We start from the raw sequence: 72,089 nt of genomic DNA on the forward strand, positions 1-72,089 counted from the left end.
CAAGTATCTTTCATGGGAACGAAATGGGATGACTTGGTTAACCGATCAACAATCACCCAAATCATGTTGTTACCTTGTTGTGACCTAGGTAACCCCACAATGAAATCCATGGAGATCGACTCCCACTTCCACTCTGGTACATCCAAAGACTGAATCTTACCTTGTGGTCTCCTTTGTTCACCCTTGACCTTTTGACAGGTCAAACATCTGGCTACAAACTCAGCTACATCTCTCTTCATTTTTGGCCACCAAAAAGTCTTCTTAAGATCTCTATAAAGCTTGTCACCACCCGGGTGAACTGAATAAGGAGTTCAATGAGCCTCCGTCAAGATCACTCTCCGCAACTCTACATCCTCAGGAACACACCATCTCCCATCAAAACGAACACTCCCATCTGGATGAATAGAAAACCTGGAAGCCGTTCCACTCTCTACCTTTGACTTCCACTCCTGAATCTTAGGATCAAGCTCTTGCTTACTTTTGATGTTCTCATACAACTCTGGCTCGATCGTCAAATCCCCGATGGTATCCCCCTCTCGAATCATAAAGATCCCCAAACTAGACATCTCATCCCTCAACTTCAGCAAGGACATAGCTGTACATAGCGAATGAACGCTCTTCCTACTCAATGCATCTGCAACAACATTAGCCTTACCCTCGTGATAGATGATCTCCATATCATAATCTCCAATCAGCTTCATCCACCGTCTCTGTCACATGTTAAGCTCCTTCTGAGTGTAGATATACTTTAGACTCTTATGATCAGAGAACACCTTAAAAGTTGCCCCATAAAGATAGTGTCTCCATATCTTAAGAGCGAACACAACTGCACCCAGCTCCAGATCGTGAGTAGGGTAGTTCTCCTCGTATTGCTTCAGCTGTCTCGAAGCATAGGCTATGACTTTCCCTCCCTGCATCAAAACACAACCAAGACCATTCTTTGAAGCGTCGGTATATACCTCAAAGTTCTCACAACCCTCTGGCAAGGCTAGGATAGGAGCTGTGGTCAAGCGTTCCTTTAGGGTTTAAAACGCCGTCTCACAACTCTCATCCCAAACAAATCTGACTTCATTCCTCATCAAGGATGTCATAGGCCGCGCTATGGTAGAGAAATCTTTCACAAATCTTCTGTAGTAGCCTGCAAGGCCTAAGAAACTCCGAATCTCAGCAACATTCTTCGGCGATTCCCACTTGGTAACGGCCTCAATCTTACTAGGATCCACGGATACCCCCTTCTTAGATATAACATGGCCCAGAAAAGCCACCTCCTCTAACCAGAACTCACACTTGGATAGCTTGGCATAAAGCTGATTATCTCTCAAAGTCTGCAGAACTATCCTCAAATGCTCCTCATGCTCTTCCTTAGTCTTAGAATAGACTAAGATATCGTCGATGAAAACAACCACAAACCTATCCAGAAACGGTGTAAAGATCTGATTCATCAAGTCCATAAAAGCTGCTGGCGCATTGGTCAACCCAAAAGGCATCACCACGTACTCGTAGTGACCATATCGAGATCGGGAACGCTGTTTTGGGAATATCCTCATCTGCTATCCTCAGCTGGTGATACCCCGACCTCAGATCAATCTTGGAAAACACACCTGCTCCACTTAGCTGATCAAACAAGTCATCAATCCTCGGCAACGGATACTTGTTCTTCACTGTGACACGATTGAGCTCTCGGTAATCAATGCACAATCGCATACTTCCATCTTTCTTCTTTACAAAAAGAACTGGAGCTCCCCACGGTGACACACTAGGCCTGATGTAACCCTTGCCTAGCAACTCATGTATCTGCTTTTTCAACTCTGCCAACTCCTTAGGTGCCATACGGTAAGGTGCTTTAGATATAGGACCCGTTCCCGGCTTAAGCTCCACGCTGAAATCAACATCCCTCTTGGGAGGCAAACTCGGTATTTCCTCAGGAAAAACATCTTCAAATTCTCTCACCACAGATATCTCAGAAGTTGTCGGTGACTCTACTCGGTGATCTCTCACATGACAAAGAATCAAGGGACACTTCCTCCTCAAACATGACTTTAAAGTCATCACAGCTATGAACCTACACTTAGGCTTTACCACAAACCCTCTATAGGACACTCTAACACCCTTGGGACCTTTTAAGGACACCCTCTTTTGCCGACAATCTATCCTGGCATCATACTTACCCAGCCAATCCATCCCGACAATCACCTCGAGCCCATCCAAAGGAAAATCTAACAGGTCTACTGGTAAATCTACCCCTCCAACTACCATGGATACCCCCTTATACAGTTTGAGACATGATACAGACTCCCCTGAAGGTATGAATACATCATCTTTTACAACCTCAAACTTTCCCAAACCCATAGACACAGCATGACTCTTAGACACAAACGAATGTGTAGCCCCTGAATCAAACAAAACAAAGGACGGTACATTATGAACAAGAAAGGTACCGGAACTACATGAGCATCATCCTGTGCTTCCCGCTTGTCCATCATGAAGAGCTTTCCACTTTTTTTTCTGTCCTCCACCACCGAATCAAGCATTGGAGGTACTCGGCTTGGCTGCCGAATCCTGAGTGGCGCTATTGTTCTGGCGCTGATAAGATCCACTACCACCGCGGTTGTAACCGCCCTGGTTGCCCTGTCCACTTCTGTTGCCCCATGAACCTCCCGGTCGGTTACTAGCGAAACTCTGAGTCGGCCCCTGAGAAAAATTCCCTGACCGAGCTCCTGAACCATTGTCGGGCTTGTAGCTCGTGCATTCCCGTCTTTTGTGGCCTATCCCACCATAGTTGAAGCAAGTAAGGTTGGTGTTGTCACTCACAGCCCGACCCCCATTCTTTCCCCAACCCCGAGATCCTCCCGAGAAACCAGCTCCACCAGAAAAAGCCTTAGCATGGTTGAAATTCCCTTTCTTGTTGGTTGGTGATCGTTTTTCCGCCATCGGCCTTCCTCTTTTCTCAGCGCCCTCTCATCGATCTCTCTTGAGAGATCTACCATTCTCTCGGCTTGACCCGCTCTCAAGTACACTTCCTTGAGGTCGTAGCAACCCCTACTGCATACGACTCACGATCTTAGCAGATAAACCCCTCTCAAAACGGAGAGCCAAACCTCTCTGTCCTAGCTGCATATCTTCAACATAACGAGATAGCTCCAAAAACCGATGATAGTAATCAGTGACTTTCATCTCCTCGGTCATGGTGAAGGAATCAAAGTCGGATCTCATCTTGTGTCGGATATGCTCCGGCACAAACTGCTCTCTCATAGCACTCTTCAACCCAGACCAAGGAATAGCTCCTTCCGCCTGGTAGTAAGCTCTAGCATCATCCTTGACATTCTGCCACCAAACTGAGCTTCACCTCTTAGGTAGTACACTACCTGCTCAACAATCATGTCCTCGGGGCACTTAACCATTTCCATGAGAGCTTCAATCTCACGGTGCCACTTCTCGAGTAGCTTTGGTTCACCTACCCCGTCATATGTGGGAGGGTGGAAACGAGCAATGTTGATGCTAAGTCGTGTTTGCATCCATCGACTTCTCGTTCCCTTTTCCCACATTTTTGAGAGCTTCAAGGAGAGCCTCTTGTTGCTCAATCATGCGAGCAACCTCATCAAGAGTCATCTCTGAAGCTTGGATCTGCGCGGGAGTTCTTTTGGGCGGCATACTTGAATCGACAAGAAACACGGAAACGTAAACACAAAAGCCTACCACTCAAAACGTAGTAACCTCCGCCAAAAGAACACTCGGCTGAGTATACAAACATACTCGGTCGAGTAACGACTACTCGGTCGAGTATCCTAGATACTCGGTCGAGTATTTCGACTCCAGAAGCGAACTTCAAAAACTCAAAAACAACACTCGGACGGGTAAAACAACACTCGGCCGAGTAGCCACTACTCGGTCGAGTATACCTCTTACTCGGTCGAGTTGTCACAAACAGATAGCTACTTGCTACTCACTGCAAATCAATACTCGGTCGAGCTCTTGGTTACTCGGCCGAGTGCTCCTACTCGGTCGAGTACCTTACTGCTCGGCCGAGTTACAAAATAGACGGTATATCGATATAAAGTTCCCCTATCATGCTTACTATTCCCCGCAAAGAAACGCATAATATTACGAGTTTAAATGCCATGTTATAATCACATCGATGCAATTCATATATCAAGAACTTTAATGCCACATTAGAATCATATCGAAGATACAATTCGTACATATGCTAAATCCAACATGACCAACATTCACAACCCGTCACATCTACCATTCCTCTCATCACAACATTTAGGAACTTCAACACACATACTTTCAACTATCAACTTTTACCAACATGCATCTTCACATACATGCACATACAAAACCTAGCTCTCATCACACTTCCCCATGTTACCGGCTCGAGTTAGTGAGGGCCAATTTGCGACTCCGGGACGTCTCCCGAGTCTTTGCGGTAGCTCCAAACAACTCTCCCCGGGTTCATTTTACTTAGACTCCCTAGGTTCATTATATTCATTTCTTTAGGTGCCGGAATCTTCGTCTCTGATACCACTTTGTAACACCCCCTCATACCAAGGTGCCTTACCAGGACCACCCTACCATGAAAATGTGTTACCATCTCGGTTGCCCGAGGTTAGTATATATCAAAAAGCGTACGAATCGAGCACATTTATTAAAGTATCTTGTAAAGTGTAAAGCTTACATCATCCAAACTCAAATACTGTTTTAAACAAAATACAACTTCAAAGTCTGACAAATAAAGAAATCCAACTAAGACTCAGACGGTGATGCTATGACTCGTGATGGCACTCCTCCCAAGACAGTCCCCAAGCTCACACTAGCAATACCTGTCAAGCCTGCTCACCATCCCCGAATGGATCACCGCAGATTCCACAAACAACAACGGGTCGAGATTACTCAACAATATAAGACAGACAAACGATACAATCAACTCGATCATCTTCCAATTCCAATCTTTGTTCCCATATCAGAATCGACTACACACCAAAGTGTGTAGCCCCGCCAGATTACCCATCGCAACAGGTAATCCTCGCCGCCGATGGGTACCGGCCGATCCCACCTAGTCCAGCTCCTCAATGAGCGACAAACAATCCCTGTCCCTTAATGTGCACATCCCCTCCCGTGGCGGGTTCCACGGAGGGCGAACTAGGGTGTGAAGCCACTCCCGCAAGTGACTCCACCACAATCACAATCACAAGATATCACAGCCATCTCAACACCCTTACACCAACATCATCACCACAAACTCCATACTCCGATGATCAACATATAACAATAAACACAACAACATGTCTTACAATAACAGTAAACTGAGTAGGAAACCCTACCTTAGAAATCAACAGTGGAAATGAACTTGCACACTCAGAAAGGCTCCTCTACGAAGTCTTCTCCTATATCATAATCATATCACACAATTACACATTGCACAACCCCCATATTCCCAATTCCATAATTATACAGTAACCCCAACGAATACAACAACATAGAATAAAACTTACCAACGAGAGGGATGAGGGATTGTACGTAAGGACTCAAAGGTTTCGCAAACAACAAAGCAATTGGGTGATTAAGGAGTGATTAGGGAGAGATTAGGGTTAACGTAAAATGATGAAGTAGAAATGATGTTTTGAAAACTGACGCGGGATATAAAATAAATCTTAAACGCTCCCTAATCAAACCGTCAAAATAATACTCGCCAGACCGAATACTCGGTTGAGTAAAGTTATACTTGGCCGAGTATCCTCTACTCGGTCGAGTATTCACTATACTCGGCCGAGTATTCATCGGCAGAACCAAAACAACTCATAACAATAGCACTACTCGGCCGAGTAGGCTCTACTCGGTCGAGTAGTCACCAAAGAAAATCCGTAGTGTTACACGTTGACTTTTCAGGTAGGGGACGAGGAGCTGATTTTTCATCAGTCTAAGTTCCGGAGGGCCCCCATGCAAGCTCAGCCTTGCAATGCCCTCTCTTCTATTAACCTTATTATTGACACTCCAGATGAAAATTTGGAGTATTGTGCTGTTATTGTTACCCCTCCGCCTCAGATTGAGAGCAAAAAGGAGGAAAGTTCGTCTGTTTTCCTTGCTGCAGATACAGATGAAAGCAATGAAGGAGCTGTGATCGGAGCCATTTGGTGTTCACAATTAAGCATATGTGGTCGTTGGTCAATGGTCGATACAAAACACAATTTATACTCCACGAGCAACTCTACAATTAGTAAAGAGGCAAGTAAAGGTCGGATCCCAAGGGACGGGTATTGAAATGAAGATTCTATTGTAACTAGTGGTGTCTAGGGGTGTCACAAATTGGGTTGATGTAGAAGGTCACTAAACTAAAATAGCAATGAATAATAAACTAACAAGGTAAATGAAATAAGGGTGTAAACAATTGATTAAAAGCACTAGGGTGTCATGGGTTCATAGGGGATTCATGGGATATGATCATACAAACATGTTCTCAAATTATAAGCAAGCAATTATTATTGTGATGGATTGAGTTGGGTTATATCTTACAATCCTAGGAAAGTTTGGGTCCCGGAGCCGAATCTCTTGGATTGTACAACACCTACAAGTCGACTTAATCTTCCCTACTTAACACATGCATGGTCTAACAAGACTCGAGTTGGGTTATGTCTTACAAGTCAAGTTGAAAGGATAGAAGATGGTAGTAAATGCAAGGATTCATAGGCTTAACATTTCATCAAATATAACATGTGCATGTATTAAGATCAAAACAAGCAAGCAAATAAGATATGAAAGCATATTAATTTAAGCATGAATCATCCCCCATGTTGGTTTCCCCTAATCACCCATTAAACCCTAGCTAAGAGACTACTCACTCATTATCATATTGATCATGCTAGAAAGGTTGTCAATCATACTAACATAATGAAACATGATGAATAAATGAAAGTAATTAGCAATAATTAAAAAGGGATTAAGAGATTATTGTTGGGGTTAGTGTCCTTAACAGTTAGTGCAAGGACTTATAAACCTCTAAAAGGATCAAAGGGTATACTTTGTATCATAATCAGTTGATCCACGTTTATCAATAACGGTTGGCTTGCTAGATAAGTTTGACGTTATTGTCATACAGATGGCGGTGATCAACTGGTCCCTAAAAGTCACACCTATAGGATACGTTTGAGTGACGTGACGGTATGAAAATACAGTCATGTAGATGCCAAATTTGACTAACCAGTTAGTCTGAGTTATTTGATTAATAAATTATTCAAAAATGTGATGTTGAGATATTATATTTAATACGGATTAAATATCATGAGCTAAAGGCGAATTAACCAGTTAATTCGTAAAATTAAATATAAGCGTTTTATATTTAAATTAAATGTATATTGAATATAATTATACAATATTGTTTTGTCGGGCATGCATTAATAATTCAACTAACCCGTATTATTAGTTGATGCCTTAATTTCCGATAACCGATAACAATTTATAATTAAACCGCGTCGTATACACTTAGCAAGTTTTGGACCGGACCACGAGTTTAAGTGAAGAGGAAATGGAAGCCCATTTCTCTCTTACTCACTCGGTTTGGCCGAATGATACAAAGAGGGAGTCCCTCCTCTTTGTAACCTAATCATTCATTTGGCAAAATAAATTAGGGTTTCGAGAACAGTGCCTCTCGAAATTCGGATCTCTCATCCAAAGAAAAACTCACATCAGTTCTCCCAATATTGCAAGGCAATCGGAGAACACCGTTCTAGCACAAGGGCATATCTCGGACACGTCTTGGGTGCAACAATTAGGAGGGAATCTGGTTTGATTTACTTTCTTTACGCCGTTCATCAAGGACCCGAGGTTATTTCTTGTTCCTTATCGTTTCCATTGTGTTTTTCGTTTTTTGACTATATTCACATGTAAATTTTACGTTATAGTCCTACATTTAAAGGGGTAGTATACGGATATTAACCCACAAGTGGTATCAGAGCGAGGCCACGTAAATTTTTATATGTGTTTTTCATCAAACGATTGTTGAAACGATGAATTTTGGTTAAAAAAAATGTCTCGGCTCACATTTTTTTACTCGGCAGAAATTTTTTTTTATTGCTGCGTTTTTGGTTGCATTGGGAACCGTGTCTTGTTTACATGGTTGCTCTTGTTGTTGTTTTGTCTCGAAAACCAAACCGTGCCATGTCATACACGGCTGTTTTGTTTCAAATTTCATGTTGTTTTTACATGTTGTTATTTTATACGGAGATTATAACAACATGTCAAGTTTTTGTCAATTGTTAAATTTGTTTTGATCAAAATTGCAATTGATTTTGTCTCGACAAACTGTTTTCACGAGGGTTGTGAAGTTTCAGCCATATAAGCATTCGATCGAGCGTATTTCTACTCGATCGAGTCTTTATTCTGTCTTGTTTTTGCTCGATCGAGTCCCTGTTGTACTCGATCGACCCTGTTTCAAAAACCTTTTGCTCGATCGAGTCCCTGTTGTACTCGATCGACCCCTTTCTAAACCCTACTGCTCGATCGAGTTGTCCTCGTACTCGATCGAGTGGATATGCTGATATAAGTTCTCGATCGACCTCCGGTTTAGTCGATCGAGTACCTCTGATTAGCATACCCCTCGATCGACTTGCGGTTCGATCGATCGAGCCCTTTTTTGTTCCTCGATCGAGCACTTATGTCCCTGGATCGAGGGATTTCGTCTTTAACACTTTGAAAATTTGTTTCTTTTGATTTAAATTTTCTTTTGGCTTCAATATGTACTTTATACGGATATAGTACACTCGCTTAATAGTGAATCGGTTCACTCACGTACCATATAGTTGTTTTAAAGCGTCTTTAAAATGACGGATTGTAATGGATTAAAATTAAATGATAGAAGCGGTTTTATCACATGAATTTTAATCATTAAAAGGTGGTTTGGATAAATTTTAACATAATTACGGAATTATGTCACGAATGAATTTGTTTTTAGTTGATGCTTTTTATTTATCGTAAATTTATGAATGCCGTGAATGCCTTTATAATTACGTATTTAATTATTTTGCAAACGGTTGTAACTTAGTGTGGCCTTAGTAGAACGTGTTACCGTAATGATGGAACACGGTCTTGGTTGTATTTTGAGATCTCGTATCTCCATTTTATTTCTTTTAATTACAGTTTTTTATTTAGAATGTAAATAGGTTTATATTTGTAAATTTTAATTGTAATTTTTGAGAAGACTAAAGATGGAGACCGGAGCTCACTCCCGCTACATGGACAAAGATGGAACACCAAGACAAGCTTTCGGGTCCAACGGTGGATTCCAAAGTTGTATTTTGTTCTTTTTACTAGGATAGGCCACACTAGGAATTTTATTTACGTATCGCATTCATTTTATTTATTTTAAGTATAACGATAGTATGCATCATTTTCCGCCTAAAAACCAAACCACCTAATTATTGCATGAAAACTGACACATATAGAGGTCACGAGTTAGTTTTCATTGACATTCTCATGTCACACGATTTTAAGCCATCACCTAAATTGATTCATTCACGCAGACGCTAGTTATTCGTTCACTTAAAATGAATTATAATTAAGTTGATGGAATCTTCCTCGTATAAACAAAAATTGAGAATAGTCTTTATAGGTCAAACTCCAATGAGTCCCTTCTTCGTCGGTAGGCATAATATGACCCCTTCTACGTCGGGTAAGTTGGAACCGATTGACCTATTTTATCTCAACGCTATGGTCACTCGTACGATCCTGTGACTATGGTGGACTATAGATAGGATTTACGGAAATCTATCGACCAAGAGTTCTTCCGGAAGAATTAGCTAAACAGTTGGCTTATCAATTTACAGAAATTGAGTCTTGGGATCACTTGTATCTTTCTTGAGGGAGATAAATTATGCAAGTGCGAGAGTCTACATGTTTAAAATGAATTTTAAAATAGACTTAAATCACCTCGATGAGTTGCTTATTTCGTTTTGTTTTTCTTTCTTTTTCAGTGTAGATCACGATTTTAAACTGCTAAACTACAAATGGCTGGTTCAAGTGATAACCCAATGCCAAGTGCCACATTGGACCGTGAGTCCTGGCTTAGGATCTTCATGAATCAGATGAATCGGTCTACTCGATCAAGAATGATGGATCAAACTTCGCGGATCGGGAGGCAAGATTACGGAATCTTGCCGCTGGCGACGGAAGCTCGATTCTGCTTGAGCCCATGCCGTCACATCCAGGCCCCACGGCCGAGTAAACGAGATCGACAAGTATAACGATTTCGCCTTGGAAGCGGGTGCGATTAAAAACGTACTCATTTTTGCAATGGAACCCAATTTGCAGAAACGCTTCATAGCCCAAGGTGCAAACAAGATTTTCACCACGCTCACCAAGGAATTCTCGAAAGCACCGAGAATCGTGACCTATGAGCATACCACTCGCTTCTTTGATGCGAGACTCCGAAAGGCCAACCGGTTAGCCCACACATTCTCGATGATTGAGAATGTCGAGAAACGAGACCTTTAATCGTAACATCAGCGAGAATATTGTTATCGACCGTATTCTTCACTCACTCCACGATGGTTATTCGCAATTTGGAGCGAATTACTATATGAATGATTTGAAGAAAACTCCGCATGAACCGCACTCCCTTCTTGTACGCACCGAGAAGGACATGAAGTTCAGTGGGAGCTCAAAACAGGATGTTCTCGTTGTGTCAAACAAAGGGAAAGGTAAGGGCAAAGCTCCGGCAAACCTAACGATGAGGTAAGGCGAAGTTCAAGAAGTCGGGTTCAGGTAAGAGTGGTCCTGGTGAGGCGAGCAACTCATCAGGCATGACAAAGAGCAAGAGTAAAAACATGGAATGCCATCATTGCCACAAGACTGGGCATTGGAGACGCACATGTCCTGTTTATCATGAGGACTTAAAGGCAGGTCGTGTTAAACCTGTTGGTATGTCTTCTCTCTCTTCTACTTTTATTCATATGATTGAGATTAACCATGCAAGTTCTGGAACTTGGGTACTAGATACTGGTTGTGGTTCTCATCTGTGTAATCATGTGCAGGGGCTCCGAAACATCGAACCCCTCGTAAAGGGTGAGGTGGACCTGCGTGTTGGGAATGGAGCAAGAGTAGCTGCCATCCCCAAGGGGACATATGTGATCCAGCTTCCAAGCGGATTTGAGTTGTCATTATATGACTGCTATTATGTACCTAGTCTTTCCAAAAACATTATTTCAGTTTCTGCGCTTGATAAACTTGGTTTTTCATTTGTAATAGAAAACAATGCTTGCATTTTCTCATTACACGATATGATTTACTGACAAGGCGGTTTCCATGAACGGAATTTATGTTTTAGATCAGACCAATGAAATATTACACGTAATGAATAAAAAGTTAAAGGTTGGTGACAAAGATCAAACGTATCTATGGCACTGCCGTATGGGACACATTAATGAGAAACGCGTAAAACAGCTCATCAAACATGGAGCTATCTCGGCCTTTGATTTTCAATCATTTGGCACGTGTGAATCATGTCTCATCGGTAAGATGACTCGGATTTCCTTCAAAGGTGTTGGAATGCGCGCTGCTGACCTATTAGGACTCATACACACGGATGTATGTGGACCTATGTCAATCACCGCACGAGAAGGCTATAGGTATTTCATCACTTTCACGGACGATTTGAGTAGATATGGCTATGTCTACTTAATGAAGCACAAAAGTGAATCCTTTGAGAAATTCAAGGAATACCAAAATAGGGTACAGAACCTGTTGGGTAGAAAGATAAAAACACCACTGCGTTCGGATCGTGGTGGCGAGTATCTTTCTCACGAGTTTGATCAACACCTAAAGGACTGTGGGATTGCCCTACGATTAACTCCACCTAGAACACCTCGGTTGAATGGTGTGTCCGAACGGAGAAATCGAACACTACTTGATATGGTTCGATCCATGATGAGTCACACGGTTTTACCGATTCATTATGGGGTTATGCTCTTTTGTCACCGCTCTAATACTTAACAAGTCCGTCTAAAGTCATGACACAAGACTCCATATGAACTATGGAAGGGAACGGTCCCTAACTTGTCCTTTATACGGGTTTGGGGCTGCGAGGCTTATGTCAAGTGGAGACACGAAGATAAGCTCGGCCCGCGATCGTTCAAGACATACTTTATAGGTTATCCTAAAGGATCACGTGGTCATTACTTCTATTCGCCAACCGAACAACGTGTTTTTGTTGCGGCTAGTGCGACATTCTTAGAGAAGGAATTTCTCGAGAATGCAAAGAGTGATAGAACCTTCGACCTGTCGGAGATTCCAAAACCAAATACCGAGCAACTATTGGAGGAACCTATTCCTTCAATCCCTACTGTGGTTAACATTCCCGAGGAACCTAGGAGGTCGGGAAGAGTCTCTATTCCTCCGGACCGATACATCGGTATGGTCGAGGAACATGACATAGATGACGTTCTACTCTTAACGAGTAGTGAACCCGCAACCTATAAAGGTGCCATGACCATTCGACTCAAAGCTATGGCTTGAGGCCATGCAATCCGAGATGGACTCCATGTATGAGAACAACGTGTGGGATCTTGTTGACTTACCTGCTAAGGTTCGTCCCCTTCAATGCAAATGGCTTTACAAGATAAAGCATTCTGTGGAAGGTCAACAAGATATCTACAAAGCACGACTAGTTGCTAAAGGTTTCACCCAAGTGCCAGGTTTGCACTACGATGAGATTTTTGCACCCGTAGTCATGCTGCGTTCCATTCGGATTATCTTAGCGATTGCCGCTTTTCATTACTATGAAATTTGGCAAATGGACGTGAAAACCGCCTTCTTAAACGGCTTTTTGGAGGAAGAGTTGTACATGGTACAACCCGAAGGTTTTATCGATCCAAAGACATCCTAAGAAAGTGTGCAAGCTTAAGCGTTCCATTTATGGACTTAAGCAAGCATCAAGGAGTTGGAATCATCGCTTCGACCAAGTGATAAAAGAAAATGGATTTACTCGATCGGTCGAGGAACCATGTCTATATATCAAGTCGAGTGGGAGCAAGATTGTCTTCCTAATATTGTATGTTGACGACATACTCCTGATTGGGAATGACATACCTCTCTTAACTTCGGTGAAAGTATGGTTGAAAAACCATTTCCAGATGAAAGATCTGGGAGAGGCACAGAGAATTCTAGGCATCCGTATCTATCGAGATAGATCACGACGGATGTTATCTCTCGATCGGAGTCTTACATAGACAAAGTCCTAGAGAGATTCAGTATGACTAACTCCAAGAAGGGGTTCCTTCCCATGTCCCCGGGGTGCATTTGAGCAAGTCTCGGGCACCGAGACACCGGAGGAGAAAGAGCGCATGGCACGGATACCTTATGCCTCGGCAATAGGATCTATCATGTATGCCATGATATGCACACGTCCGGACGTGGCATATGCATTGAGTATGACAAGTCGATTCCAACAAAGAACCAGGTGAACCACATTGGTTGTCTGTCAAGAACATTCTTAAGTACCTCCGGAGGACTAAAGATTGGGCATTGACTTATGGAGGCTCTCAAAAGCTATGCGCAACCGATTCTGCAGATGCTAGCTTCCAAACGGATCGTGATGACTCGAAATCTCGGTCGATTCGTTTTTACTCTTAATGGCGCTGCATCACCGGAAGAGTTCGAAACAAATCTGTTACAAAGATTCTACGACCGAGTCCGAGTACTATGCCGCGTCCGAAGCTACAAAGGAAGCGATATGGATGCGTCAATTCTTACATGGGCTATCTGTAGTGCCTAGTTCGAATGACCCGATCACCATCTATTGCGACAATAGTGGTGCCATCTTCCAAGCTAAGGAGCCAAAGTCTAGCAACAAGTCTAGACATGTACAACGGAAAGCTCATCTAATCCGGGATTACGTGGAGCAAAAGACAGTAGTGATAGAAAAGATTGCTACAGATGATAACATAGCAGATCCTCTCACTAAAGCATTACGACAAGATAAGCATGAAGGGCACGTTAATTCCATGGGAATTAAACGTGTTCCTAAGTTGTAGTACTCTTTTATGGATTAGATTCATTCGCTTTTGTACTCTATACAACATCATCGTTTTGATATTTTATATATTTTGTTTTTCATGTGGAATTGTACGACAATTTTGAACACCACAAAGTGAATCAACAAACATTATATTTCAGTCCTTAATTGCCCACATGAGCTGATAACTCTGGCAATTATTTTGTGACGTTGGTTGATGGTGGGTTCAACTAGCCATAAGTCAACAGGTTGACTGACCAATCACAGAGGCGATTTATACGGATATTTCGTAGGACACAATTGTGACATCGACGTGGAGTCCTAAATGTTTTATAACATTCGTTGCCCGGTCGTGGATAGGACTTCCATGGTGATCCTAAGAGTCGATTCTTTGACTATCGACTGTCTCTTGAGACTAAGGCAGATTTTGGGTGACTTTGGTTTCTTTCTCACGGTCATCCGTAACAGGGGGCCAAGTAGATTTTTTCTGGGTCATTTCATGCTGTGCTTAGATCGGAAGGAGTTCGAGTTGAAGGAAATATTCAGCCTTTATCGGTACTCGATATTTCTCGGGGCCACTCGAGGAGTCAGAATCGAAATGCATGGCCATGCTCGGATACGGATTCGTTTTATCGGTTAAGTTACTCTCTAGTCGGGGAAACCACTCTTGATACGGATCGATTGTAAAATACGACCTTTGTGGATCCGGATCTGCAAATTGTTTTACATTGAGTGGGAGAAATTTTAAATGAATATGAGTATCGGTTATCGCACATACACTTGTACGGACAAGTGGGAGTTTGTTGGGGCTGTGTCCTCCAGTTAGTGCGGATAACGTCATTGCACACACACTTGTACGGACAAGTGGGAGCTTGTTGGGGTTAGTGTCCTTAACAGTTAGTGCAAGGACTTATAAACCTCTAAAAGGATCAAAGGGTATACTTTGTATCATAATCAGTTGATCCACGTTTACCAATAACGGTTGGCTTGCTAGATAAGTTTGACGTTATTGTCATACAGATGGCGGTGATCAACTGGTCCCTAAAAGTCACACCTATAGGATACGTTTGAGTGACGTGACGGTATGAAAATACAGTCATGTAGATGCCAAATTTGACTAACCAGTTAGTCTGAGTTATTTGATTAATAAATTATTCAAAAATGTGATGTTGAGATATTATATTTAATACGGATTAAATATCATGAGCTAAAGGCGAATTAACCATTAATTAAAAAATTAAATATAAGCGTTTTATATTTAAATTAAATGTATATTGAATATAATTATACAATATTGTTTTGTCGGACATGCATTAATAATTCAACTAACCCGTATTATTAGTTGATGCCTTAATTTCCGATAACCGATAACAATTTATAATTAAACCGCGTCGTATACACTTAGCAAGTTTTGGACCGGACCACGAGTTTAAGTGAAGAGGAAATGGAAGCCCATTTCTCTCTTACTCACTCGGTTTGGCCGAATGATACAAAGAGGGAGTCCCTCCTCTTTGTAACCTAATCATTCATTTGGCAAAATAAATTAGGGTTTCGAGAACAGTGCCTCTCGAAATTCGGATCTCTCATCCAGTGAAAAACTCACATCAGTTCTCCCAATATTGCAAGGCAATCGGAGAACACCGTTCTAGCACAAGGGCATATCTCGGACACGTCTTGGGTGCAACAATTAGGAGGGAATCTGGTTTGATTTCTGTTCTTTACGCCGTTCATCAAGGACCCGAGGTTATTTCTTGTTCCTTATCGTTTCCATTGTGTTTTTCGTTTTTTGACTATATTCACATGTAAATTTTACGTTATAGTCCTACATTTAAAGGGGTAGTATACGGATATTAACCCACAATTATACCTACTAATGATTCCAATAATAAAGATGCAAAGAATAATAGAAGAACTTGATGATTGATGGAAGGTTGTCAATCTCCCAATAAACCCAATAATCTTCTAATTACCCAAAATAAAGTAAGAACAAGAGAGAGATTGAAGAACTAAAACTTGGATTAAAACTTGATTAATATTTGATTACAATATTGAAGAGAGATTTGATTGATATTAACTACTCTAACTATTGATAAGAAGAACATGCTCCTCTAATTAGACTAATGGGGTATTTATAGTGAAAATTAGGGAGGATGCATTAGGGTTAACTAAGGGCTAAACTAGTAATTACACTTTTTAAGTTGAGCAAGGAGCCTCCGGGATTATCCGAGAGAAGGGCTTCTCCATTTCGTAGCTTGAAGAACGAAATCAGCTGTCTTTGTCTTTGTGATCCGTGCGGCTGGGAATCGGGACGGCCGGATCTGGGGTGGACGATCCGAGCGGATCAACGAACAAGACGCTCGGATCTGGGCATGGGGAATCCGAGCGGATTCTGGTGAGGACGGACGGATCGGCGAGGACGGACGGATTCTCTACAATCCGTTCGGATTGTAGTTCAATGACTTTCCTTCTTCTTTTTCTTCCCTTTTCTTCATGAATTCCTTGGGGATTTCCTTGGGGACTCAAGGATCCTTTTCTCAACAATGCTCTTCTACTATGCTATGTACAAAGGCCTTCTAGTCTTGTCTCTCCTTGATGCTTGGTCATTGAATATGATCAATTTAGCCTTGTTTTGCCATGAAAATGCAAGATTCTTACTCCTTTCCTACCAAGGGATCAAAATCTCAAAGAATATGCAAAACAAAGAACTAAAGATAAGAAATGACCCAAATAGGCACTAAAAAGCATGGAAACAATGGTAATTCGGGGGCTAAATATGCGCCAATTATGGTCGCATCAAGCTGTCAAGGGACATGGTGCAATTACTGTCAATCAAATTGGAGATGACGCTACAGACGGTGATAAAGGAGCAAGGATGAGGAAAGTTCGTGCTTATGTGGATGTGAACTATTCCCCTCCTAGAGAATTAAATGATTCAAATTCAAGCTCATGGAAGTTGAAGAGGACAGTCAACGTTGCTGAAATGACGTCCTCCAGTCAGGAGCCCACCAAGGGGCTACTGAATTGCATTGGGAAATGAGCGGGGAAATGCCCCGTGTAACACCTTGTAATAAATAATTTTTGAATTTTCCGTTGAATTTCTTTTATTTCTTTTAATTAGGACAATTAGTTTATAGACAGCTTTTAGCGTAGATTTAAGACTATAGACTGTTCTACGTATTTGGTATTTTGGGATATTTTTGCACGTGTTTTTATGCAGGTTTAGGGAAGTTTTACGCAAATATAAAGGAAGAAAGACGAAATTAAGGAGCCTACGCGAGAAAAGAGCTCGATCGAGTACTTTTTATACTCGATCGAGTGAAAAATGGTCGATCGAGTGCTTCTTTCCAGTCGATCGAGTAAAGCAATAAATGGGAGTTCTCGACCGAGTAGAATTCTACTCGATCGAGTAGGTGAAGCATCAAGTGCTCGATCGAGTAGTTTAAAATCACTCGATCGAGTGAATTGGGAAAGACGCAGGGAGTTTCTTCCTTAAACTTTTTTCTTTTGATTCTAATTTCATTTTCCCCCAAATTTTCGTCCCTTCTTCCCTAATTGCGATCAAAAACTCCCCCAAATCCCCATTTTTCTTGCCCAATCACCAAATCCGTCTCCTACAAATTGTTGCTAGCTAATTAATCTTTCAAAGCCCCTTAATTCCCCCTTAATTTGTGCTCATTTTCACGGTTTTAAAGAGGGTTTAGGGTTTGCGTTTTTTCAAACAAAAAATCGCCTTTTCTTGATTGTTCTTTGAAGATTATTTGCAATTTGTAGGTTGTTCTCATCAAGTAAGTGATTCCTCTACCTTCATTGCATTTTGATTTCATTACTTTTGCATTTTTATGAGGTAAAATGGAATTAGGGTTTCGAAATTGTTGATTTAGTCGAATTTTTCGACTTTAATTATATTTGTCTGCCCTTACTTGTCTTGCTTGATGATCAATCCCAATTCCTCGCTGTTGTTTCATAATTAATTCGAATATTGCGCGAGATTTCGCAATTAGGGCTTTTTCAGTCGAATTTTTCGACTGTCAGACGGGTTTATATGCTTTCATGACTTAATTAACCTCAGTTGTTGTTAATTGCTGCTGTCAATACCTGCTATCCCGTTCCCTATCGCTGTTTACATGCTATGATTCGAAATTTTTGAGGATTGTTGGGAATTTTGTGCTGTAAGTCGAAATTTTTGACTGGTAGGGGATTCACATGCTGCTTTCTGCTGGTTTTTCGTGCTGTTTTAGCCACTGTTAGCCGCTGTTTTCTTATCATACCCCCTGCCCTATGTTTATAGGATGGAGTCTAGCTCATTGCCTTCTACCAGTACCACTTCTAGCCCATCCTTGAGTGAGATGGTGGCCCCTGCTATTGCCATCGCCTTCGCTTTAGTCACTACTGCAGCCCCAGTGTTCCTAGTTTCAGCTGCAGGTATAGTTTTTACTCCAGCTAGCTCTGCTTTGCTAGCTCGATTTAATTGCCACTTCCTCTCTGACCACCACCACCGTTAGTCTTTCTTCGTCGGTGGTGGCCACAACGGCACCACTACTCCCACAAAGCCACTACTCCTACACCAGCCGCTACTTTTACACCTGTGGTGGACTCGCCAGTAGCCGCAACTGCTTTTAGAGCGACCACAGTTCCTCACACCGTCGGCCGTGGGGCTTCGCTTTGAGTTCCGGAGGGCGGGGTCGTGAGATGATCTCGTTCTACGCCGGCTCCGACCACCTCTACTGCCTTCTTCTACTTCACCGCTTGCTCCTTCTACTTCTGGCACGGTCACAGTCCGAGGGGACACCTCCCTCGACTCTCACCCAGATTATCCGCAGGTACATTTTGTTAACGCTTTACATCGTAAGAAGTTTTATCACCTGCTAGGCTGCGTGCATGTTCCTTCCCGATTTCTAGAGAAATCGGCACTTGAGAGACTCGGCATTTACGAGTCGGTTTGTGCTTTACTACGGGGCACGGGGATGGCCGGACTCATCACTATGAGCGGCCGTACCTTTTTCGAGCTGTGCCTCGAGTTTCTCAGCTCCTTTACCTTCTCCTCCGGGGCACACGATGCTGACCCCACTAGTTCTTCAGTGTCCTTCCGGTTGTTGAACCGGACTTTTCCGATGACCTTAGGGGAGTTTGGTAGGATACTTGGCCTTACCTCTACGGGCGAGACTGCCACCCCTAGGAGGGTCTATCGTCAGCTTTGGCGAACCCTGGCCCAGACCACTTTTAGGGAGCGAAAGCTCCAACAGGTCCACCTTCCCCCTGTCCGTTGTTTTCTTAGATTGATGGGGAGCACTATTTTCGGTCGGAAGGAGCCGAACAACATCACAAACACCGAGCTCTCCATCCTGGGCGGTTACCTGAACATTGACTGTGAGGGTCCTTTTACCCTCAACATAGCTTACTTGACCGCCGCCCGGTACCTTGAGCCGGGGGTCAAGGAGACGGAACTATTGTTTGTGGTGGCATAGCCACCATTCTTGCCCGTTCCCTCTTCCCCATTTGGCCTCGTGACTTGCAGTACCTCGAGGGAGAGAGGCTACTGAGTCTGGATGCCATGCTTGCTCAGCATTGGCTGACCCCAGACTACCAGACATGGAAGATAGATGGCTCCTTGTCTATTGACTTACCTTGTGACACTCTCCCCCGTCTAGAGCCCTTGCCCACAGTTGCTAGGGGCGCCCGTCTGCCACCACTGCCTGGCCTTCACCTTCCACACCGACCTACTCCCGCTGCACCCACCGCCAAGAAGCGGCGCCTTGAGACTGGAGAGGGGTCCACACCTTCAGGGAGTACCCAGCCTTCCACGGCTGCTCCCATCCCGACCCCTACTCCCACTACTACTACCACTCCTACTCCCACTCCCACTGACCGGACACAGCTCGGCCCGGTCCCTACACGCTACTTTCGTACCACCTCCACCCTTTGTGGCGTCCGCGGTCATGGACCAAGGGCGCCGTGATGGTTTGTTGCTTGAGATTGTAGAGCGACAGGCTCGTATGGAGAGGGACATAGCTCTTGCTTTGCACCCTCTGTACGAGTACCACTTGAGGCGACACCGTCCGATCCCAGAGGGCTGGACACACCCTTCCTTCTACCGGTACCCACCTGAGGGGTATCCGGAGTCTGCTGACGAGGAGGACGAGGACGAGGACCCCGAGGTGGCAGTGGAGAGAGCTAAATCTGAGGAGAGGAGGAGGAGAGAGGAGGAGGTTGATCCGGAGTACACGGTGGTGGACGACGACGACGACGAGTAGCTACTGGTCTACTCACTTCCCCAGTTTTCTGGCTGGTTTGGGGAAGTTCGTATTTTGTATGTATTTCTTACTCTTTTATTTTGTCTCCTTTTATTTATTGTTTTTATTTTCTTTATTTGTTGTATATTCCCGTTCCCCTGTATATATCTGCTGGTGTATGCTGGAGGACAACGAGGGCGTCGTCCGTTTTGGTTTGGGGAGGGTATTGCATCCTTTTGAGTCTGTATTTGCATTTGTTTGCATTCACGTTTATTTTTTTCAGCTTGCATTGTTGTTTATTTTCATCAAAAATCAAAAATCCAAAAAAAATAGAAAATTTCAAAAATTCAAAAAAATTCACGTTTATTTTTGCATATAGGTTGAGTCGGAACGGTAGATTTCCGTGATGATAATGCACTATAACTTGTCATTTATTTGAGCCTTGCACTTCTTTTGATAGTTATTAGCTTTGTTATACGCATAGTCTACGAGTTTCTGTTCAAATATAGCTGACTGTTTAGACTTGACCTATAAATTGGCAAACTACTTCAAAAATTCTGAGTTTTAGAGCCATAACTGGTGACATTCATGACCAGTTCATTAGGAATTGAGAGTAGTACTCCTTGCATAGCATGTTCATCATTTTTGCACTTTTATGACATTCAATTTCTTGTCAAATGCACATATTCGGGTTTGTGGTTGGTGTCACATGCAGGGAAGTGCTTGCAAATTTTCCCTTTCCTTATATTTTTCACCCATTTAGCTCCACATAAGCCAAAACTTGCCTTTTTGACCCATTAGCTACATCCCAAACTAAGCCTGCCTAGTCAAGCTAGTTAGTATGTCTTTTGTGGTATGAGTTTCCGTCTGCAGTTTGGCCCGTATTTCTTTGTATGGAGTTGGTGGAAATTATGGAAGGAGAAAAGAAAAAAAAGAATTGAATAAGAAAGAAAAACAAGAAAAACGTGAAAGGAAGGAAAGAAAGAAAAAAAATGAAAAAAATGAAAAAAAAAAAAAAAAAAAAAAAAAAAAGAGAGAAGCTGAATGACGTGAGAAAAAGAAGAAAAAAAAAAGAAAGTTTGAAAAAGTTATTTTGTTTCAGTTAGTTCATTCAGACGGTATTAAAAAAGGGAAGTTTGTGACCGTCTGACTCCTCCATTCTTATTCTTTATTTTTTGAGGAGATTGTGTTTGAGTTTAGTGAGCTTTGTGCCAAATGAAGGGCACTTGTACTTAGCTTATCAGTCAGTTGAGATTCGGATGGTTTATTATGGTCCTGTTAGGAACTAGCTTGACGCTTTTACCTCCACATTTCCATAACATGTTTTGCCCTTTCTCACCTGAACCTCACTATTCCCATATTATTTGCAAGCCCTCGGCTGTGACGGACATTATTGGTTGGAGTGTGTGCATTAGTACTTGAATTGTCTTTCATCTTTGTTGCATGCATGCTATGTAGGTCGCAGTTAGGTGAGTGACTGTCTTTTCTTCTCTCTTTTACATATAACCTTCACCCTTTGCTTCATGAGAGAAGAGTGACCACGAGAGAGTCCGATTTTGTTGGTCTTGCAAGGTCGATAGGTTGGCTATATTTCTGAACAGCTTATAATTCGTTTGCGTATTGACTGCTTAGCTTTAACTCTTAGTTTTTGTTGCATTAAATTGGTTCAAGTAGACAAGTTAAGCTAGCTCTGAGTTATCATTTCCGTTCCATTAGTTGCATTTTAGTTTACTCGAGGACGAGTAAAGGTTCGGTTTGGGGAGATTTGATACGTGCATTTTATATAGTCTTTTTAGCCTGTTTTAGCACGTATTTCCATGCATTTTTATACTGTTTTTATAGTATTTTGCCCCGAATTGGCTACTTTGGTTCGTTTTGTCCATTTTGTAGAAATTAACGCCAAAGTAGTGGAATCGTACCCTTTTTCGTCCTTTTTGCATGCATTTAGAGGAGACGAGATTTTCCTGAGTGAGATACTGCGTTGGGAAGCGTCATGGCACGAATTACGAGGCATTCGGGCGTGGACTTGAGCTGATTTGAAGACAAAGGACTTGATCGAGCAGTTTTACCACTCGATCGAGTGGGTTTTACGTCCCCTATTGGTCGATCGAGTAGTTTTCTACTCGATCCTGAAGCTGCTGAGAGTAACTATCTACTCGATCGAGTAACTATCTACTCGATCGAGTAACTATCCTGAGGTTTTGCTCGATCGAGTGGTTTTAATCCACTCGATCGAGTGGTTTTCGCTGTTATGGGCTTTAATTAGCCCGTGTTTTGTTTTATTTCGCAAAACTTATTTACTTTCCTATTTAAACCTACGTTAACTAGGTTATTAGTTATCTTATCAACTTTTATCTATCTTTCGTTATCTAATTTTCTACTGTCAAAACTTTACTGCGTTAAACATTCTTCTTCACTGTAACCTTGTTCTTGGGATTGTTTTCGCTCGGATTTTGTGTTCTTTACGCCGGATTCGCTTGATTGTAATTCCTTTCTCTTCTCTTAATAATAATTAATCTTTTGGTTGCTTTAAATTCTTGTTTGCTTCGTTTATTCTTTTGCCCTAATTTACTTTTATGCATTTTATTTGTTATTTCATAATGTTTATTGCTGGAAATTTGTCTGCTGATAGTTTTAATAGTTTAATTAGCGATATGAGTAGCTAAACCCCTTTCATGTTGGGATTAGGGGATCTGCGGTAGGAATGTGACGATGTAGTAAATGAAATAGATGAATTAATTGTGAGATTCTATCACCATAGCAATTTAATTGTATTTATCGACTTAGTTGAGTGCACGCTTCTGAGTTATTTCTTTAATCTGGCTAAAATTAATCTTAGATCGAAAGATTGGACTAAATAGGCCTGCTATGAATAGTAGACTACCTTGACGAGAATGAAAGTTAAGTTAGTGGTATTTTGGGATAAAAAGTGGACCGAAAGGACCTTTCCCGTATCCGTCTCGCATTAATTCGTCTGAGTCATTTACAGCTGAGTCACTGGACTACCGTAGTGAACCGAATTCCCGACATGTCCCTCTCTATCTGATAGTTTAAACTTATTTCTTGCCTTTACTGCTCTTGTCCCTACTTCTCTTCCTTTGAACTTCGTAGTTTAGAAAACAATTCAAACAACCCCCCCCCCCCCCCATTTGTGACCTAATAGACGGACTTCTACAGCTATCTTGCCTCCCTGAGGAGATCGACCCTACTTACTGCTAGCTTCTGTTAGTTGTATTTAGGTTTATTTTTGGTACAGAAACGAACGTATCACATACAATCACAACAAAAGGAAAACAACTCTGATACAACTGAAGGAACTACTAAGCATAAGTGACAGCGACAACTAGCTAGACAACGTGATGACTCGATCTCCTCCATATCCCGTAAGCAACATATCAACCAATACCTGCTAAACCAACTGCTCACCATCCCTGAATGTATCACTACAGTTTTGAAAACAATACCGGGGTCAGTCAAGTGTATAACCAAGATAAGAATTCACAACACAAACGATACAATCAATTCAATTGCAATATCAATTTTCAACTCCATTATCAATCAATAACTGACTACACACTCTGCCAGATTACTCATCGCAAAAGGTAATCCTCACCGCCAGTAGGGGACCGCAGCCGTTCGCACCTAAGCCCAGGTCATCGCAACGAGCACACCAAATCATTAATGTGCACATCCCCCTTGTGACGGGAGCCACAAGAGGCGAATATGGGGTTGGAACCATCTCCCGAACATAGTCCCATCTCAACAATACCAATCACAATATCAAAACAATATTATCTCAACCAATATCAATTCAATACAACATGTTAATCAATCAATCAAGCACCACAATCTTAAATTAATTACGTAACCGACTTTGTAGGGAAACCCTACCTTTTTGCTACTCCATGATAGTGCGTTCATCATATAAAGCCAAGCAAGACTCCACATCAAATCCTACAAGTAGCAACCATATCCTTTTACTAAGCTATTCAAGATCTATTAAAAGATAATAATTATTCACAAACTCACCTTGAGATGCAGACCGATGTCGACGACGGCGACAACCCGACTCGATGACTTCATACATAACCCGTCTCCCTTCCCGGGTTAGTGTTAACGGCCACTCAAGATGTGTAGAGTGAGATGAGAGAGAGAGAGAGAGAGAGAGAGAGAGAGAGAGAGAGAGAGAGAGAGAGAGAGAGAGAGAGAGAGAGAGAGAGAGAGAGAGAGAGAGAGAGAGATTAGGTTTAGGAGTGAGAAAAGGAACCGTCGAAAATGATTTACGTTTAAGTCTTCGCGTTTTATATTAACGCGTTGTCCGACGAGGTACTCGGTCGAATATAGACATACTCGACCGAGTACACCCCACTCGGTCGAGTACCTCAACTACTCGGCCGAGTGGCCACTTCTAGGTCGAGTAACGAGTTACGTTGGTCAACTAATCTCTCCTGTCTCCCTTGATAAGGCTATCCTTTGGTCAATAGGTCAATCAACAGGTCTCTAACAGGGCGAGTATTATAGTAAGAGCAAAAGCCTCTAGGACCCATTTAATAGTCGGCAATAAACCGTTAGGCATGTGTCATTGACTTAAACAATTACCGATTTGACAATACCCGTATTCGACAATATACCTATCAATACTATATATTAAATCCAGAAACCAAATGACTTTAATGTAATTAAAGAAAGTTATACAAATTAATTATACTATATAGTTTTAAATCACTAGCACCGTGTGATGGACCCGAGTAAGGGATCTCAATGCAAATATTATATAGTTTGGGTTAAAATTAAATTATATAGAAGTTTAGTAATTTTCCTAAACATTTGTAAGAGACTAAAACATGGTCAATTTCCTTAAAATAAAATAATTAATTAAGATGGTCAATTTTCTTAAAATAAAATAATTAAATTTTCTTAAAATAAAGTAATTAATTAGTATAAAAATGCACACTTATGGTATTAATTATTATCATCGTAAAATTATATACTAAATTTAGATGTATAGAGATGTTATTTATTTAACATACAAAAATATAATATAAGTAGGTTATAAATAATTCAAGTTAAATTCCATAATATATAATACTCCCTCTTATTCGCTATAATGTTTCCTCTTTTCCGAAACGGATTATTCAAGTAATGTTCCCCTTTCCTTTTTTGGTAAATTTTACTCTTATTTTATTCATCCCTCTCTCCTATCATCAAACCCCACACAACTCTTTTACTCCTATTTTATTAATTTCTTAATGTTTTAGCCCCACAACTCCTTATTTAACTCCTAATAATTTATCTCTCTCTCCTATCACTAACCCCACCAATGTCTTTTATTCATTTTTAATAGTATTCCTTAAGTATCGTGCCAAAGACAAAGGGGAACATTATAACGAATTGGAGGGAGTATTGCATAATTCTTTCGATTTGATTTAATGCACATATGTAATATATTTATATAAATATATAATTCTCTTAAAATTACATGCCTAAGTAGTAAAAGTAATTTCGTCAGTAAAGAAAAGAATTGTAGTAACATTGGATATAATTATATGATAGTAATCACTCATTTGAATAGTAAAAGTAACAATATTATCAGCAAGATTAGTGAAAGTAGTAGAAACAACGGGAGTAGTGAAATAATCAATATTAATGCGGCAATAGTGAAAGTAACGATAATTACGGGGGGAGTAATGAAATTATCAATATTAATGCGGCAGTAGTGACAGTAACAATAACTACAGCGGGAGTAGTGAAAGTAACAATGATTACGGGCAAGTAGTGAAATGTTATTACTATTGTTTCATTAATAAGAGTAAAATATTAATAACGGGAGTAGAGAATTTGTCTAAAAATTTATTTCATCGTAATTTTAGGATATGTCATAGAAAAATATATTAATGATAAATTTATGGGTTATGCAACTTTAAGTAATTTTATTTAAATTTTTAAAAAAATATAATGGTAAGTAGAGGTAGCCCGGGCGAAGCCGGGCACCAATACTAGTGCTAATTTACATGTGAAACCCCGTCCCCTAAGATTTTTCTTGTTATTGTTATTCATCATTTTGTCAATAACTTTAATTTATAAATCAAATCTCAACCCACTCGTAATCGACCTTGATAAAATTCATCCATCACATCTTTTATAGAAACTCTCGTCTCCTTGTGTTTGACCCCGACTACACTAGCTTAGGTTAGACCCGTTGGGTAATTATTTTTGATTTGGATATGCAACAACCCTATCAGACGGATAGTGCCATCATAAATGAGAATTTGTGAATGAATAAAGGTCTTAGGTTTGATCTTCCCATCGTTAATATTATAGTGCCTTTAGGGTTAGACCTGGACACAAGTTCGGTTTGGCCCGGCCCGCTCAACTGGTTCACTTTTCAACTGGCCCCTGCCCCCATCAGGCTGGGCTCGGGCTCACTCGTTCCTACACACAATGCCTAGCCCGCATGGCCTACCGCCCTTTTCGCCCATCCGGGCAGATCCAAGGCCTTACTTTTTCATGTTTCTCTAAATTCTCAATCTAGGTTTAATTTGTATATTAATCTCTATATATATTATACATAATAATAAGTTTCTAATTAATTAAAATCAATCGTTATAATTATTATTGTTGTTGTTATTGCCATTTAATTTGGTGGTTTTTAATTTGGAAATTGTCGATTTTTTCCGAAGTTAGAGTTTGTTTGATTTGGGGGTAATTTTCAGAAGATGGGGCACACATAAATGTTTGGTGTTTGTTGCTCGGTAGTGTGTTGGGTAATGAGGCTGGGCATTGATCGATACCATTTGGTGTTCACAATTAAGCATATGTGGTCGTTGGTCAATGGTCGATACAAAACACAATTTATACTTCACAAACAACTCTACAATTAGTAAAGAGGCAAGTAAAGGTCGGATCCCAAGGGACGGGTATTGAAATGAAGATTCTATTGTAACTAGTGGTGTCTAGGGGTGTCACAAATTGGGTTGATGTAGAAGGTCACTAAACTAAAATAGCAATGAAAATAAACTAACAAGGTAAGTGAAATAAGGGTGTAAACAATTGATTAAAAGCACTAGGGTGTCATGGGTTCATAGGGGAATCATGGGATATGATCATACAAACATGTTCTCAAATTATAAGCAAGCAATTATTGTTGTGATGGATTGAGTTGGGTTATATCTTACAATCCTAGGAAAGTTTGGGTCCCGGAGCCGAATCTCTTGGATTGTACAACACCTACAAGTCGACTTAATCTTCCGTACTTAATACATGCATGGTCTAACAAGACTCGAGTTGGGTTATGTCTTACAAGTCAAGTTGAAAGGATAGAAGATGATAGTAAATGCAAGGATTCATAGGCTTAGCATTTCATCAAATATAACATGTGCATGTATTAAGATCAAAACAAGCAAGCAAATAAGATATGAAAGCATATTAATTTAAGCATGAATCATTCCCCATGTTGGTTTCCCCTAATCACCCATTAAACCCTAGCTAAGAGACTACTCACTCATTATCATATTGATCATGCTAGAAAGGTTGTCAATCATACTAACATAATGAAACATGATGAATAAATGAAAGTAATTAGCAATAATTAAAAAGGGATTAAGAGATTATACCTACTAATGATTCCAATAATAAAGCAAGAATAATAGAAGAACTTGATGATTGATGGAAGGTTGTCAATCTCCCAATAAACCCAATAATCTTCTAATTACCCAAAATAAATGAAGAACTAGAGAGAGATTAAGGAACTAAAACTTGGATTAAAACTTGATTAATATTTGATTACAATATTGAAGAGAGATTTGATTGATATTAACTACTCTAATTATTGATAAGAAGAACATGCCCCTCTAATTAGACTAATGGGGTATTTATAGTGAAAATTAGGGAGGATGCATTAGGGTTAACTAAGGGCTAAACTAGTAATTACACTTTTTAAGTTGAGCAAGGAGCCTCCGGGATTGTCCGAGAGAAGGGCTTCTCCATTTCGTAGCTTGAAGAACGAAACTGTGCTGTGCTGTGATCCGTGCGGCTGGGAGTCGGGACGGCCGGATCTGGGATGGACGATCCGAGCGGATCAAGGAACAAGACGCTCGGACTGGGCATGGGGAATCCGAGCGGATTCCTGGTGAGGACGCTCGGACTGGTGAGGACGGACGGATTCCCTACAATCCGTTCGGATTGTAGTTCAAAGACTTTCCTTCTTCTTTTTCTTCCCTTTTCTTCATGAATTCCTTGGGGATTTCCTTGGGGACTCAAGGATCCTTTTCTCAACAATGCTCTTCTACTATGCTATGTACAAAGGCCTTCTAGTCTTGTCTCTCCTTGATGCTTGGTCATTGAATATGATCAATTTAGCCTTGTTTTGCCATGAAAATGCAAGATTCTTACTCCTTTCCTACCAAGGGATCAAAATCTCAAAGAATATGCAAAACAAAGAACTAAAGATAAGAAATGACCCAAATAGGCATTAAAAAGCATGGAAACAATGGTAATTCGGGGCTAAATATGCGCCAATTATGGTCGCATCAAATATCCCCAAACCGAACCTTTGCTCGTCCCGAGTAAAGAGGTGACAAAGACTAGGACCAATACTAACCTAACCTAATAATAATAGCCGATATGAGACAATTAGCGGGTCTCACTCCGCCCCTTCAACTCACAACAAGACAACCATGAGGTAGGATGCCTTCTTGCAAGGCAAGGTGGGTCTTGCCAAAATGGCGACACATCCAAACATTAAGCACACAAAAACACATAATGGATGCATCTACAAAAGAATAGCCACTTTCCTCATCTAAGTGGCGGAAATTATCTACAAGGGAAGCAATTCAAGGGTACACAATCCTTCATAGATGCAATTTCTTCAAACTACTAAGCCTAGAAGGATACCAATAAATCACCTCCAAAAGGTGTCAAGCTAGGGTACCTTTGTCCTCAATCGTTAAATGCTTTTGTCAAGAGTAGACTCCCTATGGTGTTAGAAACACTGGAGGATCGCGGAATTCCCCCTCTTGCCTAGACAAGAAGAAGGGTCGTCCCCTCTCTACCATGCACAAAGATGGATATGGTGGATAAAGGGATCGATAGATTTTGAGTTTCACTTTGGGAGTTTGCTTTGTTTTTTGTTTTTCCCCCCAATTTCTTGTGGCATATAACATTTGAGAACACTTTCTTTTTGCCATTTCTTTTTGATTTTTGGCATTTCAATACTTGACAATTTTTTTGCATTTCTTTTTGAACATTTTCAAAGTCACCCCAATTAGTAACGAGGGTGCCTTGTATTTGAAGCTTTAGGAGTCTATTTTTGCTCCTCTTTTCTTTTGATGCATTTTGCAAACTTTATTTCATTGAACTCAAATTGATTTCTTTTTGTACCCATTCCCTTTGATGACAAAATGTATGGTAGAATATGGATGAATGATGGTTGCATGGTTTCAAGGGTCACCTTGGAATAAACGGTAGCCAAGGAGTTATCACACCACAAGGTACTCTTGACTAGGCCTTAATCCATGGGTCAAAGGATACTAGCATGACACATCCTAGGGTGTTTTACAAATATTCTAACAAGCAAAGTCTTAAGAACAAAAAGCATCTACTAGGGCCTATATATACTTGTCAAGCTTCCCAAGTAGACGGTTTCGCAAAATTTTCTAACATGCAACTATATGCCATGATGCAACTAACATATAAACATCCTAATGCAAATGATTCTACCAACTAGTATGCCAAATAAACTAGATGCAATCCTAAGTTCACATTGTTATACCGCATCAATCAAAATAAAGCCACATAGTCATTAACATAAAGAGGAAAAAGGAGATTGGAAAGATCATACCATGCGGTCTTCAATATCCTCATGTCTCGGATGTGGCGTAGTCAATCAAAGTGAACAAGGATGAAACAAACACAATATATACAAGACAATATATACAAGGGAAATGAACTTGTTTTTGGTTTTTCAATTTTTTCAATTTTTATGATTTTTGAAATTTTTTCAATTTTTATGGTTTTTGAATAAAAGTTAAGTGTTAGAATTCCCATCCCCACACTAATATGGGCATTGTCCTCAATGGCCAAAATGATGGAAATTATGCCAAGATGATGCATGATTTTCTATACTAAATGCAATTCTACACTAAACTATACTACATGATGCATGATTTTTGTTATGACGGAGAGGATAATTTAAATTACCTCCCGTTGCGTATGCATTAACTTCCCCAAACCAAGTAAGACACTATTGCTAATGTCAAAGCATGGGGGAGTTCATGCACATGCTATGCTATGCATGAGACTAAATTGTCATTTTGGATTTTACAAAAGTGGGAACAATAAAGAACACCTCAAAGGAACCGAGGTGCGAGTCCTTTGATGTTGCTAGGACTAAACCAACAATGATCAAAATGAAATAAAATACAAAGAGAGATAGACAAACCGTGGGAGAGTAGGAATCTCCAAGGCTAGTCTTCCATCATGCTACTATCATCATCACTTCCCTCATGAGAAGTGGTCACATTGCCACTTTCCTTGGCACTTTCTTCTTTGCTTTCCTCATCACCATCTTCCTCATCATTATCTTCACCATCTCTTTCTTCATCTCCACTTGCTTCTTCCTCAATGTTATCATCAAATTCCTCATCATTTCCAACAACCTCATTGCCTTCCACCACGTCCCTAGATGCACCCGGAAATAAGGCTTCTCTATCCGCCCAACTAGGCAAAGGACAAGATGGATCAAGGAGTCCTTGCCTAGCTAGATGTAGGAGGGGAGGATATTGAGCCAAATAAGCATTCTTCCGATCTTCATAAGCTTGCTTGTGCATGGCTTGCATTAGAAGAGTGACATAATCTTTTCCAATTTCAACTCCTTGCGGTTTGAACTCTTCATAATCATAGGGGTAAGGTGGTATAACAATGGAAAAGGAGGGAGTTTCATGATCACCCTTTTGTTGTTGAATGATGTACTCGGCTTCCGTGGATAGGGGGAGTAAATAGTTGGTCCGGTGGACACTAAGACGGCAAATCTTTGCGGGTAGAGTGAATGATCGAGCCTCACTTGTAAGCCACCCATACTTGGTATCAAGGGGATTGTGAGCAACCCACTTAAACTTGTTAATCAAGGTGGACATATCAATAAGATGGCCACCATCCTTAGCCTTGTACTTGCTATCCTTATTGAAATTAGGATCAAAGTGCTTGGCTAGGACCGTGACAAGGCCGCCATTAACAATTACGGTTTGACCCTTCTTCCCACTATCTACATGGATCCATCTATCAACCAATAGCCTCAAAGAATTGTAAGGCTTGGTGTGAATTCTTCCAATATTCAAAGTTGATTCAAGGAGAATAAAATCGAGTCCCGTAAAATGATTGGTGTCTTTCCTAGCAATTATGGTATTTCCCACAACTTTGTGCCATATTCTTATGCCCGGATGATGGACCAAAAGAGCACGACAAGCTTTAAAATCTTCAAATTTCTTCCCGGAGATTGCCTCCCAAAGAGGCTCGGGATCATACTTCCCATATTGCTTATAGAATTTATGTTCATCGCTAAGACCCAAAATTTTACCCAATTCCGGAAAGGTAATGCGTCTACTAGTGTTAGCTAGACGAAACTCAATATTTTCCTATTCTCAACTTTTGTCACTTTTAAAGAACTTAAGAATTCCAAGACAAGGGAGGGGTATGTTACTTCCTTCATTTCAAACAATTTCTTTAAACCCATGGCATTGAAAAAGACTCTTGTTTGTTCAAGAACACCCAACTTCTCTAAAGCATCTTGACATATGAATTTGGTGGATTGAATTTGTTTCATAGCAAACTTGACAAATGTATTTCTATGAGAATCGGAAATGAATGTTACCTCCGGGTAATGCAAGAGTTGATTAATTACCGGAGTAGAGGGTGATGCTTCCACAGAAATTTGTTGAGGTGGTTGCACTTCCAAGCTTGGTGTTGATACCACCATTGCCAAAGCTTTCTTCATTTGTAGAGCTTTTTGCCTTTGAGAGAGAGTTGTAGTCTTTGGTGCCTTTGCTTTTGCTTTTGTTGCTCCCTTTGTTCTTGCCATTTGATGAGCTAACCAAGAAACAGATCAAAAATCTTCAATTTGTAGAATGCCCAAATCGATTTTGAAGGTGAAAGGCTTTGCCTTTATGAGAACAAAAATCAATTCAAAGGTGAAGATTTTGTGCTTGGTTTTGATTGTTAATGAAGATGGAGTGATTGATTTGTTATTTGAAAGATGGTTTGATTTGATTTTGGTGAGTTTTGTTGAGGGTTTTTGTTTTTAAGATGGAGAGGATGAGGGTTTTGATGTTATGGGTAGTGTTTATGAGTGAATGAATGAATGAATGAAGGTGGGGTGGGTATTTAAAGAACTCGACATTTTCGAATTGCAGGGACAATCCGTGCGGATTAGGCGCAATCCGCTCGGATTCTTCAGCTTCAAATTTTCAAAAATCCCGCCTAGAGACGGGCGGATTACGAGAATCCGCTCGGATTCTTTTTGGATGAGACGGGCGGATTTCGTACAGGGACGGACGGATTCTTATCCGAGATTTTTCTTTGTTTTTCTTCACCGCAAGACGGGCGGATTGATCACAAGACGGACGGATTAAGGGAGACAGGCGTCTTTCCAGAAATCCGCTCGGATTCTTCAACAGTCAAGAATTTGCAGTTTTCAGCCCAGCCCAAGACGGGCGTCTTCTCAGCAGGACGCTCGGATCCTCTGCAGACGGGCGGATTCTCAGGAATCCGCTCGGATTGGTCCTTGTGTACACGGATTCAGTTCCATCCGTGCACCAACGCATTCCCTTATCATTCTTTCTTTCTTTCAAATCTTGTGTTCTTCATTGCGGGGGCACTACTAAGGCATGAATAGCCTAGGCAATTGCCATCCCCACACTAAGGTAAAGCACTACACATCAATTAAAAGCATTAGTCCCTCCCTCACTTCTCTCTTTTCATGACAATTATTTTGATCAAAGTAAATGAAATCCAAAAATGACAAAAATGCAATACAAAAATTAAAATGTAAGTTAGGGAGTTAGAAATATTTACAAGTGGTGGTTTAGGGAGGACTCCACCAAACTCTCATTCTTGATGAGATGTCAAGGGGGCATGTTCAAGGTGTTGTTGATGTTGCTCAACACCTCGAAGAAGTAATTAAAAGCTTGTTCATTGTTGTGGTAGAGGTCCTCAATAGACCGTGGCCCTTGTTGTTGATCATGATCGATGGCATGCCCAATGTAGGGATTAAAGATCCCTTCAAATTCGTCGTCCCAAAGACCACAAACTTCATTGAGTTGATCATTGAAAATCTCTTGCTTGGATGGAGACAACTCTCCCAATTTCTTCTCTTGGCCAATGAGGCCATCATCTTCTTCCTTGGTTGATTTTGATGAGCTTTGCAAGCTCTCCTTTTCACAATTCACTTGCTCTTTGAATGGAGCATCTTCAACTTTCTTCTTCCATTGGAGTTCCGATTTCTTCTTTTCATCTTTCCTAGCTATAATGATCAATCATGAAACATGGTTCATGCAAACGAGGAGCTCTCATGGTCTTGTCAAGATTAAAAGTTATGCTTTCATCTCCCACTTCTAGAGTGAGCTCTCCATGTTTCACATCAATCACCGCACCCGCGGTGTGTAGGAAAGGTCTTCCTAAGATGATTGGAATGTTGGAATCTTCCTCCATATCAACAATGACAAAGTCCACCGGGATGAAAAACTTCCCAATTCGCACGGGGACATCTTCCCATATCCCTAGCGGTGTCTTCGTCGATCTATCGGCCATTTGAAGAGTGAAGTTGGTACATTTAAGCTCTCCCATTCCCAACCTTTTACTTACCGAGTACGGCATGACACTCACACTAGCCCCTAGATCACATAAGGCTTTGTTGATCGTTGTGTCGCCAATGGTACACGGTATTGAGAAGCTTCCCGGATCCTTTAACTTTGGAGGTAAACTCCCTTGAAGAATTGCACTACTCACCTTAGTGAAGGCGATAGTCTCAAGTTTCCGGATTGACTTCTTCTTTGTGAGGATATCTTTCATGTACTTTGCATAGGCCGGAACGTGATTGATTAATTCCGTGAAAGGAATTGAGACTTCTAAGTTCTTCACAATTTCCATGAACTTTCCAAGTTGATCATCAAATTTGGGCTTGGCTTGACGACTTGGAAAAGGAAGTCTAATCACAATGGGCTCCTTTTCTTTGGTTTTGTCTTCATTTTTCTTTGAACTTTCTTCTTTTGATGATTCCCCTTCCTTGGGACCTTGCACCACAACTTCATTCTCACTAGCTCTCACAACTTCATCCTCAACTTGCTTCTTCGGTGCTTCATATCTTGTACCACTTCTCAAGTGAATGGCACTAACCGTTTCATGTCTAGGGGGATTACCTTGGGGTGGTAATTGCCCCTTTTGTCTTGATGAGCTTGAAGATGCTAGTTGGGTCAATTGTGTTTCCAACATCTTGGTGTGAGCTAGAATGTTGTTGATGGTGGTATCCTTTGCTTGGCTATCCTTTTGCATTTGGGTGAAGAATTCTTGTTGATTTTTTTGCATTTGAATGACCGCTTTTTGGACATCAAAACTTTGGTCATTGTGGTGATTGTATGGATTTTGATTTTGGTAGCCTTGGTTTTGATTGAAAAAGGGTCTTTGATTTTGATTTCTCATGGGTGGTGGAGTGTATGTAGTTTGAGGGTTTTGGACATTTTGGCTTTTGTATGAGAGATTTGGGTGGAACTTGGTGTTTTCATTGTAAAAATTTGAATAAGGGGTGCCACTTTTGTAAGCTTGGAAAGCATTGACTTGTTCGGTTGTTCCCCTACATTCACTTGAGTCATGACCCAAGGTTCCACAATTCTCACATATCCCGCTTGGGATTGATGAGGATGCCGTCATGGCATTGACATGATGCTTTGATGATTTTGAGCTTTCCTCAAGTCTAGCCATAGCTTGTTCAAACTTCAAGTTGATTGTGTCAATGTGAGCACTAAGTTGAGCACCCAATTGAGTCACGGTGTCCACTTCATACTTTCCTCCTCTAGTAGCCTTGCGAGGCCTACTATATTGCGAATTATGGACCGCCATTTCCTCAATCTTGTTCCATGTTTGATTGTCATCAACTTCGGTGAACATTCCATTTGATCCCATATTGAGAATGTTCCTTGAATCTTCATATAAACCATTCCAAAATTGTTGCACTAAAAACCATTCGCTAAGTCCATGGTGAGGACATGAGCGACAAATACCTTTGAACCGCTCCCAAGCTTCATACAAAGACTCTTCATCCCTTTGCTTAAAACCCGTAATTTGAGCTCTTAGCATATTGGTCTTCTCTGGTGGGTAGAATTTTTTGTAGAAAGCTAGAGCTAGCTTCTTCCAAGAATCTATTCCAAGGGTGGCCTTATCAAGGCCCTTCAACCATTGCTTTGCGGTGCCGATTAACGAAAAAGGAAATAAGACCCATCTTATTTGGTCTTGAGTCACGCCCGTTTGAGAGATAGCTTCACAATAATCACAAAATGTTTCCATATGAGAATGAGGGTCCTCACTAGGCATTCCCCCGAATTGGCTCCTCTCAACTAGTTGAATGAAGGCGGACTTGGCAATAAAGTTTCCGGTAAGATGTTGCGGGGTAGGAGTACCATTTGGTAGATCCTCCTCGGTGGGTATAGAGTGTGACGAGAATTTAGGCATTGTAGGTGGATTTTGTGTGGTATTGTTTAATGGGCTCTCTTCTCCTTCTATTGCGAAAGGATTGACAAACTCACTAGTGGGTTGAACAACTTCACCAACACCTCCCAAATTCCTCCTAACAAGTCTCCTATTATTCGTCAAGGTTCTTTCGATTTCACGGTCAAAAGGTAACAAATCTCTTTGTAACCTTCTAGACATGCAAAATATCAAACAACTAGAAAACAATTAGAACAAACCTTGAGGAGTTTTACTTCCCAAGGTGAAAAAGACACAACTAAAAACAATAAAAGAAATCTTAAATCAATTAAACACCGTCCCCGACAACGCGCCATTTTTGATCGGTACCATTTGCTTGTTCACAATTAAGCATATGTGGTCGTTGGTCAATGGTCGATACAAAACACAATTTATACTTCACAAACAACTCTACAATTAGTAAAGAGGCAAGTAAAGGTCGGATCCCAAGGGACGGGTATTGAAATGAAGATTCTATTGTAACTAGTGGTGTCTAGGGGTGTCACAAATTGGGTTGATGTAGAAGGTCACTAAACTAAAATAGCAATGAAAATAAACTAACAAGGTAAGTGAAATAAGGGTGTAAACAATTGATTAAAAGCACTAGGGTGTCATGGGTTCATAGGGGAATCATGGGATATGATCATACAAACATGTTCTCAAATTATAAGCAAGCAATTATTGTTGTGATGGATTGAGTTGGGTTATATCTTACAATCCTAGGAAAGTTTGGGTCCCTGAGCCGAATCTCTTGGATTGTACAACACCTACAAGTCGACTTAATCTTCCCTACTTAACACATGCATGGTCTAACAAGACTCGAGTTGGGTTATGTCTTACAAGTCAAGTTGAAATGATAGAAGATGATAGTAAATGCAAGGATTCATAGGCTTAGCATTTCATCAAATATAACATGTGCATGTATTAAGATCAAAACAAGCAAGCAAATAAGATATGAAAGCATATTAATTTAAGCATGAATCATTCCCCATGTTGGTTTCCCCTAATCACCCATTAAACCCTAGCTAAGAGACTACTCACTCATTATCATATTGATCATGCTAGAAAGGTTGTCAATCATACTAACATAATGAAACATGATGAATAAATGAAAGTAATTAGCAATAATTAAAAAGGGATTAAGAGATTATACCTACTAATGATTCTAATAATAAAGCAAGAATAATAGAAGAACTTGATGATTGATGGAAGGTTGTCAATCTCCCAATAAACCCAATAATCTTCTAATTACCCAAAATAAATGAAGAACTAGAGAGAGATTAAGGAACTAAAACTTGGATTAAAACTTGATTAATATTTGATTACAATATTGAAGAGAGATTTGATTGATATTAACTACTCTAATTATTGATAAGAAGAACATGCCCCTCTAATTAGACTAATGGGGTATTTATAGTGAAAATTAGGGAGGATGCATTAGGGTTAACTAAGGGCTAAACTAGTAATTACACTTTTTAAGTTGAGCAAGGAGCCTCCGGGATTGTCCGAGAGAAGGGCTTCTCCATTTCGTAGCTTGAAGAACGAAATCGTCTTTGTCTTTGTGATCCGTCTGGCCGGGAGTCGGGACGGCCGGATCTGGGATGGACGATCCGAGCGGATCAAGGAACAAGACGCTCGGGCGGGTAGGGCATGGGGAATCCGAGCGGATTCTGGTGAGGACGCTCGATCGGTGAGGACGGACGGATTCCCTACAATCCGTTCGGATTGTAGTTCAAAGCAGCCTTTCCTTCTTCTTTTTCTTCCCTTTTCTTCATGAATTCCTTGGGGATTTCCTTGGGGACTCAAGGATCCTTTTCTCAACAATGCTCTTCTACTATGCTATGTACAAAGGCCTTCTAGTCTTGTCTCTCCTTGATGCTTGGTCATTGAATATGATCAATTTAGCCTTGTTTTGCCATGAAAATGCAAGATTCTTACTCCTTTCCTACCAAGGGATCAAAATCTCAAAGAATATGCAAAACAAAGAACTAAAGATAAGAAATGACCCAAATAGGCATTAAAAAGCATAGAAACAATGGTAATTCGGGGGCTAAATATGCGCCAATTATGGTCGCATCAGGCATACATAAATTTTCGAAAGCTGGGGTGTCGGGTAATGAGGCTCGATGGTGTTGTAAGACTCGAGTTTGGGTTTGTAATTTGGAACATTTGATGATGTTTTTTTATGTATTTTATAGGACTTGAATGTTCATTTAAATTTGGGTTTGTAATTTGGAACCTTATAGTTTGTAAGGCATGTTTGATTTTGACGTATAAGACATTTATATTAGTTGTCGTTTTAGGACTCTCTGACTTTAAATAACCAAAGTTTAGATGTTGGTTATAATAATGTTTTTCAAATTCCCTTTATTTTAATATGTATATATTGATTTTTTTTCTTTTTGTCGTGTCTATGTCCTAAAAATTTCGAAATGTCATATCGCGTGTCCGTGTCCGAGCAACCTAGCTTGTGGGTTGTGTCTCATCCGACACCAAAAAAAAAGGAAAAAAAAAACAACTACGGAGTATAAATAAGAGGGAGAGAGAAAAATAGAATTGAAATTAACAAGTAAATTTATAAGTGTCAATGACAATGAATGAGAAGAGCAGAAGGATGGCATCCTTCCTAATTGCGTCACCTCTTGATGCTAAAAAGTCCCGTGATGATTGCACCCGAGGTATTATAATCATTGATTTTGTTCAATTTAATTCTGATTTGAATAAATATCTTTTAATTAATTTTTGGAAAATGGGGCAGAGGGAGTTATAGCTGGATCCAAGGCCGCCGCAATCGCCGGTGTTACAGCCGCTGTTCCCACTGTACTTCTTTTTGTCTTTATTTATTTTTATTTTATAGTTTTATTTGTATGCATCTTACTTGTTTTAGAGATTAATTCAGAAGCTGGGAACTAGGATCATTGAATCTTGATAATGTGTTTGGCTTAGGTTTGCTAAATTAATAATTTTAATGTTCATGTCCACAAAACGTTTCCATTTCTGATAATTATTGTGACAATGTGATAAATGAATTGGGGAGGAAGTCATGGACCCACAAATGAATGTGAGAGGCAATCAAGGGTGCCTCAATTAGTCTCATTGTAGACGGTATATCCGACTAAAGATGTAGACGGGTCAAATATGTCACCACTTTTATGATAAGACAACCCCCACCATCCTACTTGTTGTTTGTCTTATTATGAAAATGGTGACATATTTGATCTGTCAACAACTTTAGACGGATAGTATCCGTCTAAAGTGAGATTTTGTGGGCCGTTATATTGTTATGATTTCCATGTTGTGGTTACTTTAACTTCTTAGCTGAAAGACTGAAAGTGTGAAGCTCTAGAGCATATAGTCCCTCTGCCTAATCATGATATTGGGGGATCATACGTCTCGTATCAAACACTGAATTCTTCAAACCCTAATTTTCTATTTTTGTGCATTAACATCGTTGGGAGATACTTTGCTCTTCTTATCTAATTTGGCTAATTGAAGATACTGGCTAATGAGCAGTTAAGCTTCTGGTAAGTTGTATTACGAGTTTGCAACTCTAGTTTGAGTCCCCTTTCCACCACCATGTGCATCTTTCTCTGGTATTTTCCGGGATAATCTCGACTCCATATTAGTAAGTTAAGTTGAGCAAGGGAATTTGAGACACTTTTGAAAGCAGAGCAAAACTTTCAGTTTTCAAGATATATATAACTGAAAATTTTGAACAGTTATGTGCTGCTATCTATAAAAACTACTTCCTCTGTTTCACCAAGTACTTTACAATTTGGTTTGACACAACTTTTGGAGTAAAGAGCGGGTGTTAGTAATAGATACTCATGTGCTTGCCCTTAATTGTTTGCCAAAAATACAAGCGTAAAGAACCTTGTTAATGTCCTAAAATAGGGAAGTTAGAGAACCGCAAAAATTATGGGTGTTTGATATATCTTCGATAAGAAATGGCTGGCAGCCTTCTTCATGAACTTGTCCTTTTTTTATGTAAAAGGAGTAGCGATGCTTGGTCATGTTCCGGTCTCAAACTTGTTGGTTACAGACTAATTTTTTAAATTCCAACTGATACTTTGTATGTGGGATTGAAGCTTTAGTAAAATGAGATGTATTGCAGAATGGCTAAAGCTATTGGAAATGCATGTTCTTAGAGATTATGAAAAGAGATGTATTGTGGCGTGGCCTTGTGGGAATGAATCTTCTGCTTGTTTTATCTACCTCATTTGACTTTTCAGATTGTAATACTTATCTACTTGCACATTGCAGTTAGTAGCTTGTCGTGTTCTTCCATGGGCAAAGGCTAACCTTAATTATACTGCCCAAGCACTCATCATATCTGCAGGTAATAGCTGTCTAATGTCTGTTGATTATTGCTTGTAAGAGTCGTACTCGAGATTATTGTTGTAAGGTAGATTTTCCGTATGGAACATTTGAAGGGTTGGATTGCAGCGTAATCAGTTAAATGAGACAAATATGTTTTTTCCGAAATCAAATGTGATTAATCAAATGGGATATTTTAACTGAGTTGTAGGAGGTAAAATGAATCCCTATCTCGCTTTCCTTCCCATCCACCTTGCTGACTTAATAAGGGAAATTGTTACCTCTCTTTTGCTTTTCTCTTTCCCTCCCTACCCCTCCATCCAAACAAGGGGTAAAAGTCTTGTGAAACTCAATTTTAGCTTTTGTGGTTTCTTGACATGCTTCCCGGAGTTGCTCCGATGGTCGTGGTATCAGTTGTCGTTGTTTAATGTTTAATCTCGCTAAATGCAGTCAATATCGCCTTAAAACGCAGTAAAATGTGGTTGCAGTAAACTTTCAAACCTGTATAACTTGGTTGCGTATCATTGTCGTAGCCGATATTTAAAACTATTGCTCATAAAGCCCACTCTGTTTTTGAGTTGTGTCTCATAGAATCACAGTAGCTTTTGGGCTTTGCCTCATAACAGTGTCAGAAAAGGTAATGTGTAAATATTTCTTCCACTGGTGAACCTGATCTTAATTAACATCCATTGTGTTATAGGATGTTAAGTGGTGGGAAAGCTGGTTAAGAGTTGGTTACATTCAAGTAACAGAAATGCTACGGTTGCGGTCCTATAGCTCTAGAAATAGTGTCGATGTAAACATTGATTCATTTTTAATTCGATACAATAAACTTCTCATTTCTCTCGTCTATTCTCTTAAAAATTCCTCATTTATTTCTTTCTTTAGCACATTGATATGAGGACATTCTGAAAAGAGGGGATGCCTTTCTTTCTCCGCACCCTTCTCTTTAGTTTGTATCCTCTCCTAGATATAATGGAATTATCTTTAGGCTAATGGTCAAAGTTAAACCTAACCTCGACTTATTTTTATCAAAAAATTAGATTAATTTATGCAAGTTTGTATTTAAAGGATATGAAATTTCATTTTTGCAGCTTCAATTGCTGCATACTTCATAACTGCTGACAAAACTATACTGGAGTGTGCACGAAGAAACGCAGAATATGATAAAAGTACCTGAAATCCTTTACTCAAGTCGTGCCCAGCATTTTCGGCTTGGAGACTCCAGCATTGTTGGGAATAAAATTAATGTCCATGGACAAAGTTGGCTTTCCGCCATGAGTTTTGCTGTAAAGTTTGTAAGTCTGATGCAATAAGATATTCTGATGTAGTATGTGGCTATGTGCTTTTTCTTCTATCAATTGCAAACCTATGCATACAATTTATGTCTCAATAAGTGTTAAACATCAGATTAGGGTAACTTTTCTAAATTTATTACCTTACAAAAAAAATTACAAAAAAAAAGGAGACGTGCTAAATCCAACACACATTACTAAATTCAACACACTTTTTCCGCATTTACCCCTCATTTCCCACACAAAAAGAGGACAAATTACACAGCCCAAGAAATCCCAATAATCAGAACCCTAAAAATTTCATCAGCCGCCCCACCCGCCACCCATAAACTGACCGACGACGGAGAAAGGGGAATGTTATTAGGTCGTCGGCGATGGAGGGACGGCGATACAAGTAGGGACGATGTTCGTCAGTGCTGAGGAATGAAGATAGGGGAAGGAGATAAGATTGTTGGGTCCATGGTAGGGAAGGGTCGACGAGGCTAGGGGTTGGTCTATGGCACAGGGATAGGGGTAAGGGATGAGAGTGGTCGACGGCGCGGGGTAAGGGTTGTCGACGGCGGTAAGGGACAGGGTGGTCGACGCCTCGACGGTGCACATTTTGTGATAATTTTAATTCGAGATGAGTGGTGGACGGGTTGTGGTCGACGGTGAAGGGATAGTTTGACGGTGGGGTTGGGATATGGGTGGTCGGGGCTGGGGGATGTGTGGTTGGGATGGTGAGTTGATAGAACGGTTTCTGTTTAATTTTTTTTTAAATTTTTTTTAAATGAAGGGTAATAATGGAATAGTAGGACAAAGTGTGCGGGATAGAGTAAAAATGTGTGCGGGATTTAGCAATTGCGAAAAAAAGTTCACAACTTACTATCTTACAAAGCATAAGTGCCTTCATTATGATTGTAATTATGGTTCTAATTATATTAAATTTTTAAAAAAAAAAGTACTAACAAGAAATTAATCAGGATTACATATTTTGTCAGTTGCTATGACTCGAATTTCAACTATTGATAAAACTAGTCTTAAACCCGTGCACATTGCACGGGTTTGTTGTTTCAATTTTTGTTATTCTCAAAATAATTAAAAATTGACACCCTTTAAATAAAGTCGTATTTAAATATTTTTATTTTATTTGTAATTAGCAAATTTATACCTATCTAACCTATTTAAAATAGGGTAATGATAAACTACAGTTTACATCCTCATAGGCTCATATAAAAACATAACAAACGTATATGAGGATATAAATTGTGTATCTCGATGGAAAAATGAAATTACAGTAAGAAAATTGTCATTGGTTATATCGGACAACGGAACACGGTTGTATATTGAATCTTGTGTTGTTGCGTTAGACATATATGTTCAATTTGATCGTTTTTATCTGTACAATTAAAAGTACATATAATATACTTGTATATTATTATTATATATAGTTTCAAAAGTTATACCATATCAAAAGTTATTTTATTATAAATTTTATACATTGACGTAATGTGAATTGACCCGTATTCTGATCCTAATTCGACTTGTAATTCGTACGATCCGACCCGTATTTGACCCGACTCTTATCCTAACTCAAACCGTATGACCCGGCCCGTTTGATAGGTTGAATTACATTTGTCCCATATATTAGGTGAGATTTTCATCAATATTCAAAATATGGGTTAAGATAACTTCTTCTAGCGGTCCAATAACGCCAGAAAAAATTATAACCTCATTGTAATGACCCATAGCTCAACCTAACAAATTACGAACCCTAACCATTAACAGAGTACCCTTTATAAATTGACAACCCTCTCCTGCCGCCTTTCTTATTACTTTGTTAATTAGTATGACCCCTTTATCCTCTCTAAACAAATCAAAGACTCATCATACAAAGTTCATTGACAAACTTCCATTATGACTTCACCCATAAATACAACCAAAATACCAACACCCATATATTTCCCACCATTTTTTTCCCAAAGATTCCCATTCCCCCCCCCCCCCCCCCAACCCACCCACCCACCCACACACACCCAAAATCCCATGAATAATTTCTTGTTTTTCTTTTACTTTTTCTGGGTTCTTCAATTAATTTTTGGGATTTTTTCCGATTCCTGGGATCTAAGATGTTTAAGTGTTAACATTCGGGGTATTTTTATAATTCATGACCTGACCCGTGTCCATGACGCAAGGCCATGACCTTACTCGACTCGATATCATGACCCGGCTTTTTGACGTTGTGTTACAAACTTACAACGGTTTAGTATTTAAATTTTTCTATTTATATCATTGTAATATGATGTAAATTTGTATGTTTAAATTATAATTAGTATAACTCCATTGATTATTCAACTATGTAATTTTTTATTGTAGTTGGACAATTGAATATTTCAGAATGAGAAAGCATAAAAGTTTCTAATTAAACAGCTAATTAAATTGCTTTAAGATCGTGGACCCTAAAATTTAGCAAATGAAAAAAGTTCTTTGAATAGTTGACTTTTAACCACAGTGTGACACCTATGCACTGTGGTTGTTCTTTTAATATACTCAAGGATAGCTTGATAGCGATGAGTTAAGATTGAAAGATGATGCTCACAAGGGTGGGATCTAGTGGTTAAATCTTGGGTGAAATTTCCAGGAGACCCAGGTAAACGAAACCACAGTACTCTAAATAATTTAACGATTAATGGCATTTATTACAATATTCCAAACTTAATAACTGAAAAGTAATTTAAATACATCTGCAGCGGAAATTAAATAAAGTGAATAACAAAATAACCGTCAAGTCTCACGCCTCCCGAGCTCCCAAATCAGTCAACTCAAATACCTGTTATTTAATCTGCTCCCCAATTAACCGGAAATATTAATGGTTCACCACAGGACGCCATCAACTAAAGCAGGCATCATTTTATGTTGACACAACACACAAACGTCAACCAAAGGTCGAGTAGGATATATAAACAACAGTATAAAACACAATAATAAATATGTATGATATGCAAATGCGCTTATCACCCGAGACACCCATTCATCCCGCCAATCCCTGGCCCCAGGAAAACCCTCAACCGTCGTTTAGTCAACTAGGATACACCTGAGGACACCAAAGACAAGTCTGCAGAACCAGCATGGGCCTTAAACCAGAATTAATCTAAGGATAGCAGCGACAAGTCTGCAAATGCAGCACCAGCCTGGCCTAAATCACAATAATTGATAACCAATATGCAAATGAGATGCCAATAAATGCATCCAAGTTGATATAATTCCATGAAACAATCCATAATAATAATTCAGCCAAAGCTATAAATCAACCAATCCAACATGCCATATTAATAATACAACCACAGAGAGATACAGTTGAGTAGATATCCTACCTAGCAAGCCAATTTTCCAATTACGTAGTTCCAAGAAATCAATTAAAAGTATTCTTCAACAAATCCGTCACTTAACACAATAATATTTACAATTACTAATTATTTATAGAGTTTTTGATAACTGTTACCGCAAGTAACTCAGATTTTACCAACTACTACCAAATTCTTTTTTTAAAAAACTGCTACCAACATTGTTGGTTCGGTTTAAAACTAACTACCAAATGGAGACGAAGCTCCTATTTGCGTATGAAAGACCATAGAACCCTTATTTACACTCCCTCACTCATATCATCCCATTACCCAAACTTCTGTTCTTTTGGACTTCTTTTTGCTTAACTTAACTTAACTTATTTTTGCTGAACTTTTCTGAACTTAACTTATATTTACTGAACTTAACTTATTTTTTCTTAACTTTTCTAAACTTATTTTTGCTGATGAGGAGGATTTGGTGGCTGAAGATCTGTTTGAAAGCAGAGAAGAGGAGGAAGGAAACAGCAAGAGCAATGCTGACTTTCTGGAGGAATTAGAAGAAGATTTGGAGCTGTCTGATGACTTGAAAAGTCTTGAGGGTTCAGATGATGAGGGAGATGGTTGTAGAGTCTTCAACCCTGACACTGATTTCAGGAAAAATGTGCATTTAGAGGTTGGATTGAAGTTCTCTTATGATGATATACTTAGGCAGTTTCTGAGAGCACATGCTATTGGGAACAAGTATGAGTACTATTTTTTACATAATGGTGGAGGAAAGGTGACAGCTTATTGCAAATACAAGTGCAAATGCCCATGTGACAAGGTCAGAAGTAAGATTAGGTGTGTTTGTAAAAATTTTTTGATGAGTCATATTTATATCCATTTATATGCCTCCCCTTAGTTACTTTTGATGCGGTTTTCGTGCTAAATTACATAGTTTATATGCCAGTTATATTAGAATGTTGTTACTTCCGCTTTTTGGTATTTAATGCAGGAATGATGCATTTATGGAGAAAAGGAATGGAATGAGCACCGCGGAGTGGGCATGAAGGAATACATGGAGCATGGCACGAGAATGTAAAAGAATAAAGGAAAAGAAGTGAAGAAGACAACACAACGAAAAGAGATGACACATGAGAGTACTCGATCAAGTCTGAGTACACTCGATCGAGTGGGTGTGTAATCGATCGAGTGCACCGATACTCGATCGGGTATACATCGTGCTGGCAGTTTCCGCGCAATTTCCTTAAGTCGGTTTATCTTTATTATAAATACCTAAATCACGTCATAATTAGTACCTACGCTATTTTCCTCCTAGAACTCTCTTAAAAACCCTTATAGTTTAGTTTTATTAATATTGTTTCGGATCTAAGCACTCTTTAATTACGGTACTTACTAATCTTTCTTTGATTATTATTAATTCAAGTTCTAGTTTATTCAATTGTTCATCTTGTTATGCCTGTAATTATATTGTTCATCAATCTTATTGTTGTTATTCCCTTTATCACGAGTGTGGACATGGGCCACATACCGGTCTGCGGGCGCGAGCCGCCTAGCGGTCCGTAGTCACGGGCCACCTGCACGCCAAGCCAAACCGTGGACATGGGCCACCTGCACGCCAAGCCAATCTGGGGACATGCAGCGGTCTGAAAGTCACGCTCGGTGGCGTAAAAATGCTTTCGACCGGATCATTTTAGATCAGTTGGTTTCGTCTGGGTAAAGGTCTCGAAACGATACAGAGATGTTCGGAGTCGCCACCAAGCAATTATGGGATGGCTGGAAACCGTTCGAATCCAATTTATACCTAAGTCAAACAAGGCAAAAAAGCGGTGCTTGTCATAGGTACTAAAGATAAGGACTCGTCCCCCTTTAGCATCCTATCGCTAGAATGACTCTCGTACGCCCTGGATAAGGCCATACACTATCCAATGGTTCTGAGTAAGGGGTGAGGGTACGTTTAAGTGCAAGAGTTGTTAAAACGGTTTAAATGCATGAATGCGCATCCAAAAGCTTAACCTAACATGTGAGAATTTCCTAAGTCGGTTTGTTTATCCATGTACTAAGAAATCGGTGTCAAAGTTGGATTTAGATTGATTCGCATGTGAAAACGGAAATTAAACATCAATTTACCAAATTCGGATTATGATGCTTAACACGATCCATTTGTTTGAAAGAGGGTGTCAAGTGACAAAGTATAAAACGCAAACTCATCAATCTGATCCGTCACGTATTCGGGTTAACCATAATCGGGATCGTACTAGACAAGTACCAAAATTAGACAGAACAGTGCCAGGCCGCCCATTGGGGCATGAGCCATTAGACGAGGGAAAAGGGCTTGTCCAGGTTTTGAAGTATGAAAGCAGACAGCCTTTTGGGGCGCGAGTCAGACGATGACCCAAGGGGCGTCTCCTGGTTGTTAAAAACCGTATTTGTGATTAAATGATTTACATGACTCGGAATAATTACTATTATCCTAGTAATATTGTTTGTCGGATATGCAAGTTTGAAAAGTATAGTTTACAAATAAAAATGTAAAATGTTTGATATGGACTAATATGTTAAGTTCATTTCTTTGTAATTAGTCAAGTTTGTCATCGTACTCGGATTAAACAGACATGGTATAAGGAAGCAAAGATGATTATGAATTATGACTAATATGTTTGCAAGTGTATATAAATGAGAAAAATAGTAAATAAAAGAAAAGAGTGTTATAGTACCGTTTAAAATGTAATTAACCAAATAATATAACTGAGTCACGGATAAAACCGTCATGGTATAAGGAACCAAGGGTGATTACGGTTTATGGTTAAAATATTTATCATAAAATGAATTAAAACGGTAAAAGCCGTAAAAGAAAATAAAAGGAAAATGTTGCGGAAAGATGAACACAAACACGGCTGGATTAAGGCCTGAGAGGGCATATAGGCGCGAGCTCCCCCGCTACGCAAGTAGCCCCTGTCTCAGGCCAAAATCCGGTTTTGGCTCATTTCTCCTATTTTTGGATCGTGTTATGCATTGTTCATGCTTATAAACTCATGAAAACAACAAAGACATGAAATAAGTGAGTTGTTTACACCCTCAAACTTACGTGTATTGATGTTTGCGAGGTAGACGACTTTAGAGACGATTTTCCCATTGTGACTACTCGCGATCAAAGGAGTTTAAAAGAGTGCCTTAAAAAAGGATTTTGTTTTGAAAATGAGTTGAAAATATGTTGTTGGAAAACATGTTGATTAATGTTGAGTTGGTCGAATGGGTCGGTCTAATGCACGGTGACGGTACCAAACAAAATGTGTAAGGCTTGTGTTTTCGATCGGTAGATCGAAAACACGTGTCGATTTTGTGACTTAGGAAGTCGAGTCTAGAAGTTTAAGGGAGATGTAAGGGGGCGGACGCTCGCGTGAGTATTGTGGTGTGTGAAGGTTGGTATTTATAGAGAAACATGGGATGGTAGGTCGGTTGAGTTTTCTTAGAGGCTAAGCAGGAAGCCTAAAGAGGCGCGAGCCCCCCGCTACGAAATGGGGTGCCCTGTCCTTTTCAGAAATTTGGATTTTCCATTTGTTCTAACCAATGTTTTGTTGGTTGTGATTTGTGGCCTTAGGTAATTGCTTAGCCGTGTAAGCTTGATCTTGGGTGTTATTGGGGTAGGTATTTTGTGTTCTTGACTCGGGTTTGACCCGTGTAGAGTCGGGATTTGAATTTTGAGTCGGTTTTTGGCCCGGTGTCGGTTTTGACTCTAATTAGTGTCATTTTAATGCAAATGGCATGATAAAGACATTAATGGCATTATTTTGGACATTCGAGACTCGGGTTAACTCCGATTGACTCGAGTTGCGGGTTTCTGAGTTGGTTTTGGGTCCGAAGACGGTTTTAACTCTTAATAATGTTATTTTAATGGAAATGAAGTTAGAAAACCATTTTTGAAATCATTTTTCATATCCGAGTAATACATTAAACCGTCTCATGTATAGCCAATCCACGCACGCATATCAAAAACACGTTATAGTCCGATCATCATCGGGTGGTTTTTAGAAGGTGCAGATACTGGGTATCTACAGAGCCCCCACTGTGACTGAGGATTGGACGGGGCGAAAGTCAAATTATGGCCTTCAGGTCAATCGAAGATTACAACCTGAAGACCATTGCGACATCGAGGCGACTCAAGAGGGTTTGAGCCAAGGACTTGTCGTCGGGAAGGGTGACGTCGAGGCGACTCGGGGATTCGAGTTAAGGACCTGCTGTCGGGAACATTTTAGAGTCTATCGACTTCCGATTCGGGTCGTTTAAGGTCCATTAGACTACGTATAAAGGCTCACCAGCCATAAAAAAGGGTCATACCTGAGGCATCTTCGGGATACGTCCTTGAATTGTTTGCGCGCAAAGGCTTGCCTACTGTGTTGAAGGTGCCTTTTGAGGCTCGCTAGCCATGTTGAAGGCGGTGCGTTTTGAGGCTCGCCAACCATACTGAAGGTTCATTTTGAGGCTCGCCAGCCATGTTGGTGGTGCGTTTTGAGGCTCGCCAGCCATCGATGGTCGAATGATTGACTGTAGGAAATAACATGAAACATCAGGCTTATTTCAAGATATTGTCTGGTAATGACTTCCAACCAGGTTGACGTTAATAGGTTCGGCTAGGGAGCAACGAACTCCAACTTGCTGGGAGTCCTAAATGAACTCCGTGGAGATAACTCATCTAAGCAAGGCTCTCTGGAAAACCATTTAGGGAGAGCACTGCGTCAGGATCATGAACGATGTTGCGAGGATCTTTGAAAGACCTGTGTGACTTCCATTTAAAAATCGGCACTCGCTAGAGAGTTAGAAACTTCTCAGGACTCGCTGGGGATATGAATTACCGCTCGTTGGGAGGTAGAGTATGCCATGTAATCGTCGCGGTTAAATCCCTTGTACTTGATGGGTCGGCGTTTGTTGGGAAGAACCCAGTACTCAGTTGGAGTGCGTTTTTCCTCTCAAGATTATCTGCATGGTTAGTGACTACACAAATCCGCAGTCGCATAGACAAGCACGTAGCGTGCAAGCATATAAGCACATAACCATTTAAGCAATTAGCACGTAATATCTCGCGTGAAGGGATATAGGAGTTTTGAAAGTTGCGAAGCTTAATATAAAGTCTTGTTGCTTGTAGATCCGTGATTTGATAGATTGGAGACACGTGACCGTTGCAACATTGACTCACACAGACGCATACTGACAGACTGACAAACAGACGGTCGTGAACGTGATACAAACCCAGTATCGACAGGACACGGGGGTGACTCTGACAGACTTTGCTTATGTGTGTGCAACTCCTTAACCAAGAAAGGGTGACAACGCGCATCAGATCCTTGGAGTAGAAGGTCCGCCTGGCTGGGGAACACGAAGTGATCATCTTCTCCACACATCTTTGCCTCTATTTGCTCGTTTGAGATCCTTCCCCGAGGGATGATGATTCGAAGAGTGGAACCAAGACCTTGTCATCGCCCGAACCGAGCACTAGACTATGGGCGCTTTTATTTCGGACTGTAGTTAAGACTCAAAAGATGTTTGAGGATAAAGGACGGGTGGCGTCTTGAAAGAGAAGCCCCCAGAGTGAGAAGGTAGGAATTTGATAAAACAAGGAATGTGCGACGTCTTAAGGAAGAAGCCCCCAGTAAAGAGGTATAAGATTAATTTTTGCACCTGGGTGGGCTGCTTTTGAGGATTGATGTTGATGGCTGAGATTGAAATGGGTGTGCGGTTGTGTCCTTGTTGGGGGACTGCCTACGTATTCGCGTGTTTGCGAAATCAAACCAGGTCGTAGTTCTGCTGGGTGTGAACTGAGTTGAAAATTCAATGTGTGTGGGGGTGTGGTTGTGCTCTCGTAATAGGATTGCCTACGTATTCGCGTGTTTGCGAAATCAAACCAGATCGTAGTTCTGCGTGTGTGTTGATAATTGATTTTGAGGTGTATGGTTATGTCCATGAAGGACTGCCTACGTATTCATGTGAATTGAAATCAAACAAGATCGTAGTTCTGAGTGTATTTGCCTAAGCGAGATGTTAGGACCTTAAAGTGTGAGGGTCACAACGGTAAATTTTGTTTGGTGACTCGAATAATTGATTGGAGAGAATCCCTCCTTGATCATGAATCGAAGAGTTGTAATTTGTGAAAAAGTTCCTTATCATGTGAGCACACTAAAAAGTTGACCCTAATGGTAGACTAGGTATGTCTCGTTCTCGGTGGAAAAGCATTCGAGGACTCCGTATCTGGGTCAGGGTGAAAATGGATTCGACATTATGGAATGTGGAGCTTGGTAATGATAGGTTTATTTGACAGATAAAAATATGGAGCTTAGGGCCACGACGGTAAGTTCCGTTTGGTGACTCGAAGGTTGATTGGAGGAAAATCCCTCTTGATCATGAATCGAAGAGGCATAGTTTGTGAAAATGTTTCTTGTTACGTGAGCACACTAAAAAGTGGACTCTAAGAATAAAATGTGCATGTCCCGTTCCAGGGAGCAATGTTTTCTTAAGACTCCGTATCTGAGTCAGGGTGAAAATGGCTTCGACATTATGGAATGTGGAGCCTGGTAATAATAGGTTTGTTTGACAGATAAAAATATGGAGCTTAGGGTCACGACGGTAAGTTCCGTTTGGTGACTCGAAGGTTGATTGGAGAGAAATCCCTCTTGATCATGAATCGAAGAGGCATAGTTTGTGAAAATGTTTCTTGTTACGTGAGCACACTAAAAAGTGGACTCTAAGAACGAAATGTGCATGCCCCGTTCCGGGGAGCAATGTTTTTTGAAGACTCTGTATCTGGGTCAGGGTGAAAATGGCTTCGACATTATGGAATATGGAGCCTGGTAATAATAGGTTTGTTTGACAGATAAAAATCTGGAGTTAGTATTTTGTAGTGTTTAGGCCGATGGGTTACGGCTTGTAATGTGGTGCGGAATAGGGTCTCAGGCTTGATGTGGCTAGAGCACGAAATGGTTGGTAAAAAAATGTGGGATCGGAATCCCATGTCTGGAACTTAAAGGTTAAGGTGTGACATTACGAGCTTGAGGGAAATCCTCAGAAGCCTAGATAGTTCTCCCTGTAGCAGTCTCTAGAAGGACTTAGGGGTGAAGCAGTGTTGGTTATGATCTTGAGGGAAATCCCCAGGATCCTAGATAGGTCTCCTTGTAACAGTCTCTAGAGGGACTTTGGGGGGGAAGAGGGGGGGGAGCAAAGTTGGTTATGTTGACGAGTCTTGAGCTCTTGTTTTAGCTCTTTGACATCAGGTTTAGGTGTTTTTCTGTTTTGGTGTTTTGGGCTTATTGGACTTGGGCTTTGAACATTGGTCCTAGACTTGGTGTTTTGGACTCACTGGTCCGGGACTTTGTGTGTTGGACTCATTTGTCCTGGGTTTTCTGTTTGAAAAGTGACGGTTTTTAATTCCATCGTTTGAGTCTTTGTGAAGATAACGAATTTGAATTTCGCTATTTTATTTTCTTGAAAAATGACGGTTTTTAATTGCGTCGTTTCAAATTGTAGGCAAATAACGAATTTTGAATTCCGCTATTTAATTTTTTTGAAAAGAGACGGTTTTTAATTCTGTCATTTGAAATTTGTGAAAATAGCGAATTCGAATTTCGCTATTTCTTTGTTTGAAAAGGACGGTTATTAATTCCTTCGTTTGGAATTGGATTTCATTTTCTTGAAAGTGACGGGTTTTTAATTCCGTCATTTGAAATTTGTGAAAATAGCGAATTTGAATTTCGCTATTTCATTTTTTTGTTTGAAAAAGGACGGTTTTTAATTCCGTTGTTTGGAATTGTGAGAAAATAACGAATTTTGAATTCCGTTATTTCATTTTCTTGAAAAGTGACGGTTTTTAATTCCGTCATTTGAAACTGTGGGAAAATAACGAATTTGAATTTCGCTATTTTTTTTTTTTTTTTTTTTGGCTTTCGCTCTGGCTTTGGCTTTGGCTTTGTGTTTGGAGATTGGGCGAATGACTTTTGGCCTTTTGGTTTTGGTTTATGATTTTGGCCTTTCGCTTTTGTTTTGGCTTGGATCTATTGGTCATTTGCCGTCCTTCGTTCGAGGAAGGTAAAGGTGGAGATGGGGATGTACCCGTTAGTGAGAAGTTGATACTTGGTGATGGGATGTTTTTGTGGGGAATGGGCTTGCCTTCTGTCATTGATCATGAACAAGGAGATGTTCTGGTTTATTATTTGGGTTCATCGTAGAATCCCTTTAATAAGAGCTTGTTCTAAATTGGGTGCTAATGAAAAGTTTCTATTGCCAGACATGGAATAGGTAAAGAGATGGACACGGAGTTTCGGGTCCTTTGCTTACTTAGTACGGAACGTCACTTGAGTGTACTCACATTGAATTAAAACATGTTGTTTGTTTTAAATCAATTCTCAAATCAATTCTCGTTGTCAAACAGGAAATGGTAAAGGGGAGAATATATGATATTTGGAATCGTGCTTTAATTTTGATAAATAAGATGTTAGCACAGTGTGGACATGGGCCACGCCTCGGTCTGTGGATTTGGGGCCACCTACCGGTCCGCGGTCACGGGCCACCTGCGAGCCCACTTCGATCTGTGAACCTGCAGCGGTCTTTTTGAAAGCCACGCTCGGCGGCGTAAAGATGCTTTCGACCGGATCGTTTTAGATCGGTCGGTTTCGTCTCGGTTAGGGTCTCGAAACGATTAGAGATGTTCGGAGTCGCCACCAAGCATTTGTGGGATGCCTGGAACCCGTTCGAATTTCACTTTATACCTCGGTCAAATCGAAGCACAAAGCAGCGTTTGACATAGGTACTAAAGATAAGGAAATCGTCCCTCTTTAGCATCCTATCTCTAGAATGACTCTCGTACGCCCTGGATAAGGTCGTCCACTATCCAAAGTTTCTGAGTAAGAGGTGAAGGTACGTATTGGGAAGCCCTTTAATCAGACACCCAATCCCGCCCGCGTTAGCGGCCTCTACTGATCGATCTTGGTTGGTTGAATGCAAAAGTTGATAAAACGGTTAAAATGCATGAATGCGCATCCAATAATTTAAACCTAACATGTGAGAGCTTTCTAAGTCGGTTGATTTAATCCAAGTATCAAGTATAAGATGTCGGGTTGGATTAGTGGTTGATTTGCATGCAAGACGGAAATTAAACATCCATTTACCGTATTAGGTTTAGGGTGCATAACATGATCCATTTGTCTTAGTAAGGCATTTTGCAAATGTGGTTTTGGATAATCAAATAGTCATCTGATCCGTCCTATATCCGGGCTAACCGGAGTCGGGATCGTCCTAGACTAAAGCTGGAAGGGAACAAGCCCTGTATCAGACGACCATATGAGGCGCGAGCCAGCTGGCGATACAAGGGGCCTCCCTCTGGTTTTGAAAATGAGAAATGGGGAGCCTGTTTAGGCGCGGGTTAGCCCACGGTTTATGTGTCGTGTTCTGACCTTTTAGAAAACGTTATAAAACGTGTTGAAAAAAGGGTATTTGGACCCGGTTTGATTTGAAGGGGTCGTTTAGACCGCATTTGTTGATTTGAAGAACTCGACTCGAATAATCATCATTATTTTGATAATATTCGGTGTCGGGTTCGATTTGACAAACTTGACATGAATAGTTTTGAAAATGATTATGGACTAATTGTTTTAAGTCCATTTTAATGTTATTAGTCGATACTCGTCATCGTACCTGGGTTAAAATCCGGCATGGTATGTAGAACCAAGGATGACTTTGTGTTGGTGACTAATATGTTTGTTTGAAAATGTAAAGAAATGAAATAAAAGGCTTTAAAATACCTTTTAAATATCATTAACCAAATATTATCACCGAAATACGGATTTAACCGTCATGGTATGAGGAACCAAGGGTGAAAAACATTTTATGGTTAAAACATGTGAGATAAAATAGAAATGGTTCAAAAATACTTGGAATGGTAAAAACCGATTACAAATATGAAAGTGGATTAAAGGGAAATGACGAGAAAAAACACGGTTGATCTCTCTGAACACCCCATTTAGGCGCGGGTAAGTTGGCGACCTAAGGGGCTTCTGCCTCAGACCAAAAATCAGTTTTGGCTCGTTTATTCCATGTTTTGGTTCATGTTATGCATGTTTTAGCATGTTATAGTCATGAAACAAATGAAAAAATAATAAAAGAGGATTTTTACACCCTCATACTTACATGTTTGGTTATGGCGAGTGACCGACGTAAGTGTAACAACTCGTTTGATCGTAAAAAACTCGGTTTAAAACCGTTTTGGTAAGTAAAAAGAGTGTTTTAATGTTAGTGATGGTGTAGTGGTCGAAGTGGTCGGTCAAGTGATTTAATGCACGATGACGGTACCAAACAATGTGTAAGGCTTGTATTTACGATCGGTAGGTCGTAAATACGCGTCGGGTTGTGACTTAAGAAGTCGAGTCGAGAATTTTAAGGGAGAAAAGAGGGGGCGGACACTCGCGTAAGTCTCAAATGGGTGGCATTTGAGGGGTATTTATAGGAAAATGAGTGGTTGTGTGAGTTTTGAGCGACGTGTCCACTTGGGCTGCTCAAAGAGGCGCGAGCCACGTCGCGGTTCTTCGAGTTGTGTTGTCACTTTCACAACAAACGCAATCATGATTTGTTCTATCCTAGGTTTTGTAGTCACATGTTTGGTACTTGACCAACATGAATCCGGGAAAACTTAAGGTAGAAGGTTTGAAATGTTTTGTTTTTGGTGGTTGACTCGGTTTGACTCGTTGTTGGAGTCGGGATTTGAATCTTTGAGTCGGTTTTTGGTCCGGTGTCGGTTTTGACTCTAGTTAGTGTCATTGCGACCCCGTCGTCATGCATTAAACACTCCAGGTATTTTTGAAATATTTTATTTTCGAAATCGTTTTAAGTTTTCCGACGTAAAGTTGTACACAAACTGTCGATCAAACGCCGCGATTCCAAAACATGTTGTAGTCCGATAATCATCGGGTGTTTGTTGGAGTCTCGGCAGATCATCGGGTATCTCTGAGCCCCCACTTTGACTGAGGCTTGGACAGGGCGAAAGTCAAAGTAGAGCCCCCAGATCAATCGAAGATTACAACCTAGAGACCCAAGCGACGTCGAGGCGGCTTGAAAGGATTCGGGCCAAGGACCTGCCGTCGGGAAGGGCGACGCCAAGGCGACTCGAGGGTACGAGCCAAGGACCTGTCATCGGGAACATTTTAGAGTCTGTCGACTATCCGTGTGGGTCGTTTAAAGTCCGTTAGACTACGTACAAAGGCTCGTCAGCCATAGGAAGGAGTTATATCTGAGGCATCTTCGGATATGTCCTCGCATGTTTGCGGACAAAGGCTCGCCAGCTGTGGTAAGGAAATGTACCCGAGGCATCCTCGGGATCTGTCCTTGAATGTTTGCGGACAAAGGCTCGCCAGCCAATGACAAGGAAATGTACCCGAGGCATCTTCGGGATCTGTCCTTGGACGGGTTGCGGACAAAGGCTCGCCAGCCATGACAAGGAAATGTACCCGACGTATCTTCGGGATCTGTCCTTGGAAGGTTGCAGACAAAAGCTCGCCAGCCAAGATAAGGAAATGTACCCGAGGCATCTTCGGGATCTGTCCTTGGACGGGTTGCGGACAAAGGCTTGCCAGCCATGACAAGGAAATGTACCCGAGGTATCTTCGGGATCTGTCCTTGGAAGGTTGCGGACAAAGGCTCGCCAGCCAAGATAAGTAAATGTAACCGAGGCATCTTCGGGATCTGTCCTTGGATGCGTTGCGGACAAAGGCTCGCCAGCCGATGATAAGGAAATGTACCCGAGGCATCTTCGGGATCTGCCCTTGAATGGTTGCGGACAAAGGCTCGCCAGCCTAGATAAGGAAATGTACCCGAGGCATCTTCGGGATCTGTCCTTGGATGCGTTGCGGACAAAGGCTCGCCAGCCGATGGTATGGCGGTCGATTAATGGACCACGGGAATAGCCACGTCGAATGGGCTTGTTTTGAAAGTAGCGAACTCGTGATGCCGCTGTGGGAATAGTGAGTATGGATTTTCACTATCATTGTTTTTGGAATGAGCGGGTCCCGCGAGGAAGCCCCCTGCTGGTATTTGAAAGAATAGTGAATTTGGAATCTTCACCATTCGTCGTTCCATTTTGAACTTGAAGCGGCGGTTTCGATCGCCGTTTGTTTTAATTTTGAAGGAAAAATAGCAAATTTGAGTTTGCTATTGCGTTTGAAGTGACGGTTTATATGCCGTCGTTGACATTTGTAAGAAATAGTGAATTTGGAATCTTCACTATTAATTGAAGTGACGGTTTATGTGCCGCCGTTGACATGTGTGGTGAAAATAACGGAATTCAACTTCCAACTATTATTTTGAAAATGACGGTTTTAATTGCCGTCGTTTAAAATTTGGAGAAATAGCGGTTTTTTGAATTTTCGCTATTTTTTGAAGGAAAATAGTGAATTCGATTTCAACATTATTTTTGAAATTGGCGGTTTTGATCGCCGTTTGCTTGAAAACTTTTGAAAATAGCGAATTTAAATTTTCACTATTTGATTGGAGTTCGGTTTATGTGCCGTCGTTTAAAGCCTTCGAAAATAGCGAATTTGAATTTTCACTATTTGTTTTTGTTTTTGAGAAAATGACGACCTTTAATATCGTCAAATGAAGATTCGAAGTTTGTTATGTGGGAATTGGGCTAAAGCCCAAAATTTGCTGAAAAAGCAAGGGACGCCTGATTGAGGCGCGAGCCACCTGGCGAACTAAAGGGGTTTCCCTATTTTTCTGTAAAAGACGCGAGGTTGGTCCGCATATCAACCTCACTTCATCTTCTTCCTTTCGACACAAAAACCCGCAAAATCGCCATTTGAAGGACCTTTGCTAGCTTCCACTCGTGCCATCATCAACAATGTCATCTCAAGGTATGTATTTCCTCTTGAATCTATTTAAAATTGTTGATCCTTAGCTTGATTGAATTAGGGCGAATTTTACCCTAGAAAATCGAATTGGGTGTTTTTGATTGAGCCCATTTCGAGTGAAATTGATGTTTGCATTAGGTTAGAAACCTGTTTAGGAGTATAGGGGTGCTTTTAGTTTGCATTTTGGTCCCCGTTCCCGCTCCCTATGCTCGAAAAACGTGAGTGAGGCGAGAAACCGTCTCATTTTGCAATGCCAAGTTTATTTGCTTGGGTAGTGGGTCCCACTAGGTTGCATTGTGGTTGGGAAAGCCCGTATTCGCTATTTATGGACCTTCATCGGGTATTGTGGGCAAAATTGGATTTTTGCCTTTTGTGACGGTCTTATGTCTGACAAAATAAGCGTCTGTTTGGGCTTGAATTGAGTCAGTTTGCCTTGAAATGTACCTTATTGGTAATTTAGGTCACTTTGAGGCGTGATAAAATCACGTTTGCCTTTTTGCGGTCGTTTTTGAATTTTGACCGGTTTGGGCTCAAATTAGCGTATGAATTGCCTTATTGAGCCGTAGAGAAATACCCCATTGTGTCGGTAATGTATTTTGGTTTGTAGGCGGACCTTGTATGGGTTGATGCGTGTCATTTATATGATGTTTTACACCTCTTTTTACACGCATTTCAGAGCTCAATTTTGTAGTTTTATGCTACTATTTGCCCCATTTCGTCTACTTTCGTATTTTTATGTAATATTGCAGATTTATGCGGAAATGAGTAGAAATCAAGCCGAATCCGTCCCCGAGTACATTGCATTGCATTTGACGTGAAGTATTTACTCAAGAAATGATCTTGGTGCGCGTGTCGAGGCCCGAAAGACTAATCCACGAGAATTTAGAAGTCAAGCATCAGCTACTTCAGTCGATCGACCGCTGCCTTTAGTCGATCGACCAACCCACGAGTTCCAGTAGCTACTGTTTAGCGAAGAGCAGTCGATCGACTGCCTTTCATGGTCGATCGACCAAGCTGCTAGTCTGCGTGAATTAATAGAACGAGGAATAGGAAGCCCATTGTGTTTAGGTTTTTGGAATAAGGTTACGTGATGTTTCTATATAACGTAACCTACTCACATTGATACATTCATTCAGTTTTCATTCAGTTTTTATCAGTCGAGATCACAAAACTTATTAGGGGTCTTTAGTTTATAATTATTTCTTTCAATAAAAAGTTACTTTTTGCATTCGGTCTTTGGATCCTTTCTCTGCAATTCCATTCGGTATTCTTCTGCTCTTATTTTCAGTTTATTACTCTGTTTGTTCGTAGTATAGAATTGCTAAATTAGTTTCCCGAAGCCGAAATTATCGTTTATGTTATTCGCTTGTTTAATTATTTCAAGTATGAATTCAGTAGTTTATTTCATCAATCTTGTTGTTGTTTTTGTAATAGTCATGAGTAGCTAAATTATCCGTGCTAGGATGTAGGGGAGCTATAGGTTAGGCGGCATTAAGATTAGTATGACCTGAAATCGCATGCCGGTCGATCGACTGGGTGCCCTGGTCGATCGCCTGGCCACGTGAGGTTTTGCTTCGTTTTAATTGATTTAAATTCTATATTTGACGAATCGAGTGCACGCGACTAGTTAAATGTTTAGGATATGACTGACCCATTAGATCGAAAGATAGGGAAAGTTGTTAGACCACTAATTAAAATGACTAAACTATGCTGAGATCGGAAGATAGGTAAAGTTTAGGTTTTTAGTCACTTTTCAGGACGAGAGTCAGTACTAGTGATATTAGGGACCCGTAGCGAGATCGAAAGATGCTAACTGTAAGAATGGACCGAGAGGACTTCTTATTTTCCCGTATCACGTGATTTATTTCGGACCTACTTAGTATGCTGCCGCCGAAACTATAGTGAACCGACCTTCTTAGCACCCTTTTAATTCTTGTTTTCATCCGTTTAATTAGTTTACTGTTTTTTATTATCTTTAGCTATAGACCAAATCAAATCAAACCCCCACATCATTGTTACCTTGGACTGAATTTAGACAACTAATAATTACATCTGCCTCTCTGTGGTTCGACCCTGCTACCGCTATCTATAGTTGTAGTTAGGAATTATAAATTTATTTTTGACACCTTACGACGGCTATCAAATTTTGGCGCCGTTGCCGGGGAGGCAATTGTTCTAATTTTTAGTTGTTTTATTTTAGTCTGTTTCTTAGTTTAAGGGACATTCGTTCCTTAAACTATTCTCATATTCTTTTTGTAGTTTCTTCTTATGCGCAGGTCACAGGGTGGTGAATTACTACCGTTCAATCCTGAGATTGAGAAGACTTTGCGCGAGTTGAGACGATCATCTAGGATATTGCCGACAGAGGAAGAGCTGAGTACTCTGTCTAGTTACTACGAGAACGAGTTGTTTGAGGAGGATCCACATTCATCTCCTATTTCTACTGTTAGAAATCTATATCTCTATACTCAACATATTCATAATGTTATAATTTTAATTTAGTCATAAAATTAAAAGGTGGTCTTATGCATACAAATAATAAGTAAAATAAGGAAGAAGACTTCATCATACATTGAGTTTTCGGTTTATATGGGCACAAGAGAGTTCTCCTACTCTCCTGTTCTTGAGCTTCCTTTAATAGATGAACTAGGATTCAAGTAGAGAATCCCTCCCAAGGTTTTATACCCAAGATAACAACTTAATAAAATTAATATTATTATTACTAGAATAATACTAATTTTTGTATAAAAATTGACCCAAAAATATTATTTGGTCTCTCAATAAAACCGGTTAAGAGAGAGGGAGGAGAACGAAGATTTTATCTTTCTAAAACTTCTTATTTTTAGATGAATGGAATGAATGAATACACTAGAGATATTGGTAGTGTATATTAGGTAAAAATAAGGAGAAAAACCAATTGTTTTCTCCTCTTGAAAAACCGGTTGGCATGGGGAGGAAGGGACCAATGCATGCACAAGGTGGTCTTCACAATGACCACTAGGTTTGCATGGCTAGTTTAGTAGGAAATGATTATGTTTACCACTAGCATAATCAACACAATATTTGCCTAATCCTCCCCTTAATTTCGGCACATATAGATAAAACGGACTCCATTTTATTTTTGTCAATTTGTCAATTGTCACATGTCACATAAAATTGGCTCTAAAGAGCGCAAAACCATCGTGGAGTGAATGAAGCATGCGGTCAATCACGATATTCTCACTCATCTTACAATCACGTGCCTCCAGTTTCTCAACATTCTCAATCATGCTGAGAATGTGTGGGCTAACCGGTTGGCCCTTCTGGAGTTTCGCCTCAAAGAAGCGACAGGTATGCTCATAGGTCACGATTCTCGGTGCTTTCGAGAATTCCTTAGTGAGCGTGGTGAAAATCTTGTTTGCACCTTGGGCTATGAAGCGTTTCTGCAAATTGGATTCCATTGCAAAAATGAGTACGTTCTTTATCGCACCCGCTTCCATGACGAAATCGCTATACGTGGCGATCTCGTTAGCTCCAGCCGTGGGTCCTGGGTTTGGCGGGATGGGCTCAGTCACATATTTGAGCTTCCCGTCAGCAATGGCAGCATTCCGTAATGCCGCCTCCCAGTCCGCGAAGTTTGATCCATCATTCTTCAGTCGAGTAGACTGATTCATCTGATTCATGAAGATCCGAAGCCAGGACTCACGGTCCAATGTGGCACTTGGCATTGGGTCGTTCATAGGGCCAGCCATTTTGTTATTTAGCAGTTTAAATGATCGTGTTCTACACTGAAAAAGAAAGAAAAACAAAACGAAATAAGCAACTCATCGAGGTGATTTAAGTCTAAATAAAATTCATTTTAACGTGTAGACTCATTGCACTTGTATAATCGATCTACCTCAAGAATTATACAAATGATCCCAAGACTCAATTTCTGTAAATTGATAAGCCAACTGTTTGGCTAGTTCTACCGTTAGAACTCTCGGTCGATAGATTTCCGTAAATCCTATCTATAGTCCACCATAATCACAGGATCGTACGAGTGACCATAGTGTTGAGATAAAATAGGTCAATCAGTTCCAACTTACCCGACGTAGAAGGGGTCATATTATGCCTACCGACGAAGAAGGGATTCATTGGAGTTTAACCTATAAAGACTATTCTCAATTTTTGGTTATACGAGGAAGATCCCATCAACTTCGTTTTAATTCATTTAAAGTGAACGAAAATCTAGCATTACGTGAATGAATTAACTTAGGTGATGGCTTATTAAGTCCGTGTGACATCTGTATGTCATAGAAAACTAACGCGCAACCTCTATATGAGTCAGTTTTCATGCAAATATTAGGTGGTTTGGTTTTAGGCGGAATATGATGCAAACTATCGTTACGATGAAAAACATAAAACAAAATTAAAACGTAAATAAAAGTCCTAGTGTGGCCTATCCTAGCAAGATAAACATAATACAACTTTGGAATCCACCGTTGGACCCGAGAAGCTTGTCTTGATGTTCCATCTTGATCCATGCAGCGGGAGTGAGCATCCGATCTCCATCTTTGGTCTTCTCAAAATTACAATTTAAAATTTACAAAATATAAACCTATTTACATTCTAAATTAAAACTGTAATTACAATGATAAATCCAAAACGGAGATGCGAGATCTCAAAATACAACCAAGACCGTGTTCCATCATTACGGTAACACGTTCTACTAAGGCCACACTAAGTTACAACCGTTTGTAAAATTAAATACGTAATAAAAACATTCATGGCATTCAAAAGTAACAATAAATAAAAAAAATGCATCAACTAAAACAAAATTTATTCGTGACATAATTCCGTAATTATGTTAAATTTATCCAAACCACCTTTTAACGATTAAAATTATGTGACAAAATCGCTTCTATCAACTTAATTTTAATTCATGACAATCCGTAACTAAATGGTACATGTGTGAACCGTTTCACAAAAAAGCGAGTGTACAACATCCGTATAATGTACATTTTATGGCCGAAAAAAAAATAAAACACGAATTTTTTTTTTCTTGCACGGCTGGACCGAGAGCAAAACACGAAATTTTTTTTTTTCAGCGGCCAAAACCGTGAGCATGGGAACCCTCGAAATTTTTTTTTTTTTTCAGCAGCTCAACCGAGAGCAACAACAAACCCAAACAAAATCGATTTGACAAAAAACCAATTGCAATTTAAACCTAATCCGTATTAAATTAAATCTACAATTGACAAAACCTTAACATATTGCTATGAAGACGGATTATAATAACAAAATGCAAAAACAAATCGAAAACAAAACCAACGGCTGATCAGCCGTGAGCCGTATGGCACGGTTTTCAAGGAAAAAAAAAAATATCGATTCAAATCGTTTGATGAAAATCACGATGAAAAATTTACGTGGCCTCGCTCTGATACCACTTGTGGGGTAATATCCGTATAAAACCCCTTAAAATTAAGGACTATAACGTAATTTTATCATGTGATTAATTGTCATAAACGAAAAACAAGAGAAAACGATAAAAGAATAAGAATCAACCTTGGGTCCTATGCAAATCGGCCTAAGAACAAAAATCAACGTAGATTTCCTCCTAAATGTTGCACCCAAGATCGTCTGAGACTATACCCCTTGTGCTAGAAATTACTCTCTAATTGCCTTGCAATATTGAGAGAGCCTTTTGTGAGTTTTCTGATGTGAGATCTAGAATTTCAGAGAGAAATGCTCCAAAACCCTAATTTTTGTGCAAATGATGATGATTAGGTCAAAAGGAGAGAAGCACTCTCCTTTTCTTCATTTCGGTCGACCAAAGGAGGGAGTGGGCTTTCACTTTCCCCTTATTAAACTCGTGGTCCGACTCGTTTTGCTAAAAGTATATGACGGGTTTTAATTATAAATCGTCACTCGTTATCGGATAATAAAATATCGACTAGTAACATGAATTAGTCGACATATTAATACTTGTCCGATAATGACAATATTGTATAATTAATTAAATTCAATATACATTAATTAAATATAATCGTTTATATTCAATTTACGAATTAACCGCTTAATTCACCTTAGCCATTATTATTTAATCCGTATTAAATAAGTATCTCAACATCGCGTTTGACTAATTTTTAGTCAATAACTCCGACTAACTGCTTAGTCATATTAGGCATCAACATGACTGTATTTTCATACTGTCACATCTCTCAAACGTATCCTATAGGTGTGACTTTTAGGGACCAGTTGATCACCGCCATCTGTATGACAATAACGTCAAACTTACCTAGCAAGCCAACCGTTATTGATAAACGTGGACCAACTGATAATAATACAAAAGTATACCCTTTAATCCTTTTAGAGATTTATATGTCATTGCACTAACTGTGGAGGACACCAGCCCCAACATCAAGAACTCTACCCACACACAATGCACTAGGTATATGTTTTGTAGAATCTTGCAACAATTGTCAAGATGATTAGCCTAGCACTTCTCACAAGTCCTAGCATAATAGGAAAAATTTGTTTTGAGTAACCTTTTATTTAACTAAGTATCTTTCCAAAACTTTTATTTCTCTTTTTAGCTTGAAAGGCTTAGGATTCTCATAAATCCTTACATGTGTTCGAACTGCAATATGTGCAACCTCTTGACACACAACAGAGTCTTCTCACAAACATCAAATCGCTCATCGGATTCTCCTCGAGAATTCATGACGTTTCTTCTATGGCTTCCCAATGATCCATCATGCTCTTATGCATATGATTTATTTTGGACATGTGCATGATTATTCTAATGGCGGAAACATTAGTAACCTTTAATCATGTCATCAACTATTCTTAGGTTCAATGAACGACCATGACTGCTAATGGCAATTCTATTTTCATTTACATGAATAACCTACGTTTCTTGTTGATTCGATGTGTATGTCTCAATACTTATCCAACATCTCATGATGTGATTGGATTCATCATAGTCCATTTTCATCCAGAATTGAAAACTCAAATTCGCCTTTGTGAAGGAAGGTATTAGCTCGTCATTCTTCAATGAGTGATGAGTTATAAATTTTTATAAGATGATTGCTCCCACTAAATTCCATGTCTTCACATGATAATTTCCAACTCCCACTTAATTCCACATGATTCGCAATTGACTTCTCAATTGAGACATTTCAAGAATTGAAATATATATTGCTTTGGTTAAGTTATTTGAGATAAAAACATATATGTTCCCATCATATCCTTTCAAAATACCTATTTTGAAGTGGTCTCATCTTAACCTTATGGAAAGAGATTTTAATCTCTAACTCATTCATTTCATAATGATGCGTAGCAATGTCATTATTTTAAATATAAATAATATCTAATACACGTCCTTCAAAAATACTCTTTTTGGAAGGAGGTTTAACCATTTCATTTTCATAATGATGTTAAGTAATGACATTTGCGTGGTTAATACTTAACTTAGCTATTGAGGATATCGGTATATCAATCCTTGCAACCTCTAGTCATAAATCTTGTTTATTTTCTAGAATGTTACTTTGATTCATTTAGGCTCTTAAGTAAATATCAAGATTGAAACTATTGGTCAAAATTTATCATAAACTAGTCAAAACTCTTGTTAAGATTTTACATTAGTCATTTTTCTTCCAAAACTTTCTTTTGGTCTCCTCGTGTAGTTATCTTGAGAAAATATTCTTTTGATTACTTCACTTGGTCTCTTGAAATTATGTAGATCTATTCGAGACCATAGATCTCATCTGTGGGTATACTATATAAATAGATATACCTTTATACCTTTATTCAAATCATTCTCCCTTGCGTAGATCTCATTTACACAAGTACACAAATTTATCTTGGTGTTCTTTGTGTCTCCATTTTCTCCCACTCTATCTTTAGAATGAATACACTATAGATTCAAAGATAGCTTAGGAGACACAAATAATGAATTTTGAAGTATAAGGAGGACTATCTCATAGGTTGACTAATGTTTTTGTAAGCGTACTTGGTGATTGACATTCCTTTAAGAGAGTTTATCAACTCAATATCATTTTATAAATGATCATACACAAGCCTTAAGCTTGTGGACATATAATGAATCGCATCATTATATTTGTCTAATAGATCACTTTAAATGAATAATCATATGTTTCTAAGAGCAAGCATGTAAAGACGAATTTTAGAACAAGGATAAAAAACGATAAAACGGGTGACTTGGGTTGCAAACCAAGCCACCATTATCCAAAATACAACCAATTATCCAAAATACATTTCCATGTCGAACACGGAAATCAAAAAGTTCTAAAATCCGAAACATAATCAAAATAAGACAATAAAAAGCGAAGCTTCATGGAAGCTATTCCTAGCTTCTCGATGGTTTCTCAAGCTTGCTTTTCTTTTCCCTTGTCCTTGCTTGGTGGAGGCCCTATTTACAATAAAAAGGGGATACATTATCACAACTTTGTATCACAATACCATAGTTGAATTAGAAACATAAAAGAAAGGATAGTCATTTACCTACTGGAGTGATCTTTCCAGCCTTAATATCACCAAGGTATTTGGAACAATTTCTTTTCCAATGTCCAACACCATTACAATAATGGCATTTATCAAGAGGATCCTTCTTGATTTTGGAAGTGCTAGCTTCATAAGTCCTAGCTTTGGTGAAAGTGGGAGCTTGTTTCTTACCCTTCTTCCCATTCTTTTTGAACTTCTCCTTGCTTTGGTGCTAATGTTAAGCACATCCTTGGGTGGGTTGACATTTAACCCCATGTCTCTTTCGGCTTACACAAGTAACTTGTGCAATTCTTCAAGAGACACGTCCTTGTCTTGCATGTTAAAATTCACCCGGAATTGAACATACGCTTTGACTTTGGATAAGGAGTGTAGAATCTTATCTACAATGAGTTCTTTGGGGATTTCAACCTTTTGAATTTTCAAGGTCTCAACTAGCTCCATTAATTTGAGCACATGAGGGCTAACCTTTTGGCCCTCTTTGAAGTCGAGATCAAAGAATGTCACGGCCGCCTCATATTGGACGATCCGCGGAGTTTGTGAAAACATTGTCACAAGCTTGGAGTAGATATCATTAGCGGTACCCATTTTAAAGGCTCTCCTTTGGAGATCCGCCTCCATCGCAAAGATCAACACGTTTTTCATTGCGGCGGACTCCTTATGGTAAGCCTCATATGCTTCCCTAGTGGCGGCGGTCGACCTAGTATTAGGTTCGGGTGGAGAGGCGTCGGTAAGGTAACGAAGCTTGTCGTCACCTTGGGCGGCTAATTTGAGTTGGGCATCCCAATCGGAGAAATTTGACCCATTCTTTTCAAGTTTACATCGATCCATGAAGGATCGGAGCCATGAAGTATTAGTGAGAGGCGTGGCGTTGGTGTTTGGATTTGCCATTTGTTATGAGAAATAAGATCGGTCTACAAAACAAAATATAGAAGGAATAAAACATATGTCGTTTTAATAATAATACTCGTAAAATTTTTAATTTAAACAAGTTTATGACATTTATCTAGTTACCTCTACCCAACTTAGATAAATGATTCCAAGACCCAAATTCATATCAACTTAGGCACGGGATAGCCGATGAAACCCTTATTAATATAACTCGGTAGATTAACGCTTAATTGATTCTACTTTTAGAACTCTTGGTCGATAAAATTACTCTAATGTTTATCTATAGCCCGGAACACATGCGACTACGGTCACAAATACTTCCGTTGAGGTCAATCCAAATTTCGAATAAATGTGTCCATGATCCAAATTCACATTAATTTGGGCACGGGATGGCCGATGAAACCCTCATCAACACGAATTCGGTGGATAGACATTTATCACCCACTTCCCCTACGTAACAAGGTTTGTACCCCGGGATGGCCGAGTGCACTCCCTCACGAAATAGGTTTTCATGGTTTCTACTTTTTGGTAAGGCTATGTCTCAATTGTTTATTTTTAGCGAGAGGTCATGTCAATTTATTATCTATCACGTTTTAAGTGAACTAAAGCGGTGAACTACGATAATTTTAATTGACACGGTCGATAAACTTGATTAAAAATGACAATGCATGTTTTAGTTATGGCGATTTAGCGATGCATGCAACATATAAATAAAACGCAAAGCATAAAATAAATCCTAGTATGGCCTTCCTAAAATATAAAATCTAATTAACTATTACATATTCGGAAACCAACTCCATTGGTCCCTTGAACTTCGGTTGAGGCACACATCTCGAGGTAACACCGTCTTTATGAATCGCCTTCTTGAGTGACACCGTCTTCAAGGAACTCCGGAATAAATAAAATTACATAACAAATTACATAATTTCCTATTATACATTTGTAATTAAAATGAAAATAAATGTATTAAATTACAAAATGGTGATACGAGATCACAATAAATTACAACCGAATCGATATTCCCATACATTTCGGATAATACCAATTAAAAAACTAAGGCCATACTAAGTAAAATTACATAATTCAAAAAATACATAAAGTAAAATTATGACAATCATAAATAAAATGCAGCATTATAATATGTATGAACATGCCCAAATTTATGCTAAATCGCCTTTAAGGAGCCAATATCGTATATTGCACGGTTTTTACGGATTTGCGTGATTCAACGTTTTATAATCACAAAAATTACATAAATTCATATTTATGCACAAGTTAATTACCCTAACCTCTTAGGACTCAAAATTAGTCTTCACTAACTATTTGACTATAATTAACTCATATTACTTAAAATTGTTCATTAATGGACCCAAAATTTACAATAAAATGCTATAAACTTCAAATAAATCACAAAATTCCAAATAAATTCAAAATTTGAAATTTAAACTTATGAACATTCTGGAAAAAAATACCATGACACTCATAATGTTAAAAAAACTTAGGTTAAAATTTCGTAAAATTATCGGAAAAACTATGTTGCGGTTTATCGGATTTATCAATAAAAATCATAAAAACATGAGAAAAATTATATTCATCAACTTTTCAATTTTATATCTGAAAAAGATAATAAAATGCAACATGTGACATTTTCCTTAGTCATGGAGTATGTTTTAGCAATTATTTACTAATTAAGTCACTATTTATGCTATTTTTCATCAAAAATCCATAAATCATGCATAAAGACTTCAATATAGCCTATTATTTTACACACATCTTGTAAAATTACATGTGACAACATACTAAATTTCTATAACCATATTCGAAATTTATCTCATATTAACCTATTTTTCATTTAAATTCGATTTTTATCATGAAAAATCCATATTTCGAGCATAAGAACTCCAAAAATTTTGAAACTTTTCAGGTCATCTCAAAATAATATATGTGATAACATATCCAAAAATCACTGGAAAATTCGAAGTTTAGCTAATTTTAGTCTGAAAATGACATTTTAATCATAAAATCATATTTTTAATGCCATTATTATATAAGATGAACAATAAAAATCCATAAATTAACCAAAATATCCTAAAAACATTTTAGGACCAGAAACTTTAACATGCATAATTATTTTCGTGGTATATCATAATAACACAAATTTAACAAATTTTATATGTTAATCGTATAACTCGGAAAAACTATAACCGATTTGCATGCAAACAACCAAGGCTCTTGATACCGCTTGTTAGAAATCTATATCTCTATACTCAACATATTCATAATGTTATAATTTTAATTTAGTCATAAAATTAAAAGGTGATCTTATGCATGCAAACAATAAGTAAAATAAGGAAGAAGACTTCATCATACATTGAGTTTTCGGTTTATATGGGCACAAGAGAGTTCTCCTACTCTCTTGTTCTTGAGCTTCCTTTAATGGATGAACTAGGATTCAAGTAGAGAATCCCTCCCAAGGTTTTATACCCAAGATAACAACTTAATAAAATTAATATTATTATTACTAGAATAATACTAATTTTTGTATAAAAATTGACCCAAAAATATTATTTGGTCTCTCAATAAAACAGGTTAAGAGAGAGGGAGGAGAAGGAAGATTTTATCTTTCTAAAACTTCTTATTTTTAGATGAATGGAATGAATGAATACACTAGAGATATTGGTAGTGTATATTAGGTAAAAATAAGGAGAAAAACCAATTGTTTTCTCCTCTTGAAAAACCGGTTGGCATGGGGAGGAAGGGACCAATGCATGCACAAGGTGGTCTTCACAATGACCACTAGGTTTGAATGGCTAGTTTAGTAGGAAATGATTATGTTTACCACTAACATAATCAACACAATATATGCCTAATCCTCCCCTTAATTTCGGTACATATAGATAAAATGGACTCCATTTTATTTTTGTCAATTTGTCAATTTGTCAATTGTCACATGTCACATGTCACATAAAATTGTTATGTATTTTTAACATATTAAAAATCAACGTATTAATAAAAATACGTCATATACAAAAATCGACTTAGTAATTCATAATTACTTGTACCAAAATATTTTACCAATTATAAATCACAACATCTTGTATTTATAATAATTATTCATTCAAATGCAATTGTTTCCTTAAACAATAATTTCATCTAAGTAATGAAACAATTCGATTACTTAGACCGTATCTTATTTAATCAAATTACAATGAGACACGTAAATATTACTTCCAAAATCGTCCGTCAATTTTATGTAATTTAATTGACCCGTATCATCATACGATCAATTAAATGATCAATTAAGAGTGTTACCCTTTAGGTATGACCTAAAGGGATCAACTGGTCACCACCGTCGCACGACAGTAATGTCAAACTCTAGTCAGCCAATCATTACCGATATGTGTGGACCAGTTGACAGTAAAATATTACTTCCCAACTGTATTCTTTAAAATGAGATTTAAACATGTGATCATCATGATCAACAGTTGTGATCGCATTATTGTCGGAGGACACATATTCCAACATCTACTTCATCAGCTGAGACCGTCACTTCTCCAGATTTTCTAGAGATGGCTGAAGAAGCAACTATAGCCAGTCACTCGGAGCCGACAGCTGCGAATCTATATAAGGGATTCGAATTACCGGGGGCAGATAGAAAATTCGAACCGAATCCTTCTTATATCAATTTGGTTGAGAGGAACCAATTCGGGAGAGCTGCAAATGAAGATGTAGCCAAGCATATGGAGATATTTATTGACTATTGCTGCTCTATACCCCCACCTACCGGTGTGACCCAAGACCAGGTGAAGGAGACAATGTTTATATTCTCTCTTCGTGATGCTGCTAGGGAGTGGTACAGAGACCTGGATCGAGCTGCTAATGGGATCACTGACTGGAATTCTTTGGCCCTAGCATTCTATAAGAAGTATTTCTCCGCCTCGAAGACTAATGCCATTAGAGCTCAGATCACGAGCTTTAAACAAGGTCCTGATGAGAACTTTCATAAGGCGTGGGTCCATTTCAAGAAGTTGGTGCGAACTATTCCGCACCATGGGTTTGAGAAATGGAGCCTATGCAATCAATTCTATAATGGGCTTTATGACGATCAGAGAGCTATCCTGGATGCGGCAGCTAGTGGCAGATTCCAGGAGAATATGGAAGAGACTAAGGGGTGGAAAATTATTGATGATTTGGCCACCCATAATGCTGAGTATGGGAATTCCAGGGGAAATCAAAGGAGAGCTGCTGAATCCGCTTCTGTAGCTGCATTAGAAGCTCTCACGGCGAGGTTTGATAAGTACGAGTTGAGAGGAGCTTCAAAAGGAGGGATCTATCATGTAAATGCTGTTTCAGACGGTCCTTTCGTCTGTAAAAGATGTGGAGCTGAGGGACATGTTTCAGACAATTGTCCTAGTCCCTTTGAGTCTAGTGCTGCTTTTCAACATTATAGGCAGACAAACACTTACTATGAGCCGAATGTCCATCCAAACTTGAGGTGGAGCAGCCAAAATGTCTTGAATCCGACTCAACCTCCACAGCATCAGCAGCAGCAGAATTATGTGCCCCCTCATAAGCAACAACAGTTCCAAAAGCCTCCGTATGTCCCACAGCAGCAGCAACAATCCCAAAGTTCTGATTTCAACGAGTTGAAGAATTTGTTGCTGAAGGAGTCTCAAGCTAGAGAGGTCGGGATGAAGATGTTGGAGAGCCAAATTGCTCAATTGGCTAGCAAGAATACAACTCGAGCTCCGGGACATTTACCAACGCAAACTGATCAAAAAGAGACCCTAAATGCTATAACTTTGAGGAGTAGGTCCACCCTTGATGGGCCCGCTATGGTCGAGGACATTGCTGAAAACGATGAGGCGGAACCGAGTCAGAAGAAAGCTGGAACGAATAATAACAAGAAAAATACGATCAGCAGGTATGTCAGTCGA

General features: G+C 39.6%; 1 protein-coding gene and 1 non-coding gene across 2 annotated transcripts; both read left to right on the forward strand.

Annotated features, from left to right (window-relative positions):
- Nucleotides 1-35,467: 35,467 nt before the first annotated feature.
- Nucleotides 35,468-35,574, forward strand: LOC141602987 (small nucleolar RNA R71). Its single transcript, XR_012524888.1, has one exon. It is a non-coding gene; the product is annotated as a small nucleolar RNA R71 (small nucleolar RNA).
- Nucleotides 35,575-38,505: 2,931 nt separating this feature from the next.
- Nucleotides 38,506-41,687, forward strand: LOC141600188 (early nodulin-93-like). Its single transcript, XM_074420369.1, has 4 exons — nucleotides 38,506-38,639; nucleotides 38,720-38,781; nucleotides 40,225-40,300; nucleotides 41,373-41,687. Exons 1-4 carry the CDS (start codon nucleotides 38,549-38,551, stop codon nucleotides 41,456-41,458), a joined length of 315 nt encoding a protein of 104 aa, XP_074276470.1. The 5' UTR covers nucleotides 38,506-38,548; the 3' UTR covers nucleotides 41,459-41,687.
- Nucleotides 41,688-72,089: the final 30,402 nt, after the last annotated feature.

The sequence above is a fragment of the Silene latifolia genome, chromosome 9, assembly GCF_048544455.1.
Source record: "Silene latifolia isolate original U9 population chromosome 9, ASM4854445v1, whole genome shotgun sequence".
NCBI lineage: Eukaryota > Viridiplantae > Streptophyta > Magnoliopsida > Caryophyllales > Caryophyllaceae > Silene > Silene latifolia.

What these genes read in the sequence shown, in the direction of transcription:
- LOC141600188 (XM_074420369.1), top strand. Translation starts at nt 38,549, where the DNA reads ATGACAATGAATGAGAAGAGCAGAAGGATGGCATCCTTCCTAATTGCG. An exon ending in CCGTGATGATTGCACCCGAG is followed by an intron (nt 38,640 to 38,719) that starts GTATTATAATCA and finishes AAAATGGGGCAG; the next exon opens with AGGGAGTTATAGCTGGATCC. An exon ending in AGCACTCATCATATCTGCAG is followed by an intron (nt 40,301 to 41,372) that starts GTAATAGCTGTC and finishes TCATTTTTGCAG; the next exon opens with CTTCAATTGCTGCATACTTC.